The sequence below is a fragment of the Phoca vitulina genome, unplaced genomic scaffold, assembly GCF_004348235.1.
Source record: "Phoca vitulina isolate PV1807 unplaced genomic scaffold, GSC_HSeal_1.0 scaffold7, whole genome shotgun sequence".
NCBI lineage: Eukaryota > Metazoa > Chordata > Mammalia > Carnivora > Phocidae > Phoca > Phoca vitulina.
The window spans coordinates 1,326,242-1,397,343 of record NW_022589710.1 but is presented as its reverse complement, the minus strand read 5'-3'; the positions used below and the strand labels follow the sequence as shown (position 1 = coordinate 1,397,343).

The 71,102-nt window shown below is 46.0% G+C and overlaps 2 protein-coding genes and 2 long non-coding RNA genes across 4 annotated transcripts; all 4 read right to left on the bottom strand.

Annotated features, from left to right (window-relative positions):
• Positions 1–7,578: 7,578 nt before the first annotated feature.
• LOC116632596 (dehydrogenase/reductase SDR family member 2, mitochondrial-like) lies at positions 7,579–25,476 on the bottom strand. Its single transcript, XM_032404541.1, has 9 exons — positions 25,398–25,476; positions 15,571–15,756; positions 12,576–12,753; positions 11,391–11,492; positions 10,110–10,180; positions 9,272–9,323; positions 8,595–8,729; positions 8,182–8,237; positions 7,579–7,851 (listed from the first exon to the last, which is right to left on the bottom strand). Exons 2-9 carry the CDS (start codon positions 15,741–15,743, stop codon positions 7,740–7,742), a joined length of 879 nt encoding a protein of 292 aa, XP_032260432.1. The 5' UTR covers positions 15,744–15,756; positions 25,398–25,476; the 3' UTR covers positions 7,579–7,739.
• A 15,378-nt stretch (positions 25,477–40,854) lies between these two features.
• On the bottom strand, positions 40,855–47,371 carry LOC116632595. Its single transcript, XR_004299476.1, has 5 exons — positions 47,333–47,371; positions 46,924–47,029; positions 45,893–46,057; positions 43,579–43,742; positions 40,855–42,001 (listed from the first exon to the last, which is right to left on the bottom strand). It is a non-coding gene; the product is annotated as an uncharacterized LOC116632595 (long non-coding RNA).
• A 9,817-nt stretch (positions 47,372–57,188) lies between these two features.
• Positions 57,189–62,054, bottom strand: LOC116632594. Its single transcript, XR_004299475.1, has 3 exons — positions 61,960–62,054; positions 57,990–58,058; positions 57,189–57,484 (listed from the first exon to the last, which is right to left on the bottom strand). It is a non-coding gene; the product is annotated as an uncharacterized LOC116632594 (long non-coding RNA).
• A 1,653-nt stretch (positions 62,055–63,707) lies between these two features.
• Positions 63,708–70,796, bottom strand: DHRS2 (dehydrogenase/reductase 2). Its single transcript, XM_032404528.1, is given in 10 exon segments — positions 63,708–63,819; positions 64,052–64,107; positions 64,361–64,458; positions 64,461–64,494; positions 65,200–65,251; positions 66,286–66,356; positions 69,348–69,449; positions 69,987–70,164; positions 70,335–70,625; positions 70,765–70,796. Coding segments are annotated over 10 exon segments (1,026 nt in total).
• Between the last annotated feature and the right edge of the window lie 306 nt (positions 70,797–71,102).

Here is a 71,102-nt window from a genome sequence, read left to right as displayed (position 1 = left end):
ATAAATAAGTTAGCAAGATGGAAGGATGAATTTTCAAACCACCAGGGGCATATATGCAAATGCATGGGGCAGAAGAAAGCATGGCACACTTGGGGAAATTCAAATATTTGATAAGACAAAAGCACAGAAAGAGAGTTGAACTGGTAAAAGATTAAAGTAGAAAAATAAGGCAAGCAGTAAAATTTGTAGCAGAAAATTAATATACACTCATTTTCATTTAGAAGAAATCTTTTGCTGGGCGCCTGGGTAGCTCAGTCAGTTAAGAGTCGGACTCTTGATTTTGGCTCAGGTCATGATCTCAGGGTCGTGAGATAGAGCCCTGCCTCAGGCTCCACACTCAGTGCAGAGTCTGCTTGAGATTCTCTTTCTCTTTCCCTCTGCTTTTCCCCCAGCTCTTGAGCACATGTGCTCTCTCTCTATCTAAAATAAATAAAATCTTTAAAAAAGAAGAAATCTTTTGTCCCACTTGGAGAGAGGGTTTAAGAGAAACAAGTCTGGAGGTGAGGAGAACATCAGAAAGAAGTAGCAGAAAGGCAAGTCAGAAGTTATGAGGGCCTAAATCAGGGCCATTACCATCAGACTCCATTCACCATGAGGTTACCTGGATGCTCCCGGAGTCCTGCGATGCAGAGCCTGTATCGTCCTGGACCAAACTAAGGCAAAAGCAGTAAGATATGCAGCTACAGATTTGAGAAATATTTGTGTAATATAATTGACAGAATTTGATGAAAAGATAAAGAACAGGAAGAGCCAGTGATGATACTCAGATTCCTAACCAAGACAAATGCTTAAATGTGGTACCAGTCACTTTGATTGGAGCAAAAGAAGAAGGGCATAGTTGGGTGGGTAAATGACAAGATTGGATTTGAGATGTTACTTTTGAGGGTATCTGAGGCAAGTTGAGAGGAGACCTCCAGTTGGCAGTGGACTATATGAGTCTAGAAGTTGAGAGTCTAAAGATCCCGAAGCTTCTGCCGTGAACAGTGTCAACCAGGGAGAAGTTGTCTCGTGAGGACAATAAGAAGGTCAAGAGCATAACACTGGGAGCAAATCATTTTAGAGAAAAGCACTGTCTGGAAAATAAATTAAGGAGAAACAAAAAAGTAGGAACAACCACCCCCCCCCCAAAAAAAGCCAGTGTCTCTTAAAAGTCAATGGAGAAGAAGTTCAAGAAAAGAATCATAAATAGCATCAAACTCAATAAATAGATCCAGGAAGGTAAAGATCCAAAAGGGTTCATCAGATTTAGACCCAGAAAGTCAATCAGTGGTGAACGTTGCAGAGGAGTCCTCGGACCCAAGCCAGGTTGTGGTCCGTGGAAGACTGGATGGTCAGTTACAGTATGAGGCAGGACCCTTTCTGTTCCAAGTGTCAAGAAACCCAACTCAAACTCACTTAACAAGAAAGGGATCTATTATGTCATGTGGTTAACCTTAAAAATAAAATTGCCAGTTATCTGACCAGCAAAATGGGTTTAATTCAGGCATAGCAGAGAATGGCAACTCGGTACATGCAAGCTACGGAAAAAACCGTGGGCATGTCTGGAGAACAAAAGAGAGGAACACTCTTTTATAGAGGCAAGGGGGGAGTTGGGAGGAGCTGTTATAAATCTGACTGTTTCCCTCTTGGCTTTGCGAGACAAAAGCCAAGGCAGGATAATCTGCGCCCGTGATCAGGCAGCAGCCCACACTAGGAAGGATTCCCTAAATCATAGTTCAAGGAAGAAGGTGTGTGGGAAGAGCCCAAGGACTCTGGCTTCCTTCGTTTCTCTGCCTCTCAGGTGTCCCAATTTTATCCCCCTGTTCTGTTTCCCACCCCACTCCTTGCCTTTTATGCTAATTTTAGAACAGGGCAGAAAGTCTGAGTTTTGCAATTCTGCAAGAAGCGAGAGTAACTGAGCCTCAGCAATCTTGCCATGGGCAGAAGGGTCTCTGTTAACAGAGCTGCGTATTGTCTCCTTTCTGCTTTCAGCCTGGTCAGCTCAGATCAAAGCTTGTCTTTCTAAAGGCAGCAAGAAGCAGCTGAGGGGGTTCAGGGCAGGCCACCCCAAAATGTGCATATTGATGATTTTGAATTAAAGTTATATAAGAAACAGCTGATACAAGAAGGACACTCTGACCGTCCTTTGTCTCCCTAAAAGCAGAAAAGAAATCTCCGGTGTGAAATGTACCCTCTCTGTGCTAAGAGGAAAGGGGACGTCCTTATCACCAGAGACAGGGAATTTGGAGCCGAGAAGGCTACATAAACAAACCTTATTACTTCCTCTCTAATTTACCCCAAGCTCCAACTTCTCTGTCTTGTTCATTTTCACAAATTAATCTTTTCCTTGTCAGAACATAAAATAAAAGCTGCCTGCTTTGGTCATTTCTTTGGGTCTCACATCTTTGGGGCCCTGTAGGTATGAAATTAAATTTGTGTTTTTTCCTAATAAGCTCTTTTTTGTTACCGGGGGTATCTCAGCCGAAAACCTAGAAGAGTAGAGGGTAATTTATTTCTCCTCCTCTACACAGCCAATATTTTCTACCATCCTGGTCTGCAGTGCGGAAGAGTTTAACCAGCTTCATCACTATAATATAACAAGGAAAGACAGCTTCTCACTCAGCCAATTTCATATTTTGGAGTCTCTGCCCTTTTACTTGATTTGACTCAAAGGTCCTTCTTGCTGTCTTATTTTTAGAAACATGGAATAACTTACACTGCAATGAAATGCAGAATTTAATTGGGCTTTAAAATTTAAAACCTTTTTCAAGGCTACCAGATAATGATGAACTTTGTAGAGAGATTGACTTGTAATCGAGCATGTTAGAGGGGGCTAAGGGCTAGGAGGAAAAATGAAGGCAGGAAGAGGAATATGGTAGAGGGGTGCAGGTTTTAAAAGGGTGTCACTAACAACATCTGATCAAAGACCTGGATGTGGGAAGGTTGCAAACCATGCAGGTATCTGGGGGAAGGGTATTCCAAGGAGAGCCAACAGCAAAAGCAATTGTCTGAATGCTGGAGCAAGCCTGTCCTGCTCCTGGCACAGCAGAGAGGGCCAGGTGGTTGAAGTGAGGTGAGCAAGGGGAGACTGGCCGGATACACACAATGAACAATTTCCTTATTTGGGAGCTCTCGGCTTTTACCAGTATTTTGATTTTACAAATAATGTTGCACTCAACATTTCATAAATTATTTCTCTAGTCCAGACTCCTATAAGTGGAAATCCTGGATTAAATGGATTGAAGTTCTTGATTCATCCCATCAAAATCAATTTCCCAGAAAGTTGTAGAGATTCCGTTTCCACCCAAAATGTATGAATATACTCATCTCATCCCTCATCACCATTAAGTATGGTGCTTTAAAAATCTTTGTCAGGGAGGATGGGTTAGCCTGGTGATGGGTATTAAAGAGCACACGTTCTGCATGGAGCACTGGGTGTTATATGCAAACAATGAATCATGAAACTCTGCATCAAAAACTAATGATGTTATGTATGGTGATTAACATAACAATAAAAAATCTTTGTCAATTTGATGAGCATCATGGTAATGCATTATTGGTTCTGTTTACAGTTCCTTAATTACTAATTAAGTTGAATTTTTTCATATGTTTTTTGGCTGGTTAGATTTCCTCGTTATGCACTGTTTTTCATAAATTTTGCCCACTTACCTATTTAGAAACTATTTTTCTCGTTCATTTGCACACTCTCTTTGTTAAGTTTATTGTCTTCAATCTGGCTGTCGTAACAAAGTACCATAGACTGGGTGACTTAAGAACAACAGAAATTGACTTCTCACATTTCTGGAGCCCACAAGTCTGAGACCAGGGTACCAGCATGGTCAGGTTCTGGTGAAAACCCTCTTCGGGGTCGCACACTGCTGACTTCTCAGTGTGCCCTCACAACAGGCTAGCTCGCCAGCCTTCTTCTTAGAAGGCACTCATCCTATTGCGGGGGCTCCACCCTTAGGACCTAATTACCTCCGAAAGTCTCCACCTCCAAATACCACCACACTTGGGGATTGGATTTCAACATGAATTTTTGGGGAATGCGACCATTCAGTCCCTAACACTTATGAAATCTCACATGTCAGTTTTGCCCGATCCCCCCAAATAATATGAAGGCAACTCAGGGCCATGAGAATTCTGCCTGTTCTCACTGCTCCGCCCCCAGAGTGGGAGCCTGCATGCCAGTACCGTGATGTGCAGGAACTCAGGCGCATAGAACAGGAGTTAGACTCGGCATCTTGTCTCTCCCTTCTGAGACCAACAAGACATCGTGTCTCCTTCCTACAACGGCCCTTGCTGTCACTCAGTTCCTGCCTACTCCAACTTCCACTCAGTTTGCTGTTCAGCTCATTAATCCCTATTTTACAGCAGTCTTCCTCATTAAGATGTGGATTTTCTTTTTCCACCGTGAGGGTCTTGTTTCTATGGTGATACAAGAGGAAGTCTGTGCAGAGGTGTTGCAACTGGAAGCTTTCACTTACTTTGAGAGGTAGTTAAAGTTGATTGAGGTAGAGGGTCACCGGAGACCGTGCAAATGCCTGGCAGAGGTCAAACCTTGGCAGCAAAGGCAGGAGGAAAGCATCAAGAACTCCTTTCTTGTTGTTGTGATGACCTCACGTAGGCATGAAATGTTTCACACCCGTCTAACATTAACTTTAGGTATTCAATGATGTTTTTCATGTATTGCCTTAGACGTTTGGTCTGAGACAAGTTTTTAAACAACTCTCGAAACTTTTTCAAACCACTTTATTAAACAAAGAGGGTATTATATGGCAGCCACAGGATGATAAAGGATTACTGGGAGCTTTCTCTTTATAAATGAAAGAGGATTTAAACAATTTTTCATGTGAAAGATAAACAAATAATAGAAAGAGAGAAGTTCAGCAACATAATTTATAAAAATGGTTCTACCACAAAGTCTAATCCTCTCCTTTTTGTTTACCCCTGCATACCATAAAACAGTGTTAAAGTGTAATTTTCAAAAAAATAATACCATGACTCTCATACAAATAAAAAAATGAACAGGTGTCAAAATCTGATTTGACTCCTTAATTAATGAGAGAACTAATAAGATGTTAAGACTAATGCAAAGCGGGGCGCCTGGGTGGCTCAGATGGTTAAGCGTCTGCCTTCGCCTCAGGTCATGATCCCAGGGTCCTGGGATGGAGCCCTGCATCGGGCTCCTGGCTCAGCAGGGAGCCTGCTTCTCCCTCTCCCTCTGCTTCTCTCCCTGCTTATGCTCTTTCTCTCTCTCTCTCTCTCTCTCTGTATCTCTGTGTCTCAAGTGAATAAATAAAATCTTAAAAAAAAAAAGACTAATGCAAAGAACATTCGAGAAGCTAGGTTTTGATGGGGAATGTTAGAATAAGATTTGGGGGTTAGACACAAAACTGCTTAACGTCCAACGAGACAATAAACCATAAGCTTTGGGATCGTCTGTTCTAATAGGATTATTTGCACCTCTAACAGACAAAAACCTACACATTAACCTTTGCTCAGAGATGACAGAAAGTCAAGCCCAACACTGCACTGAAAATATTCTGCCAGCTCTTCTGCCTATTTCCAAGTTTCTTTTTTTAAGATTTTATTTATTTATTTGAGAGAGAGAGAGAGAATGAGAGAGAGAGAGAGAGCACGGGAGGGGTGAGCAGACTCCCTGTTGAGCAAGGAGCCGATGCGGGGCTCCATCCTGAGACTCCAGGACCATGACCTGAGCCGAAGGCAGTCGCTCAACCAACTGAGCCACCCAGGCACCCCTACCTCCAAGTTTCAAATGATTTTTTGACATGGGACGAAAACAGCTTTGTAAGGGAAGGGGTAGTACGGGTGGCTCTGGAAACAAGGAAGCCAAGAAGGCAGCAGAAAGTTCTGGGAGCCCACAAACTCTTCCTCCCGACTCAGGAAGAGGAGTGACTGCCAGCAGCCGCCCAAACCAGGAGTGAGCTAGGAATTACCGAACTGGCATCACTTGGCCTCCCCACCTGCCCCCACCCCCAAAGGTAGAGTGAATATAGGCACTCACAGGGAGAAGCCATCCTTCCTCTCCTCGGACCCCGGGAGGGAAATAACTGCACAGAACATCTGCTCCAGGCAAGGAGCCCATAGCCCCCGGCAGAGTCCCAAACACAAAAGAACATGAAAAGGACCTGTCATGGGTGCAGAAGTGTTTTGAGATCTGGGGAGCCAGATGTGGGAGATCAAGTGCTCTGGCTTAAATCTGCCACAGGAGGTACTGAAGAGACACAGGAGAGAATAACTGGCAGCTCAAAGACCCCAACGTGGTGGGAAGAGAAGCGCAGCTAGAGCAGAGGCGGGAGCCATCTTGGCTTAGTTGCGAGAGTTATTAAAAAAGGGAGGACACCCTTCACTGAGGGGAGGAGGGAGGAAAGGAGAGAACTGCTCACAGATAAATTCATAAGCCAGCAGGAAGGATGAGAAGTTGGAGTCCCCAGATCATTGTTTCTGCCTCCTCTATGAAGGTGGAGGGTGGGGTGGGACAGAAGGGGCCTTGACAAGATTGATGTTATGGGCTAAACTGTGTTCCCTCCTCCAAATTTCTATGGTGAAGTCCTAACCTTTAGCACCTCAGGATGAAGGCATATTTGGAGACAGGGTCTTTAGAAGGTAATTAAGGTTAAATGAGGTCTTTGGGGGTGGGCCCCAACCAATATGACTGGTGTCTTTATAAAGAGAGATTAGGACACAGACACACACTGAGGAAAGACCATGTGAAGACAGAGCGAGTTTACAGCCATCTGCAAGGCAAGGAGAGGGGCCTCAGAAGAAATCAACCCTGCTGACGCCTTGATCTCAGACTTCTAACTTCCAGAACTGGGAGGGGGAGAAATGTCTGTTGTTTCAAAACACATTGAAAGGAAAGGGAGATGTTCCCAAGTGAGACCATGTATAAAGATTACCAGGTGATATTAAAAGGCAAAATTATATGGGAAGGTGGGGCATCAGAGAAAGAAAATTTGTGTCCAATCCAGAAATGAATGTGTTTCAACTGTTTGCAGGGCTCCTTAAAATGACCTCTAGTAGTTGGATGAACTTCAGTCCAAAACACAAGCATGAGAATCACTGAGCCAGAATGGAAGATGGCAGTGGATTCGTTCAATAAATATTTATTGAGCATCTTTTATACACAAAGTGTTCATGACTATGAACACGGCAGACAAGGTGCCTGGTCTTATGAAACCTACATTTGAATGAATAAAGTATATAATAAACAAGGAAACAAGCAAAAATAATGTCAAAGAGTTAAAAATGCTGTGAAGAAAACAGAGCAGATAATGTCATAGAAAGTGACTGGGGTGGGAGCAACATTACACAGGGTGGTCAAGAGAAGGCATCTCAGAGAAAGTTCTATTTGATCTGAGACCTGAAAGATAAAAATAAACAAACAAACAAAAACAAGGGCAGATAGAAAGTATCCCGCCCGATTTCCAATTTCATTGGGAAGGGTAGAAGGAAGGGAGGAGGTGGTAAAGCCTTAAGGGTGATAAGGGAAGGGACTAATCTAGGGATGAGGCTTCCAGGTCAAGAGAACTGCTCATATATCACTACCAAACAAGGATGAGCCCAGATTGGGAGTTTCCAAACATGTTTATTTCCAAATGAGAAATTTCAAACATCTCGCCTTCCTTTTCATATCCTGTATGATTCTGGATGCTAAGGCTCCCCACCTCCGTATTCTCCACCAAGCCCCCAGTTGCACACCAAAGACCATGGCCCCACTCTCTTAACAGTCTGCTTCACAGCTTAGGAGAGAAGCCGGCTACCACAATGTTCTCAGCGGTGATGTAGCTGGCGTCTAGAGAGCACAGGAAGGACACGATCCTGGCACATTCTTTGGGCTCCCCAAACCTGAAGGAAAGAGAGCAGAATTGAGGTCACAGCCCCTGCAATGTTAAGCTCTGACTTCAGGTTCTTCTGGTGGCGGGGGGGTGGGGCATGGGGCTCAGTCTTGACCCTTACAGACCAATACCTCACAGAATTCTAGTCAAATCAGGTTCCGGGGAAGGTCATGGTGGACTCAGCAGGACCATGCCCACCCTCCAGCCCTTAGCCCCAGGCTGTGCTATTCTCAGACTTCAGTAAGGGGGGAACAGGCAGCAGACTGGAAAATCAGGGCTCTGTCTCTTCTTGAACTTGGACTTTGCTTCAGAGTAGCCACAGACCCCAAACACTACCTACCACTGCAATCCATTGATGTCATTGAAGTCAGGTAGCAAGTATGGCAATGTTTTCTCCTGAGGAGAGATTATAGAGTCAGTGTTAGGCAGAAGGCCTTTTGGTGGGGGTAGGGCAGGGGTGGTGGGAAGGACATCATGGCAGATCGATGCCTCTGTGGGAGGATGACCCTGTTCAAGAGAGAGGAGTGGGGCAGAACTTTGCTTTGCTCCCTACCGAGAATAGAGACCCCATTCTGCAGGAAAGTGAGAGGCCACTGGGGCCAAAGGCTGTGGGGCAGAGCCTCAGAATGATGGGCCTGGACTGAGGTTGTAATCCAAGTATGCAGGTGTCTATGGGCCCCACGAGCTTGGCCAGGGAAGGGACCAGTGGGGACTGTGGGGCAGGGGTTGGGGAGCAAAAACCGTGATCCTCACCACTTGGATAAAGTCAGTCTTGATTATTCCTGGCACCAAACGGTTCACTCGGATGCCTTTTGGCGCCAGCTCCACAGCCAGAGACTTACAGAGACCCAACAGTGCCGTTTTGCTGGTGTTGTAGACTCCCAGCTTCTGAAGAGCAGAAGGAAGTAGACAGAGCGGATTGGAACTGGCAGGAGGAAAAGTCACCTGAACAGCCAGAGCTGTGATTCTGGGTCTCAGACTAAGAAGCTGCACTTGATTTTGGCCCAAACTAAAATCCCTTCTGCCACCTTTCCCCATCTACAATCATTTTCAAGGGGTGAAGTTCTGAGATAGAGGGCCTTGCCCAAGCTTAGAGAAATGCCAGGAAGTCACTGCCATATGTGTCCAAGCTTGGAACGGAGAAAGCCACACTGTGCTTTCCAACATTCAGCCAGGAAACTGGAATGAGGAAATCCCAGGACTCAGAACTTGCTTTACCATAAACTGTGCATACCCTGGACAGACGGCTTAACATCCTTAGCTTCCAGAGATGTTATGGCGAAGTGAGATTATAATCCCAAATCTGCAGCAATCAAGTTCATCTCAACTCCCATGTATAACCAGTTCTCCCACACCCCACGGTAGGACCTCCCACGAAACAAGACTCCGCTGCCCCTCACCCAGCCCTGTCCAGAGGGTTTTACACTCACTGGTATTGGCACACAGGCCACCATAGATGAGACCAGAACCACGGCGCCTGTCCTGTAAGGAGAAAGGTGGATGAGATGAGATGACAGGTGCGTCCAACTAAGAGCCCAGACGAGCCAGGAAATTATCCTTTCACAGTAAGAGGAAACCGGCTCAAGATTCATGATAAGGTGAGAGACTGTCTGGAACACTGGCGAGAAGCTGGTGGACAGTAAGGTCAATGGCGGAGTCAATGTTACCCAGTGACCACAGCCAGGGAGGGATTCCTTGGGCGGGGGACCCAAGGCTGAGAGGCAGCCCTTCTGGAGAGCAGAGCCCTAGTAATACACCTGAGCCATAGACCCCTGTGAGGTCGGTGTGCCGCCAAACTGTCCCAGCCTGAGCTGCTTCTGGGTGGCCCAGGACACAAAGTGACCTGAGGAGGAGCAAGTAACAGTGCCTCTAACCAGAAAGGAAATCGGTGAGATGGCTCACAGAGGAGGGCTGGAGTCAAGGGACCAGAGCTGGGGCTCCAGGTCCTGCCTTCTGGACCCTTCTTCCCTGGAGCTGCCACTACAGGGGCAAGGTCCCTGCATTCTCTGAGATCCAAAGAACAAGGGCCCGTGACAGGTCTTTTGAGGACCTGGAAGGCAGGTTCTTCCCCCCTCCCCCAGCAAATGTTTCTCTTCTTCATAATTGTCACATCCCGTGGGGAAGAGGGTAGGTGTGGGAATGGAGAACATTTCCCAAAGAACACACCTCCCACTTCTACCACCACCCTCCACTTCCTGGGCCCCTGCCCAAATGCCTCCTGTAGGGTAAAGGACACCCAAGCATGAAGACCCCAGGGCCCTGCTGCACCCCCTGTTCTCTATGTGGGGCAGCAGCTGGCTCAGCAGCAGGGCCGGGAACTTCACATTCACGTCCAGGATCTGAAATCAGAGCAGATGCAGAGGAGAAGGAAAGATGAGGTCTGTCCAGTGCCCATTCTCACTGGTCACTTGGAGACCTGTGGCCAGAGCAGGACCCAAGGCACTTCCCGTAGCCTCAGAGCTTGGGTCCTGCTCTTTGTGTGCGAGGGACAGGGTCCTTTAGGAGAAGGAATCCAAGGGCCTGTGTTGGATTCTCAAGTTCCTGTCCTGCCCAGGTCACAGAGGAACCAACAAGCTGTGGTTTGGGAGACCCTCCCACTGCTGGTCCCCATACCGCTTCTCCCCAGTCAACATGGCCCTCCAGAGAGGATGCTGGAGAAAAGAGAAGGGGGGAAATCAAGATGACTTGTTTTTAGTGAGTGCCTTAAGGGAGGTGAGGGTGAGAGAGAGAGAGGGAATCCACACTGAGCATCAGTCTGTCAGGAAATGTTCACAACCATTTTTTTTTTTTTTTTTAATTGGAAAAGCCTGAGTATGACTGAGAAGTGGGAAGGGGGAACTGGGAATTGGGTCCAGAAGGCCAGGGAACGTGAGAACCGAACAGAGAAGGTGGGGCAGGGTCTGCAAGGACAGATGGCAGGAGCTGGTCAGCGGAAGAAGACTCCACAAGGAGGGAATGGCTCACCCTGACCACTGACCCATCTCTGCCAACAGGGTCAGGAGAGGGGGCGGGTCAGGACTGTGCCGAGCCCTCTCAGGGGGCCTTCAGGACAGCAGGGGCAACAGGAGCCCCAAGAATGCTTGGTGGGTTCCAGTGGGGACGGCAAGTCTGGATGGGGTCCCTCCTCTCAGCTGTGTCTGAGGACAGGTGAGGTACCCCTGGGAAAGCCGGCCGGAAGGGATCAGAGTGGGTGCCCGTGAGTCCAGACTGGGACGGCCTCAGAACCCTTCACCGTGGACAGGCCAGAAATCTTTTCTGGCATCTCAGGACTGTGTAGCAGTGGCCAGCACAAGGAGAGTCAAGTCAACAGAAGGGAGGCTGCTGGTACCTGGCATACGCAGGCCATGGTAGTGCCTGTTAGCTTCCTGATGGGTGGTTCGACCCAGGTGAGCTCATCCCCCCACCCATCAGAGTCAGTAGTGACGGGAGTATGAGGGACCTTAGGTACTATGTGTGTGTGTGCGTGCGCGCATGCGTGCATTTGTGTGCATGTAAATATGGTGGACAGAGAACCACGCAGGCTGTGTAAGATCCTACCCCAGTCCTCACCTTGTCCCACACCTGCTCACTGGCCCCCAGAGTGCTGCCCACCAAAGGGTTGACCCCTGCCATGCACACCAGGAAGTTGACGCCCCCACAATGCTCCAGGGCCTGTGGAGGAAATGACAGGATGTGGAGTGAAGGAATGGAGTAAAGGGTTCCCAGAAGCCTCTCTCCTTCCCCAGCCAGACCGATGACCTAGAGTAAAGTAAGCAACCCCTTCCTGCCTGAGGCCATTCTGGGGCAGAGTCGGATCTCAGAGATCAGAGGTTGAGTGAAGTATTTGTTTCTCACCTCCCTGGAAGCATCTAATTTCTGCCCCACAAGATGCCTAGTTGGTAGCTGGGCCCCCAGTCCAGATCTTCACTCATAGGGGTCGCTGCTTCTACGCTGCCCCTTCTTTCGCCTCTTAGATTTCTAACCAATTCCTCCTCCCTCCTCCCTCCACTCTGGAAACCCTCCTCCTTTTTTGTCGCACATATAAGAACCCATTCACCACAAGCATCTGCCCGTTTCACACTCCAGATTTGCCTCACAGCTCACCCCTTCCAAGACTCGCATGAACTGGTCTTTTTTTTTTTTTTTTTTAAGATTTTATTTATTTGTTTGACAGAGAGAGACACAGTGAGAGAGGGAACACAAGCAGGGGGAGTGGGAGAGGGAGAAGCAGGCGGCCCGCGGAGCAGGGAGCCTGATGCAGGGCTCGATCCCAGGACCCTGGGATCAGGACCTGAGCCGAAAGCAGACGCTTAACGACTGAGCCACCCAGGCACCCCAGCATGAACTGGTCTTAATCCAGACTGCGACTCTAGTGGGCTCCCCAACCCAACACCTAGGGTGCACTAGCGCTGTGTTGCTCAAACTCTAACAGGTACACTCACCTGGGGTCTGGTTAAATGCAATTTTAATTCAGCAGCTCCAGAGAGATCTGAGATTCTGGGTCCCCAGCAAGCTCCCAGGACACGCCCCACTGGGGGTCATCAGACCACCCTTTGATAACGAGCCTCTAGTCTAGACCATGTGAGTTCCTTCCTGCCAGGAGCACCCCTTCTCAGCCACACTGGTTGTCCATTTGTTTTATCCCTTGAGCAGGACCCTATCCTGGGTCACATATGTTGTTGGCCTAGATACCAATGCTAGAGACCTCAACCCCCTCCTGCCTGTCCCCATCTGCCTTCCACCCCTGCCACTCACCATAGCCACAAGCCGTTCCCAGTCCTCGGCCTTCCCCACGTGGCACACGGTGCCCGACACGCTCAGCCCCTCTACCTGCAGCGCGGCCATTGCCCGGTCCACGTACTGCTGCTTCCGGCTGCTGATGACCACGTGGGCTCCATCCTGGGCCAGGTGGCCGGCGGTGGCGAAGCCGATCCTGTGGGCAGAGATGGCTGTGGTGGCTTCAGCCCCTCCCCATCCTCACCCTAGGAGCCTGATCATAAGACACAAATTGAGTTCCACAGTATGGCCCAAGAGCTGCCTCCAAATCCTTCCAAGCAGGGAGGAAAAACTATTGAATCTGACTACATATGGGGCCTTCACCAAGGCTATCCCATTGAAATCTCACTATGTATACAATCATATTTTATAGGTGAGAAAATTTTCACATTAATTTTGTTAAAGGGAGTTTTTATTTTTTTATTTTTTCATTTTTTCATTTTTTTATTTTTTAAATTTTATTTTGTTATGTTAGTCACCATACATTACATCATTAGTTTTTGATGTAATGTTCCATGATTCCTTGTTTGCATATAACACTCAGTGCTGCATTCAATATGGGCCCTCCTTAATACCCATCACTGGGCTAACCCATACCCCCACCCCCACCCCCAAAACCCTCAGTTTGTTTCTCAGAGTCCATAGTCTCTCATGGTTCATCTCCCCCTCTGATTTCCCCCCCTTCATTTTTCCCTTCCTACTATCTTTTTTTTTTTTTTTAACATATAATGTATTATTTGTTTCAGAGGTACAGGTCTGTGATTCATCAGTCTTACACAATTCACAGCGCTCACCATAGCACATACCCTCCCCAGTGTCCATCACCCAGCCACCCCATCCCTCCCACCCCCCACCACTCGAGCAACCCTCAGTTTGTTTCCTGAGTTTAAGAATTCCTCATATTAGTAAGATCATGTGATACTTGTCTTTCTCTGATTGACTTATTTCCCTTAGCATAATACCCTCTAGTTCCATCCACATCGTTGCAAATGGCAAGATTTCGGGTTTTTGATGGCTGCATAATATTCCATTGTGTATATATACCACATCTTCTTTATCCATTCATCTGTTGATGGACATCTTGGCTCTTTCCATAGTTTGGCTATTGTGGACATTGCTGCTATAAACATTGGGGTGCCTGTACCCCTTCAGATCACTACATTTGTATCTTTGGGGTAAATTCCCAGTAGTGTAATTGCTGGGTCATAGGGTAGCTCTATTTTCAAATTTTGAGGAACCTCCGTACTGTTTTCCAGAGTGGCTACACCAGCTTGCATTCCCACCAACAGTGTAGGAGGGTTCCCCTTTCTCCGCATCCTTGCCAACATCTGTCGTTTCCTGACTTGTTAATTTTAGCCATTCTGACTGGTGTGAGGTGGTATCTCATTGAGGTATTGATTTGAATTTCCCTGATGCCGAGCGATGTTGAGCACTTTTTCATGTGTCTGTTGGTCATTTGGATGTCTTCTTTGCAGAAATGTCTGTTCATGTCTTCTGCCCATTTCTTGATTAGATTATTTGTTCTTTGGGTGTTGAGTTTGATAAGTTCTTTATAGATTTTGGATACTAGCCCTTTATCTGATATGTCATTTGCAAATATCTTCTCCCATTCTGTTGGTTGTCTTTTGATTTTGTTGACTGTTTCCTTTGCTGTGCAAAAGCTTTTTATCTTGATGAAGTCCCAAAAGTTCATCTTTGCTTTTGTTTCCCTTGCCTTTGGAGATGTGTCTAGGAAGAAGTTGCTGCGGCTGAGGTCGAAGAGGTTGCTGCCTGTTCTCCTCAAGGATTTTGATGAATTCCTATCTCACATTTAGGTCTTTCATCCATTTTGAGTCTATTTTTTGTGTGTGGTGTAAGGAAATGGTTAAAGGGAGCTTTTAAAACGAATATTTGTAAATGAGCTGGACACCCAGCCTCAACTGTAGAGAATCTTCAGCTGCCCAGCATTTTCTCCCTTGGTTCTAGCCAGAGACTTCTGATAGGAATTACTTTCTCTAAGCCCAATGGCTTTCTTCTGCTCTGCAGAGGAAAAACTTTCATGCTGAAAAAGATGTTCTGTCCCTTCTGCCTCTCCTTGCTTTAAGAGATCTGAAGCTGCTCTGATTGGGGCTGGCTGAGTCCTGATGATGAAAGGGCAGAAAGCATATTTCTCCTGTCTTGTGGAAACTATCTGGACTGCTTGGCATTTTGGATGTATTCATTTGTTATGAAGGCTGGGCACTGGGAGCCCACACAAAGATTTAAAACATCATGGGGGTCTGGGAAGCCTGGAATGATTAAGCAGTTCTAAAATTGAATGGTCCAAATTGGTGATGGTATAGACCATGAAAGGTCAAAAAGAAGATGGTGACCCCGAAGCACTCAACACCAGAAGCCTCCCTTCCTCATGCCTGCGGTAATGACTCATTACAGATCATGGCTCCTTATGGCAGTTAGAGGATGAGTGGAATTGGAAGGACACTGGAAGAAATGTGACGAGAGGAGAGGTTCATCTATAAAAAGTCTCTGAGTTGGTCTTGAGATGTTGCCCTGCCCATTGCCCGAGTGCTGGCGGGCATTCTGCAGCCAGTGAAACCCCCGAGTCTGAGAGGCAAGTAGGTCTTGGGCTTCTCCCTGGTAGACCAGGACCCTAAAAGACCACAGTGATGTGCCTACGAAGGACAGGGAGAAAGGGCTATCCTGATGATAACAAGTTAAATGTCTTTGGGTTACCCAGCAATTACGTGGCAGAGACTAGATTCCAACACTACTCTGATTGACTCAGAAGCAGCTGGTTTTCTAACTACATCCTTCTTGGAACCCAGAAACCAGATGTTTTAGAGAGAGTTGCTGAGATTTGGAGTTAGTTGTAAATGCTGGAGCTGTGGGGGTGTCAGGCAGGGATGTATGAGAAGGGCATTGACTGCCAACCCTGCTCTGGGATGGGGACACTAACATCTTGTGATATGCCAGTGAAGGATTCCCATTCGCTTACCCCTTTGTGGACCCAGTGATCACAGCCACTTTCTCAGCCAGGGCACAGCTCCTGTCTGCCCTATTGCTGCTCATTCTTGCTGAGAGGGGCACCGAGGAGCGATGAAGACCCTTAAAGGCCAATGATGTAGCTCTGAGCATGGCAGTCATTGACTTCCCTCTGTCTGGACCCATGCTGAGGAAGAACCTGGGAAGACAATCACACCAAGAAATACAATAGGATCTGTGTCTCCGTGCATCCTTCAAACTTCCCAGGGAAGTACAGAGCTGCTCGTGCCTTTCCATGACCTGTCCCCTGAAAGCCTTCCTCATCGTAGTGAACCACACCACTGCAGCAGATGTGGGCAGCCATGGTGCTGGGCTGCTTGTAGATGCCTGAGTGATTCTTGCCTGACACTTCCACACCCCCAAACAAGGAATATCACTCTACTCTTCTTAGACTCACCTTTGTACATCCCTTCACACATCCATTCTTCCACAAAGATGCTGCTTTGAACTTTTTCTCTACTTTCCCCAGCCTGCTGCAACCACCTGGCCCAAGCTCTTGTCATCTCCCTGATCTGCCACAACCTCCTCTCCTCTTCTCTCAGCTCCCCACTGAAACCACAGCCTTAGCCCCTGCATCAGAGATACCAAACTTGTTAACATTTGACAGGCAAGTTGCTTCTCCTCATCACAAATGACTCTCATCCAACTGTAGATAAAAGTCCAGCCACTCTCTTCTGGTTCCCAAACTTTTGTGGGGTCTCTACCCTCACCCCTCCTTCATACTATTCTGGTCCACCTGCCCAAAGATCCCATGGCACCTCTGCCATTGCAGCTGCATCAGCAACACCACATTTCTGCAACAACTTTCTCTCAACCCACATCTTTCACCTCCTTCTGGGGAGATCAAGGAATAATTGTCTCAGGTTGGCCCTGGAGATGGCCCTGGGAAACAATGTTAGGGGAGTGGAAGGAGAGAGATAGAAGGGAAGATTGTCCATAAGAGGTACATTATCAAATAGGTTACCTCTATGGGGATCTGAAGGTCAATCCTGCTGAAGAACTCTGAGCAATAGTTTTGAGTTTCAGAGTTATCCCACCCAAAAGGCAAGGGCACTGGGGACTTAGGGTGACCAGCCATTCCAGTTTTCCAGGAATGCAGGTTTTAGCACTGGAAGACCCATATTCCATGAAACTGCTCATGTCCTAAGCAAACCAGGATATTCGGTTCATCTCATGAGAGTATATTTCCAACTCCTGTCAGTCGTTTGTTGAGGACTGCTCCAGAGCAGCATTAATTCTGTAGCATTTTCAACCTGCTCCACCTGTGCTCAGAAACCTTCAGAAAAAGTCAAAGCTGCTTGCTGTTGGACATTGGGCTTCCATGGACAGAAAGGTGAGTGCCCGGGGGACATAAGCAGGACACCAACAGTGTCTGTTACATATGTCACATTTATTGACCATTATGTCCTAAGCATAGTGCTATGCACTCTACGTGATCTTTTTTAAAATATAATAATCATGATAGCATTTTGAGTTCATGGCAGTTACTATCCACATATTGCAGAACTGTAAACTGAAAGAAAGAGATAAATTGTTCAATCTGTCACCAGAAAGAGAAAAGCTCAGGTTCAAAACCAAGTCTACTGAATATAGTTTGCAATTTTAATATCTAAATTCTACTGCCTTCTCTGACTTCCTCAGGGAGGGGCTACTTGTTCTGAGCCCACAGAACTTATATATTTGTCTTGGCTACCCTTAAACTTTAAAAATAAACATATACTTACCATATGACCAACAATTGTACTCCTGGGCATTTATCCCAGAGAAATGAAAACATATGTCCACACAACATCATGCACATGAACATTTATAGAAGCTTTATTTGTATTAGCTAAGCTGGAAGTGACTCAAAAGTCCTTCAATGAATGGTTGAGCCAAGTGTGGTACATCTACCCAGTGGTATAAAATAAAATATATTTGATTTCCATCCTTGGTTCCTGGCACAGAGCTCCTAAAACCCTTGGGATTTTTTGAGTAATAGGGGTATCTTTTGTTATTCAGAAGGAGCCCCTTTCCAATCACAAACTGAGTTCATGCTAGTAAGGTGACTTGAGGTGGGGGTCCTAGATAGCCTCAGGATGGGGTTGGTCACCAGAAAGACCAAGTGATGAGGAAGTTGGAACCAACAGCTCCACCCACCCACCTCAGGAAGAGAGAGAGGGGCTGGAGGAGGAGCTCTATAAAAACTCTTGTATAATGAGGTTCAGAAAGCTTCTAGAAAAAGGTATTGAAACTAAACACACACACACACACACACTCACTCACCTATACCTTGCTCTATACATTAATTCCACATGGCTGTTCCTAAGTTGTATCCTTTATAATAAACCGGTAAACGTAGGTAAACAAAATGTTTTCCTGAGCTCTGCAGGTCATACCAGCAAATCATCAAACCTAAGAAGGAGATTGTGGGGATTCCCAATTTGTAGCTGGTTGGTCAGAAGCATGGGTGACTTGGGACTTGTAATTGGTGTCTGGACTGGGAGGCAGTCAAGTGGGACTGGACCCTTAAACCTCTGGCATCTGACGCTAACTAGTTAATGTCACAATTGAATTACATTATTGGGCACCCAGCTGGTGTTGAAGACTTGGTTGGTGTAAGAAAACACTCTAGAGCAATAAAAAGAAACAAACTACTGATATGTGCAACAATTTGGATGGAGCTCAAGGAAATTATGTTGAGTGAAAAAGGCAATTCCATTAATGATTCCACTAATATAGCATTCTCAAAAGGACAATATTATACATATGGAGAAGAGATTTGTGGTTGCCAGGGGTTAGAGATGGGGTTGGGGGAGGCAGATGGATGTGGCTCTAAAGAGGTAGCATGAGGGATATTTGTGGTGATGGAACAATTCTGTATCTCAGTTGTGGTGGTGGCTTCACAAATCTGCATGTGATAGCAGTGTAGCATCACCCACACAAAAGATTGCATATGAGACTGGTGAAATCTGAGTAAGATCTGTGGATTGTATCTATCAGTTTCCTGGTTTGAATACTGTACTATCATTTAGAAGATGGGTAGGAAGTAGGAAGTTGTGGATAAAGGGTACACAGGACCTCAACTTCCTCTGAACTTAAAACTGTTTCAACCTAAAAGCTTTTAAAGAGCTTCACTTGGCTCTGACTTGTAGAAAACTACTGAACTAAGCTCTATAGGGGAATAAAATACAAATTCATTAATTGGGGCTATTTTTATATTTCTAGAATCACTTTAAAGCAATTATTTATTAAAGCAGACATCTATTCTGTAATATGTACTCCTGCCTCTTAATAAGGGAGGTACATCTTTCATCATTAGTCTTTACAATTGGACAGAGTGGGGGAATAAGGCACAAGCTTGGCTGTTGAGACCGAGCACAGCACAAACAAGTATCTGGTCTCTGGGAGATGAAGTGAGACAGAGTGAATACCCAGGGCAGAAGAGGTGAGGAAGCACCTGTGAAAGGAGTGGGGTGGAGCTTGAAGCTACTAGTCCCGTCATCTTTGTAGCTAGGGCTGAGAATGCTGCAGGCACAGAGTCTAGTCAGAGTGGGCCTGAGGTGGGATAGAGAGGCGGCCAGCAGCAACAGAGCCGAGCGCCTGGGTAAGGTGGGACGCTGAGGTAAGGCCATGGGATTTGGGGCTTTCTCTGATGGACAAAAAAAAAAAAGCTCATGGAGGTTTTTAGAAATTGATAGTTTTTATATAAATGATGATCACACTCAAGGAGGCATAAATTCCATTTGAGGCCCTACAGGCTGAAATAGCTAATACTTGTTTCTTTAGTGTTCATTTTTTGGTCTTATTCCTATTCCATTTTCTGAGTGGTCTATCTAGGTCTTTCTACCACTATTAAGCCCCCACACAAGTAGAGAAGTAATATAGATAGCTAACCTAACCCTTCTTAGGGAACAACATCATAGGTCTCTGAGACTAGATAAGTTCACATCTGTATTCAAGGTAAAAGCTTGAAACAACCAGGCACTTTCTACTTAAATCTCTGGGTTTCAAAACAAGTTCAATCTTGATCTCAAGGAGTGTTATGGATTGAATTGTGTTTTCCCCCCCAACCCCCACATTCATATATTGAGGCCCTAACCTCCATTACCTCAGAGTGTGGCTTGGGAGTGGAGATGGGGCCTTTAATGGGGTGATTAAGTTAAAATGAGGCCACTAGGGTAGAATTTAATCCAGTCTGACCACTGTACTTATAAGAAGAGGACATTTGGATACACAAAAGAGACACCAGGGATGTGTGCACACAAAGAAAAGTTCATGTGAGGACACAAGTGAGAAAGCAGACATCTGCAAGCCAAAGAGAGAGGCCTCAGGAGAAACCAAATCTGCCAACACCTTGATCTTGGATTTCCAGCCTCCAAAATTGTGAGAAATAAATTTCTGTTGTTTAAGACCCCATCTGTGGCATTTCTGTTATGGCTGCCCTAGTGGACTAATACAAGAAGAAACCTCAGTAATATTCCTTAACACCTTATATTATTACCCATTAATCTTCCTTAACCTCCCTTTTAACAAAAAAAAGTACACTACAGATTTCCTTTTTTTTTTTTTAAGATTTTTATTTATTTATTCAGAGAGAGAGAATGATAGAGAGAGAGCATGAGAGGGAGGAGGGTCAAAGGGAGAAGCAGACTCCTTGCTGAGCAGGGAGCCCAATGCAGGACCTGATCCCGAGACTCCAGGATCATGACCTGAGCCAAAGGCAGTCGCTTAACCAACTGAGCCACCCAGGCGCCCACACTACAGGTTTCTGACAGGCAAAAAGAATCTCAGGAGATAGAGAATAGAAAGGCAGGGCACCTGGGTGGCTCAGCTGGTTGAGCATATGACTCTTGATCTCAGCTCAGGTCTTGATCTCAGGGTCATGAGTTCGGGCCCCACGTTGGAGCCTACTTAAAAAAAAGAAGGAGGAGAAGGAGGAGGAAGGAAAGGAGAAGAAGAAGAAGAAGAAGAAGAAGAAGAAGAAGAAGAAGAAGAAGAAGAAGAAGGAGGAGGAGGAAGAGGAGGAGGAAGAGGAGGAGGAAGAGGAGGAGGAAGAGGAGGAGGAAGGAGGAGAAGAAGAAAGAGAAGAAGAAGAGGAAGAAGAAGGAAGAGGAGGAGGAGAAAGGCAACTGTGAGCCTCAGACTCATGAATTTGAAGAGAGCAAAGGTATCTCTGGTGATATAAGTGAGATGGGCTAGGCTTCCACAGGTTGGGGTGGGGTCAGAAAGCCAAAGTCATATGGCAGGAAGCTGTAAAAAACAATCATATCCATGTTTTCATACTCCATCCTTGATCTTCTGACACTAATCATGGAACAAAATATATGTCCCTATTTTTGGTCCAGAAAACGTGGTCACTATTGCTGTACCTCCCCCTCCGAAAGAGAATGGTGTGACCAGGAGCAGCTGGCCTGCATCCACAGTCATTCATGTGATATAATACTTTACATTCCCACTTTTGGACTATGCCTAGTACGGGTTGATTTACCATCTTTGTTTTCAAAGACGTAGAATCCAAAAGAACCATGATAACATATAGAGACTTGTATGTTCTATGCATGCTATGTATTTTACATATTCATAAATACACAAAGTACACAAATATGTGTTATATATGATACGTCTTTGTGTGTTGTATGTTAGTAGATCTGGAATGATGCAACTGGGATTTGCTAGGATTCTGCAAAAATCTTGACATCCACCTAAAACATGTGAAAATAGATTTATGAAAAGGGACCTTTATTGTCTTATTTGTAACAGGTGAAAAAATAGATAAAATTTAAGTGCTGAATGTGGTATGTTACCTGACGGGATATATGCAGCCATTAAAAAATGGTGTTTATAAGTAGTTTGTAATAATATGGTAATGCTTCAGTTAAAATGCTAGCTGAGAATCATGACACAAACTTTTATGTACAGAACGACCGAAATTATATTAACATAAATGTCTACATAGAAAAATGCTTGAAAGTAAATAAGCTGTATGGAATAAAAGTGACAGATTAAATATGTACTTCAGTCTTCCCCTTCACCGCAAATCACTAGATGAAAAGATATTTTTAATAAAGAAAGAAAGAAAACAAATCCAAAGCAATAAGGTTAAAAAGCAATCTTGATAAAAATTATGAGGAATTCTTAAAAGATAAGTAGGGTCACCTTGCAAGTGAAAATCACAGTCCAACTTGCCTTCAGGGGAGGACAGTAGTAAAAAGCAGGAGCAGCTGCAGGTGTTCCAAGCTCAGAGACAACAGACAAAAAGAGTAGGAGGGGCTTGGGCAATTGTCAGGACAGAGGTACTTGCATTTGGAGGAGTCAGGCCATTAGATCTCTTCTCCGAATCATTGCCATTTTGCCAAGCACTTCTTGAGGAAAAGCATCAATGCTGAGAAGGTAATCTTAAGAAGGCCAGAAGCAATTTGGATTAATCCAATAAAAGGAATGAAAGAAGAAAAAAAAAGCCTCGTGAACAGCACAAAACAAGATTTTAAGAATAAGTCCAAATGTATGTGAATGTTCACAATAAATGAGCATGGGTTAAATTCATCTATTAAAAGATGGAGTTTCTCAAATTAAATCTTTTTAAAGCCCAGCTAACTACAGTTCACAAGAGACAAAGCTAGAACAAAATGGCATAGGAAGATTGACAATAAAGGAATAGATGAAGGGGGCCTGGGTGGCTCAGTCAGTTGGGTGTCCGACTCTTGGTTTTGGCTCAGACCATGATCTCAGGGTCATGAGATCCAGCCCACATGGGGCCCTGTGCTCAGTGGGGAGTCTGCTTGAAATTCTCTCTCTCTGCCCTTCCCCCTACTCACACATGCTCTGTCTCTAAAGTAAATAAATAAATCTTTTTAAAAAAAGGAATAGATGATATAGCAGGCAAATATTAAAAGGTAAACAAATATGACAATAGTATAATTAGACAAAATATAATTTGAGACAAAAGCCTTAAGATGGAAAATGATTAATAATTGATATTAATAAAATATATAGGAAACAAAATTATAATTGTCATTAACCTTTATGTACTTAACATGTAAGCTTAAAATTGGCAAATCCACAAAGTTAGTGGGTAACTGTAACACATATCTTTCTGAAATCACATTTCAATAGACAAGATGTAAGTAAGAAAATATACAGAATTTTAAATAATAATTAACAAGAAAATCTCAATAAATTCTGAAGAGCAGAAATCATGTGGGTCACCCATATCCATTCACTTACATGCAATAAATACAGAAATTAACATAAAAGTATAGACCACCCCCAAAATATCATATACAGAGAAGTTTTAAGTTTTGTTATAAAATAACTTTTAGAAGAAGAAATCAAAGCAGAAAACCACTATTTAGAAATGAACAACAATGCGAGCACTTTGCAGAAGAACAAAACCCTATCAAATATGGTCAAAGCATGAGCTGGAGGACAAAGTGTAATTTTTAAGAAAGGAAACAGTTGAAAATAATGGCATGAGATTTCAACCCAAGGAGTTAGTAAAAGAAAAACACCAATAAACCCAAAGTGGAAAGAATAAAAGATATATAAATACAAGCAAAAAGAAATAAATAAACAAATAAATAAAAGCAGAAATTATGAAACTGAAAACAAAGAACATCAACAAGTGAATGGAAAAGAAATACAATAAATTCTAAAGGGGGTTTTCCTTTGGTGGTGGGACTGTGATTTTTTTCCCTTGAATTTTTACTCTTATTTACTTCCCAAATTTTCTATAAAAAGTAACATTGCTTTGATATTTAAAAGTCTACTATTTTAAACTGCCCAGTTCCTTCTTGGAGAAATGGCTGCTTCTAGGGCCGGAGCAGGAAAAATACAAGAGGAGCCTGGGACATCATGTAGTGCCAGAAAGTAAACAATTGCAAAAAAAATAAATAGAATAAAATAATAATAATAAAAGCAAACAAACAAACAAATAAAAGGAAAGAAAAAACGAAAGGATATGGAAGTGTGTCAAAGGACAAAGGAGCCAAATTGAAATAGCTGGAACAAATGAGCAACAAAATAAATAATGTAGTTTTGAATTTTAATCTAACGTATAAAATAAATATACATGTGTCGAGAAAAAATGACTAAATAAATAACTAAATGATGTAGAAGAAATAAGCCTTCTTCCTAGAAGAATTCCAAATAATATTTCATTTGCGCAAGCTAGAGAGGAATCCCTCCTCCCCCACCCTGAGGGTAGACTGGACTTGGAGTCTTGCTTCCAAAGAATCGAGTGTAGAAAAGGAACAATAGTAACTTCACAGTGGAGAAACCCAGCAGACACTGCCCTAACCAAGTGATCAAAGTTCACATTGCCATATAAGTCATGCGCTGTCATGGATGCCCTGATATGATGAGATATGAAGAGTACTTCACCTCCAGGGTATTCTTCTCCCAAGTCCAGCATCCCTGCTCGGTCGTGAGAAAAACATCAGACCAACCCAAACTGACCTCACAAACTGAGGTCAATGTCTTGACCAATACTCTTCAAAACTGTTAAGGTCATGAAAAACAAGACTGAGTAAATGTCCGGGATAGGAAGGGAGTAAGGAGACATGAGGATTAAATACAATATGGCATCCTGGATTGGATCTGGGCACAATGAAGGGACATTAGTGGAAAAATTGGAGAGCTATGAGTAAAGCAGGTAGGTTAGTGTGATATTGTAACAGGGTTTATTTCTTAGTTTGGGTGAATGTGCCATTGTTTTACATAAAATGTTAACATTAGAGGAAAACAAATGAAAAATGTACAGGAACAAAACAGAGTTTTGTTCTTCTGCAAAGTGCTCACATTGTTGTTCATTTCTAAATAGTGATTTTCTGTTTTGATTTCCTCCACAGGAACTCTGTGTACTAGCTTTGCAACTTTTTGGTAAATCTAAAATTATTCCAAAGTAAAAAGTTAATTAAAAATATTTTTTACCAGCTATACATACCTTAGAGGATTTTGAGAATCCTCTAAGAATTTGGCAATGATTATTAAAGCAGTGAATAGTAAAAATCTGCTACTAAAATTTTGCAACTGGGCGCCTGGGTGGCTCAGTCGTTAAGCATCTGCCTTCGGCTCAGGTCATGATCCCAGGGTCCTGGGATTGAGTCCCACATCGGGCTCCCTGCTCGGTGGGGAGCCTGCTTCTCCCTCTCCCACTCCCCCTGCTTGTGTTCCCTCTCTCGCTGTGTCTCTCTCTGTCAGGTGAATAAATAAAATCTTTTTTTAAAAAAATTGCAACTTTAAATTAGCTGTACATTTAGAGATTTTAGGTAACTTGTATGAAAATCGGACTATTCTGAAATTATCTGAAATAATATGCTCTGATTACACTGTGGAAACCTCTAGACACACTTGCAAGGTGCCGGGATTCACAGAAGGGCTCAGATGGAGCCCTCACCTCCCTCCCATGCCTAGCCCTGCCAGAGCGCCCCTGGCATGCTCTTTGAGGATAGGGACAGTTGGCCCCAGGGTGCCTCTGGCATGGCTGATAACTTACTACCACAGCAGGGAGTAGGGATTTGAGCTGATATCTCTGGTACATAGAAATAAAGAGGTTAGCACTTCCTCTGTTAAGGACTTGAGTCCCATCCTTAAGACCCTCCCTGTCCATACTTTGGCCCTCCTGGTGGTGACCAGTGCCTACCACCACAGCCCCCAACCTGGCCAATCTTAAATCTTGCAGAGAAGGGATGGTGCTGAGAAGAGGCTCTGGCCTCTAGTCCTTCTAGAGGACTCTGGCCTCTCCAGTCTCTACAGCCCTTTGTCCCCAGGGGTATCAGTGGAAGAAATAGACAAGCCTACCTGGGGCCAATGAACGCAAGTGCTTTCCTCTGATCCTTGAACAGAAACCTGAGGCTGTAGGAATCATGAAGCTCTGCTGATCACCCTGAGTATTCTGCTATATAAGAGCTTCATCCCGTTTCTTCTTGTCTTTTAGGACACTCCCCTTAAGCGCACCCTGTTCCCTGACCACCACACTCCCTAGCCCTTTTTTGAGTCATGAAAACATTTAAGCAAAATGTGATCTCCTTAGTATCACCTGTAATATCCCTGAATAACCCCTCCTAAGGCAAGATCCTGCCTCCCCAGCTAGGTTCCCAGTAGCAAAAGTTCCTGGAGGAAGAGAGGGGTTCACCTTCCCAGGAGACTGCAGACAGAGGGGCATGGGGTAATGATTGCAGTAAGAGGAGAGGACCCAGGAAAGGGAGCGCACAGTACATGGGCTGTGCGTGTGTGCACATGCGAGCCTGACAGGAAGCCATAAATATCTATTTGTTAAATTAATATTTATATATTACACAAGAAAAGGAGAGGCAGGTTTCCAAATGCCCTTATGGCCTAGAGAGAGCCTGGGCGGGGTGGGGGCGGGGGGGCGGGGAACAGAGTCACAGATTGGAACACTGGAGAGCTATGGCCACAGAGAAATATTTTAGGGGGTTTTTGTCAATTTCAGCCCATTCTAGACTAAGCTACCAGGCCCATCTCCTCTTGATGCACGTTTGTCAAGGTGAATTATATGTTTCTACGAGTGGCACGTTCATATTTCTGACATCTGTTTGGAAATTCTACTCATCCTCTGCAGCTGTCCTGATACTGAGGGCACTGTTATGCAATTTTTAGGTGTTCCAGAAGTACTTACAAATTGACAGACTGACGCTGAACCGTGGGATTACATGAGCCTTAAAAATGTGTTTATCTGATCTCTGAAAGTGCTGTTATCTTACATATGCCATGGACTTTTTCTATTGTGAAATATTTCGAGTGAACAGCAAAGAACAGTCATACAGCCAGCACCCCCATTTCACAAATATTAACACTTCGCCGTATTTCATTTTTTTTAAGTAAAACATTACAAATTGAGTAGAAACCCCCTTTTGTGCTTCTCCAAGATCCTACTCCCCTCTCCCCACTCTCCCCAGAGGAGGCCACCGTCCTAAAGTTGTGCGCATCCTTCTTGTCCACATTTTTACATTTATTTTTTAAAGATTTTATTTGTTTATTTGAGAGAGAGAGAGAGAAAGCATGAGCAGGAGGGAAGGGTAGAGGGAGAAGCAGACTCCCCGCCAAGCAGGGAGCCTGATACGGGACTCAATCCCAGGACCCTGGGATCATGACCTGAGCCGAAGGCAGACGCCCAACCGACTGAGCCACTCAGGCGCCCACATTTTTACATTTTTATTACACTTACATTCATAAATCATAGGTATTGTTTTGCTGGTTTTTATGCTTTACCAAATATGGTATTACCACACTATACCTATCATACTGCAATTTACTGGTTTTCATCAACTTTATGTTTTTGGAATTGAACTGCAACACGTGCATCTCTAGTCCATTCACTTTCACTGCACAGAACAGGGTGTTCTCACCATATGAACACACACAATTATCCATTTTCATGTGGATGAACATTTGGGTTGCTTTAATTTTTGTCCATCACCAAAAATGCTGCCGTAAACATCCTGTGCACATCTTGCACCACACACGTGTGAGCCCTCCCGTAGAGTTTATATTGGAAGAGGGAGGCTGGGTCAAAGGGCACACACATCTTGATCTTTACTATATTTTACCAAATTTGTTTTCCCATGCCGTTGTACCAATTTACACTTGTATGAGAGCACCTATTTCTCCACGTCATTCTTAATGCTTGTGCTATCAGACATTTCCACTTTCGTCATCCTCATAAATGTGAAATAGCATCTCATTGTAGTTTGCATTCTCCTGATTACCAATGCAGTTGGTCCTCTTTACATGTTTGAGGGCCATTCATGGTTCCTCTTCCGTAAACTGATGGGCTGTTCATTCCCTGTCCACTGTTTATTGGGTTGGTTGGTTGTTTCTCATTGATTTTTAAGGGTTATTTGCACATTCTGAGTGCAAATTTTAGTGGACCCCTATTTTTTTCAGTCATCTGTCCTCCAGGTTATCACTCCTCATTCTTTGAAGATTTTAGCACCTGGTTCATTGTCTCCCTTCCCAGTACTCAGTTACTGGGGATTTCAATACCAACAAGGATGATCTTCTTGGTTCCTGATCCCCTCGCTCCCAGTGATCCTATCTTTACCCTTTCCCAAGCCACCTGCTTCCAGTCATGCCTGAGACCTTGCCAGTTACCAACAATCACATTCCCTCCTTTCTCTTGATGACAAGCATCCCCCTGTTCAATACTTAGCTTTCAGCACACTGCCTCCAATAGCCTGACTTCAACAATTCTTCAACTCTAACAGAACCTGCTTTCCACTGACCTGCCGATTTTTAATATCCCACATCCCTTCGAGTCCTCACCCCCTCCCCTATCTGGCTTAGAATCCACATTCCATCATTATAGTTTCTTCTCTGTATGTGTAGTTGTTCTCTTGCTCCTCTTTTCCTCCCTTGAACTTTTCTGGAAGAACCCCAACACTGAATAAATATAACTCTCCATTCACTCCCCAATAGCACATCAGCAAATAATGGTTGCTAGGGAAAAACACACAAGCATGGTGATATTCATAACCACTAACCTTAGGAGGGTCTTCAGGGCTGTCCTTCAGCTCCACTTCCCTAATTGATTCACTCTCTCATAGTCTTATAGACAATTATTTCATATCCTCTCCTCTTCCCTCAAATTTCCAAAGCCTCCCATATCCTTACTTTTAGCTGTTGACCTTGCTTCTGATTGTACGGGGCATATAGAAGCACTCTAAAAAGTATTACCGACCCCAATTCTCTGCTTTCCCTTCTGTTACAGTGGATAAAGTGGCAGGGCTCCCATGCAAAGCCAGTGCCTCCACTTTTGCCCTGGGTCCCATTCCTTCTCACTGCCTCGAAGACACTGTCTGTACTGGATCATTCTCACCAGCATACACTCTGTATATCTTCTATGTTGAAAGAAATAAACATAAAACCCAAAACTCACTTAATACATGTCTCCCTCAACTCTCATCCCATTTCCCCTCCTCCCTCTAGAGGAAAACTCCTCAAAAAGATCATCTATACTCATCCTCTCCCCTTGCTCTTCTGTCCTTTCTTGAAACTAGGCCCAACAGGCTTTCATCACCACCACTCGATGAAACAATCAGCAAGGCTGTGGATGACCTCCACTTTGCCAAATCTAACGATAAATGTTCGGTCCTCATCTTAGCCTCTCAGCAGCATCTGACATAATTGCTCCCTCCTTCTTGATATACCTCCTTCTCTTTGGTTCTCTTCAAATCTCATTGAATGCTCCTTTACTTGGTGCTTCTTTTCCTTCCCAGATCTAAAATTGGAGCACCCCAGGGCTCAGGCCTCAGACCTCCTTTCCTCTATGAACATTAATTCATTAGGGAATCCCATCCAGCCCATGGTTTCATACATCACCTGTAGAGTGGCCACTCTCAAACTGACATTTGTGGCTTCACCTTCTTACCTGAACTCCAGACTCATGTACCAGTTAGTACCTACTCAATGTCCGATAAGCATCTCTAACTTAAGATGTTTAAAACCAGGTTCTTAATGCTGATGATTTCAATGCCACAAGCCTACTCCTCCTGCAGGGTTCACCATCTTACTAAAAAGCATCATGTTAACCCAGTTGCTTGGGCCTTGGAATCTCTAGACTTTGACCTCTCCCTTTCTCTCCCATCCTATGTCAGCAAATTATATCTTTTCTACCTCCAAAATACATCAGAATGCATGCACTTCTTACTACCTCCACCACCATCATCCAGAGACAAGTCATCGTCTCTTGCCTGGACTATTAGAATGACCTACTAACTGAATATCCTGTCCCTTTCACCTTTACCCCTCTCCAGTCCACTCTCCACACAGTAGCTAGAGTAATCCTTATAAACTGTTAGCTGTATCTTGTCATTCCTTAGCTCAAATCCTCCAGCGGTTCCCCACACCCTTCAGATGTCCTTATCAATGGCCTTGCAGGCCCTGCATACCCAGTCCTCTTACTTCCTCTTCTACCTTCTCTTCTATCACTCTTTCCCCCACCTCCTCCAGACATACTGGCCCTCTTGTCCCTCAATGACCAAGTATACTCCTGCTTCAGAGCCACCGCTCAGGTGGGTCATTCTGCCTGAAAATTTCTTCATCTGGATATCCATATGCCAAACTCACCTTATCGGGGTGGCCTTCCTCAGCCACACCTATAAAATAGCAGCTCCACTCTATACTCTATCCCTTTATCCTTTCTTTTCTCCCCATGGCACTTACCATCACCTGACATATATTTATTTGTTTGTTGGAAATGCAAAACATCGCAAGAATATCAACTTCCGTTTATTCACTGCGAGGTACTAGGTACTAGGCTAGGTATATAGCACTAGGCTAGGTATATAACAGAAGCTCAATAAATATTTGTTGAATGAATGAAAAAATGGACAAATTATTTTTCTTAAAAGTTTTACAGTTTTGCATTCTCAAATTTCTATTTATTTTTGTATGCGGTTTGAAGTAGGGGTCTAATTTATTTTTTTTTCTATTTTTTAAAGATTTTATTTTATTTGAGAGAGAGAGAGAAAACAAGCTGGGAGGAACCGGAGAGGGAGAGGATAAAACAGACTCCCCACTGATCAGGGAGCCCAACTTAGGGCTCCATCCCAGGATCCTGGGATCATGACCTGAGCCAAAGGCAGACACTACCGACTGAGCTATGGAATCTAATTTATTTTTATGTGGAAAACCAATCATGCCATTAATATTTATTGACTAGTCCTTCTTCTCCTCCATTGGCTTGTATAATCTCATTTCTGTTATTTCTCAAACTTTCATCCATGTGAAAGTTTGTTTTTGGTCTCTCTATCTGTCCTATTGGTCTATTTGTCTCTTTTATTTACCACAGCATTTTAATAAGTCTTGATATATAGTTAGGCAAGTAACGCTGTCTTTTTTTTATCATCAAAATTGTTTTTGCTATTCTTAAAGTTCCATCCTCCCATATGAGTTCCACTAAGAAACAAAACAAACTATTGAAATTTGGATCAGAATCACATTGACCTCATAGATTAAAATGGGGACAAATACGCATCTTCATGTTATTGAACCTCCCCACGTGTAGTAGATCTCTCTACTTAGATCTTCGTTTCGCTCTTCAAAAATGGTTTATATGTTTCTCTGTAAAGATGGAGCAAACTCTATGTTATTTTTACTCTTAGATATCTGATAGATTTTATGAATGGTACCCTTTTCTCTCTAACATTTTTAACTGGTTGTTATGTTGTAGGACAACATTACTGATTTTGCACGTTGATCTTGCAGCTAGCAAACTGCTGACTTATTTTATTCGTTCTAATATCTTGTCATAGATTCTATGCATTGTCAAATAAATAGAGTTTTTCTCATCCTTATGAATTCTTACATCTTACCTCCTTCTCGTATTTTATTGTATTGATTAAAACCTCCAGTATAAGATTGAATAGTAGGAGTGCTGCAGGCATCCTTTTCTTATTACTGAGTCCCATGGGAATATAGTTAGGATTCACTTTTAAATGCTATTTATTATAGATGTTTGGTAGGATTCTATATCGGGTTAAGAAAATTCCCTTCTAGTCCTAGCTTGCTAAGAGTTGCTTTTTTTTTAAATCCTGAATAGATCTTAAATTCTATAGAAAAAATCTTTTGCTTCTATTGAGATGATCATGTGGATTGCTCCTTTGATCTCTTAAGGAACTGGATTACAGTGATACATTTTCTGCTGGTGAACATCCTTGTATTCTTAGGATAAACTCTACATGGCCATGATTTATTTTGTATATAACACTGCACCAGAATTGGTGAATGGAAAAGTCCTTATGTTGCAATATGCTGTATAGTGATGGCCTTCAGCATCCTCTTCATACAGTAGCTTGGAAAAATATCAGAATTTAATTGCCATCAGATTTCAGTAAGAAAAAAGGACTTACCTGCAGAAAACAATGGAATGAATGGTTAACCCTTTTATCTCTGAACATTGATTGAGATAAATTTGCAGTTGCTGTCCTCTATTTTGTATATACTACCACTACCACTTTAGAATTTTTGCATCCATGTTCCTCATTGAGATTGGTTCATAATTGTCCTTCTCCTGGTTTAGAATTGATTATTTAAAAACCAAATGGAAGTTTAGCTTCCACTTAGAATGTACAAAGCTGGGGCGCCTGGGTGGCTCAGATGGTTAAGCGTCTGCCTTCGGCTCAGGTCATGATCCCAGGGTTCTGGGATCGAGTCCCGCATCGGGCTCCCTGCTAGGCGGGGAGCCTGCTTCTTCCTCTGCCTCTGCCTCTGCCTCTCTCTCTCTCTCTCTGACTTTCATGAATAAATAAATAAAACATTTAAAAAAAAAAAAAAAAAAGAATGTACAAAGCTACAAGAAAACATTAACTCCCACCCTAGCAATGAAAAAAATATAGATAATGTATAGAATCATAACTTTCCTAGACCCCATCAGAAAGCTAAGGCAACCACATGAGCTGAATGCTGAACACTGAGAAGATCTGTGAAGGAAAGATGGGACACATGAACTGTTTCACTTTTGTCAAAGTAGGGGAGGAAGAGGCTGCCATAAAAGTGGGTAGGATGAAAGCAGCAAAAATTTTAATGAATTCTTTAAGACCGAGTGTGGGCTAACATGCAATCTAGAACAGAGTTGCTCAGCTTTAGCTCTATTGACATTTTGGACAGGATAATTATTTGTTGTGAAAGGCTCTCCCAGGCATTGTAGAATATTTAGCAGCGTTCCTGGTGTCTCCCTACTAGATGCCAGTAGTACCCACCCCTTCCCTCCTATTGTGATCATCAAAAATATCTTCAGACATTACCAGATATCCCTTTGGGGGCAAAATGCCCCTGATTGAGAACCACTGGTTTAGAACCATGAACACCCATACACAAGAGAGTCTGAACTCACTCACAACCTCTTTTCCAAAGGCCTCCACCAAGTGCTGATGAAAAAGACAGGTGCAGAGAGAACCCCACATTAAAAAGCAAAGATTGTCAGATTACATACAAAACATGACCCAGCTAATATGTGGTCCACAAGAAACTCACTCCGAAAATGAAGAAAGGGTTTAAAAGTTAAAAGATGGAAAAGGGAGATCATGCAAGCACCACTCAAAAGAAAGCTGGAGGAGCTATAATAGTACAAAAAAGTACACTTCAGAACAAAGACTATTGCCAGGGATAAAGAAGAACATTATTACATAATGAAAAAGGGATCACATTAGCAAGAAGATGTAACTATCCTAAATGCGTATGCATCTAAAAACAGAACTTCAAAATAGATAAAGCAAAAACGGTTAGGATTAGAAGGAGAAACAGGATAATCTGCATTTATCGTTGAAGGCTTCAACACTACTCTCTCAGTAATTGATAGGACAAGTAAATGGAAAAACAATGAGGATATGAAAAACCTGAACAAATACTGTCAACCAACTTGACCTAACTGACATGTATAGAACACTCCACTCAACAAGAGCAGAATATACCTTGTTTTTTCCGAGCACACATGAAACATTCATCATGATAGACCATATCCTGGGCCAGAAAACAAGTCCCAACACACTGGACAAGATTGAAATATTATAAGTATGTCCTCTGGCCTCGACAAGATGAAACTAGAAGTAAATAACTAAGGTATTTGGAAAATCTCTAAACATCTGAAAATGAAACAACGCATTGCTAAATACCCAGACATCAACAGTGATTTACAAGAGAAATTAGAAAATATTTTAATTGAATGAAAATGAAAACACAAATATATCAAAATTAGGGGGATGCAAATGAGTATCACCGTTCCCTCTCTCTCTCTGTCTGTCTTCCAAAACAGTCTGTATTTTAAAAAAATGATCCATTTCTAGTTGATAAAATACATCTTTAACACCATCTTGTCCTGATGTTTTTATTGAGAAGGGGCAGGAAGACAGAGTTTGATTAATTATTGTTTTGTTTTCTCTAATAATTTTTTATTTTTTCAAGTTTTCCTGATGCCAAACAATCTGTTTGTTCTTTCACTGATAAGATTGCTCCTACATTTGCACTCTTCAGAAGGAAAGGAAGGTTACAAGGGGACGAGGACCCTCACTGGGATGCAGACCCACAATGCGGGCCTGGCAATCCCTGGCATGCCTCGTGGGATGGTAAGATGAGGGGATTCCTGCCTTCTCTTGACAGCTCAACCTTGGAAGAAAGCCTATGCCTTACCCCATTCTAGATGACATGGAAGTCATCCACAGCCTTGACACACAATAGGTGGGGACCAAGAATGGACACATCTCACCAAATATTATTTGTACATTCTCTCTTTTCTTCAATCAGCTTTCCCCCCACCCCCTGGTTTGTCTATTCTACTAGTAATTTTTTTTTTAAGATCTTATTTATTTATTTGAGAGAGAATGTGTGCGCGCGAGCATGAGTTGGGGTGGAGGGGGGGTGGGAGGGTGGGGAGGAGAGAGGGAGAGGGAGAAGCATACTCCTTGTTGAGAGGGAGCCCGATCCGGGGCTCAATCCCAGGACCCTGAGATCATGATCTGAGCCGAAGGCAGATGCTTAACCGACTGAGCCACCCCGGTGCTCCTTATTAGTCATTTTAAAAGACCTAGCTCTTAGTTTAGCCAATTATCTCTGTAGTTTTTTCCTTTCTATGGAGATGAGAGGATGATGGTGGTGGTTTGGTCTCATGTAGCTGTTGTTTGGTTTGTTGGTTTCAGCCTCCCACTACTCCCCTCCACCAGCATCTCAGTTCCCCTCCAGTGGCAACCAGTGTTACCAGTTGCTTTTTTACCTATTCTTTCAGCAAGATTTGTGCATGTATGAACAACTACGTATAAATCGTACTTGTGTAGTTGTAACTCCTTCTTATAAAAGAGTGGCATATTGTGCACACTGTCCTGCCCATTACTTTCTTCACTTAATAATATATTTTGGAAATGATTATGAATCACTACATACTGAGAATCCTCATTCTTTTTAATAGTTGCACACAGCATTTGTATTTTATGACTGTTCACTGAATTGTAATAAATCTTTTGCTTTTATAAATAATAGTATAATTAATAGCCTTTTTCATACATTGTTTTGTTTGTATCTGTAGAATAAATTAGGAGAAGTGAAATTGGTAGGTCAAAAGGAGTTTGCTTGTGTTATTTTCTTCCATATTGCCAAATTGCCAAATTGTCAGATGTTGTATGGATTTGCACTGCTGCCTGTTTCATCACACCCTAAACACCAGCTAACCCAGTGCTCAATCAACTTATTGGATCTTTACCAATCTGATCATTTTAAAGTGGTGAGGGTGATTAAAAGGTACAAATTTCCAGTTACAAAATAAGTCATGGGGATGAAAAGTACAACATAGGGAATACAGTCAATAATATTCTAATAACAGTATGGTGACCACTCTTATCGTGGTGAGCATACACAATGTACAGAATCATTGAGTTACGATGTTGTACACATGAAACTAATATAATATTACATCAACTATACTTCAATAATAAAAATTTTTAAATAAATGAGTTAATTAGATAAAAATGGCATTTCAGCATAGTTTAAAACTCCATTTCTTTCTGTACTGCTGAAATTGAGCATTTTCTGTGAACATCTATTCATATCCCTGGCCCATTGTTTTTTCTAAGAGTTTTTGTCTTTTTCTTATTGATTTGTAGAGGTTCTTTATGCATTAGGGAAATAAGGGCTTAGCCTATCCTACTTTCCTCCAGCTTGTTACTTTCTGTTTTAACTTTACTTACACATAAATAAAGCCCCTTGGTAGAGTCTTCCCTGGATAATTATGTACTGGTGTTTTTATTCTCATTAATTCTTTATTGTCTTAAATTTCATATGGTCTGACCTAATATTGCTACTCCAACTTTCTTCAGTTAATAATTGACCACTCTTTCTTCTCCATCCTTATATTTACAACATTTGCAACCACTTTTTTCCCTCTGCCTCTTGTCATCAGCCTATAACTGGATTTTGTATTGCTTTATTTAATCTAATCTGCTAGTCTGAATAGATTAGTATCGGCTTGTGATGATGGATAAACGTGGAATTATTTCTACCGTACGTTACTGTGTTTTCTGTTTATCATCTATACTAGTTTACTAAGGCTGCTATGACAAATTACCACAAACGGGGTGAACTTCAAAAAATCCAGAAACTGTTTTGTCACAGTTCTGGAGGCCGGAAGTCTGGAATGCAGGTGTTGGCAGGGCCAAGTTCCCTCCTGAAGCTCTGGAGGAGAGTCCATCCCTTGCTTCATCCAGGCTCTATGGCTATTGGCATTCGTAGGCTTGCAGCTGCATCTCTCCCATCTCTGCCTCTGTCTTCATCTGACCAGTAGTCCTCTCCCTGCATGTCTGACACTTAGCATTGGATTTGGATTTAGGGCCCACCCAGATAACTGAGGGTGACCTCATCTAGGGATCCTTAACTTCATCCATGCAAAGACTTTTTTTAAAAAAAGATTTTAGGGCGCCTGGGTGGCTCAGTTGGTTAAGCGACTGCCTTCGGCTCAGGTCATGATCCTGGAGTCCTGGGATCGAGTCCCGCATCGGGCTCCCTGCTTGGCAGGGGGTCTGCTTCTCCCTCTGCCCCTCCCCCCTCTCATGTGCTCTCTCTCTCTCATTCTCTCTGTCTCAAATAAATAAATAAAATCTTTAAAAAAAAAAATAAAAAATAAAAAAAAAAAAAATAAAAAAAGATTTTATTTATTTATTTGACAGAGCGAGAGTGAGAAAGCACAGGCAGGGGGAGCAGCAGAGGGAGAGGGAGAAGCAGGCTCCCCACTGAGCTGGGAACCGAATGCAGGACTCTACCCCAAGACCCTGGGATCCTGACCTGAGCCGAAGCAGAAGCTTAACTGACTGAGCCACCCAGGCGCCACGTGCAAAGACTTTTTTTCCAAATAAGGTCACCTTTACAAATTCTAGGGATTAGGACGTGAACATATCTTTTAGGCAGGACTATCATTCAACCCCCTGCATACCATCCTTATTCCTTATTCTTAGCTTCTCCCCCTTCTTTCTTGACTAACGTCAGATTGATAAAGGTTTATCTTTTTACCTCTGCTTATTCAGAAGGTATTAGATATTTACACTAATTTGGTCAGTATCCTTAAATTTTAACAGACATGTAGCCATAAAATTTTCTAATGAATTCTGTATTTTTTTTCGGTATTTCCATTCTTTCACAGAAAAGATCCACCAAGGGGCACCTGGGTGGCTCAGTCAGTTAAGCATCTGCCTTCGGCTCTGGTCATGATCCCAGGGCCCTGGGATTGAGGCCCGCCTCAAGCTCCCAGCTCCACGGGGAGCCTGCTTCTCCCTCTCCTACTCCCCCTGCTTGTGTTCCTGCTCTTGCTATCTGTCTCTCTGTCAAATAGATAAATAAAATCTTTAAAAAAGAGAAGAAAAGAAAAGATCCACCAAATTAGCATACCTTTATTTCCCACCGAATAAACCCCAGCCCAGTCTCTTTTGTTATTTTGTCTAGATATGGTGCCCAAAATTTTCAAAGATCCAATGAATAAACATTGAGCATGCATCTGTAATATTTATTTATTCATTCATTTATTTATAAGTTATAGACACACATCACTTTCCAGCATATGTAAATTACAAAATATATACAAAAAGACAAAAATAGATAAATCTAATATAAAGATGACAAATCCTGGTATTTTCTTTCTGGGCACAAAGAGGTCATTTTACTGATCCCCTGGGGCTCATGCACCCTATTTTGGATACCACTTGTTTCGAGATTTCATTTCACTTTCAAAATAACACACCAAGTATGTTAATAAGAAATTCACTGTCAATTCAGAATTACATTTATGAAAATGTTTTACATTTACTATTGCTTCTCGCTTCTTCCATCTTCCCTCTCAGCTTACTTTCATTCGGTGAAGTTAGGCTTCCAGTTGTCCAGTAGATGTATTTCAAGTCTTTCAGTCTACTTTTGTCTTCTTTTCTTTTCTTTTTTTTCTTTTTGTTTCCCCATACTACAGAATCTTCTAGAGTGTCTTCCAATTCACTTATTCTCCCTTTGACTTTTAATTTGCAAATATTCTATCTTTTTTAAATTCTACTTTCAATATAGTATTATCATGAAATGATTAAGCACCATGGAATCAGACCGCTGCTCTGTTTGGAATCCTTGCTCCTCCACAAAAACCCTATGAGAGCTTGGGCAAGTCATTTCATTGCCGTTTTCTCATTTGTGTATGGTAATAATACTATTCCTACTTCATGGGGTTATTGTGCTGATTAAAGGAGATTTAGTAGCTTAATATGTTTAAAGCACCTAGATTTGTGCCTGGTACTTATTAAGTGCTCATTAAAGTCAGTTATTTCTGGGGCACCTGGCTGACTCAGTCCATTAAGTGAGTCTGACTTCTGCTTAGGTGGTGATCTCAGGGTTCTGGGATCGAGCCCTGCATCTGGTTCTGTGCTCACTGGGGAGTCTGCTTCTCCCTCTGCTCCTCCCCCCACTCATGGTCTCTCTCTCAAATAAATAAATAAAATCTTAAAAAAAAATAAATTTAGTTACTTCTATTTCTAATTTTGCTGAATTGAAGCCAGAGAACATGGTTGATTCTCTCTCTCTTTGGTGGAAAATTTTATTGACGTTTTCTCTGGAGCTTGACCTTGTAAAAAATTCTGTGGATATATTCTTGAATATTTGGTTTGCAGAGTGAAGAGCTACGAACAAAGCCAGGACCAGCTCTCCCTCTAAGGACTGAAAAAAAACTGGATGAATTATTTTTAATGTATTTTTAAAGTATCTGAAAGCCATCAAAAGCTACTGGGCTCAAATCTGAGGGATCGATAGGAGAGTGGGCAAATAAAACTAGAATATATACATAAAATAGAAAATTATGCAGTATGAAAATGGCGTAACTAGATCCATGTATATCAGCATGGATAAATGCAAAAACATTAAGTGAAAAGTATAAGATGCAAAATACTTTATGTTGTCTGATATTCTATGCATTTTCTGTGAGTACAAATATTTGAATAAAAAAATTTTTTAAGTCTGGAAGGAAAAACTAAGTTCATGAGTGTGATCAACTTGGGTGTGGGGGAGAGGGGTTGGAGAGTTGAATAGGAGGGTTGTCAAAGCGGCTTTACTGTGGATGGATAAGCACAATGTAGTAAATATGTACAATGGAATATTATTCAGCCTAAGAAGGAAGGAAATTCTGACACATGCTATAACATAGATGAACCTTAAGGACATCATGCTAAGTGAAATAAGCTAGTCACAAAAAGATAAACACTGTATGATTCCATTTATGTGAGATACTTAGAGAAGTCAACTTCATAGAGACAGGAAGTAGAATGTTGGTTGCCAGGGGCAGGGTAGGGGGAGATGGGAGTTGTCTAATGGGCATAGTGCTTCAGTTCAAGATGAAAGGAGATGGTTGGTGGTGATGGTTGCCCAACATTATGAATGTATTTAAGACCACTGTACCGTACACTTGAAAATCGTTAAGATGGTAAGTTTTATGTTATGTGTATTGTACCATAATTAAAAACCTGAGGAAAGAAAGGGACTTTAGTGGTATCTATAATGTTTTAACTTTTTTAAAAAAGATTTTATTTATTTATTTATTTGAGAGAGAGAGAGCAGGGGGAGGAGCAGAGGGGGAAAGAATCCCAAGTGGACTCCTTGCTGAGCTCAGAACGTGATGCAGGGCTCGCTCTCGGGACCCTGAGATCATGACAGGAATGGAAACCAAGAGTCAAACGCCCAACTGACTGAGCCACCCAGGCGCCCCTATAATGTTTTAACTCTTAAAAAAACTAAAAAAAAATTTTTTTAAAGACTAAAAGGAAAATAGAATAAAACAATTATGTTACACTTAGTTCATCTGTAAGGCGCTGTTAGAAGCAGAAAAGAGGGGATGACAAACTGAGCCCTGGGGTCGGGGTCGGGGGGCAGAGCCAGGCTCCCCACAGCCACTGTCTGCCACCAGGATACAGGGAACACAGGGACCCTAGGGTCCGTGAGGAGCTGAAGTCCGATTGTTAATAACAGCTACACTGGTGAGGGCTTATTGTATGCCTTCCTTTGTGTGTATCCAGGGCTTTAGATTTGTTATCTCAATTCATTCTCACAGCAGCCTTTTTTTTTTTTTTTTTTAAAGATTTTATTTATTTATTCATGAGAGACAGAGACAGAGACAGAGAGGCAGAGGGAGAAGCAGGCTCCCAAGGAGCAGGGAGCCCGATGTGGGACTCGATCCCAGGACCCTGGGATCATGACCTGAGCCGAAGGCAGACACTTAACCATCTGAGCCACCCAGGCGCCCTCACAGCAGCCTTTTGAGTTAGGTACTATTGTTACTCCCATTTGACAGATAAAATATCTAAAGCTCAGTGAGGGTAAAGGATTTGCCAAAGTGACAAAGCAAGTGAGCCCTGGAGCTATGATTTGTATCCAGGCAGGTCTGACCCCAGCGCTCAGACACTTAACCATGCCGTTGCAAGGTGTGTTTTCTAGTAAGCAAAGGGAAATATCCACACCCATATCGTGATGTTAAGGTGTAATCCAAAGCAAGAGCTATGTTAAGAGTATGCGGAATATTTTGTTCATGAACATAACTGTGTCCTTATAACCAGAAAGATACAACTTGCAGATGCCTGCCCTCTGAGATTTAAACTAGTAAAAAGAAATCTTTAATGGATGAGAGTAGCTATCAAAGGAATTCACCTCAAGGAACAGATCAAAGTCGGAAGAGACACGTGAATGCCAAACTTCAATCAAGATGTCTAGAGTGAAGTCACATGAAGGCATAATTGATGAGAGCGATTTGGATTTTAAAATGTTTGTGTTCTTTGATGTGGTGATTCTACTTTTTGGAGTCTATACTAGGGGCATAATACCAAATACCAAAAGGTTTTATCCATAAATATATTCACCATAAAATGAATTTTAATAGTAAAAATGAAAATCAATCCAACTATCCAACACTAGTGAAATGGTCAGTGAAATCGAATCCCCATCTGATGGCAATTGTGAGCCTCACAAACACATATGAAGAATTCATTACTATTTAACAATTTCATATGTATAGGGACAAATTGCATGAGGTAATATAGTCAACGTGCTGTGTAGAGACAGGGTTATCCTCCTGCTACAAATATAAAGAGATACTGAATAAGTGTATAATAATATTAAAAATATTAGTTGAGGAATGAAATAAAGGAGATTAATAAAAGGAAATTTTATTACAAAATAATAGGAATATAATGAATAATAGGAAATTCTCAAGTCCCAGAGGGAAATAAGGAACCCAAAGCCAGTGGGGTAAGAAAGATGAAGACACTAGGGCAGTCAGTATGGACCTGGAGCTTGGCCCTTAGGGTCTAAGGCCTGCGGTTTCAATATTCACATGGAGATGGAGATGAGGTGTCAGGTCCATGAAAGGCAGGGACCTTGTCTTGGGTGGATTGATTCCCTCTAAAACAGAGGCTGAAGCAAGGATGAGAGAGCTGGAGCCTTACTTGATGTTATTAGCCAAGGTTCTCCAGAGAAACAGAACCAGTAGGATGTGTATTTATATAGAAAATGATTTATTTTAAGGAATTGGCTCCTGCAATTATGGGGCTGACAAGTCCAAAATTTGCAGGGTGGGCCAACAGGCTGGAGGCCAGGGAAAGCTTGATGCTGCATTTGACATTCGAAGGCTGCTGCAGAATTCTCTCTGGCTTGCAGGAAGTCAGCCTTTTGTTCTATTCAGGCCTTCAGTTGATTGGACGAGGCCCACCCACATATGGAGGACGATGTGCTTTACTCAAAGTCCAACTGATCCAAATGTTCATCTCATCCAAAAAACACCCTCATAGAAACATCCAGAAAAAGGTTTGACCACATATCTGGGCACCATGGCCCAGACAAATGGACACATAAAATTAACCATCCCACTTGGGAGTCAGAAGCAGGGCAGCAAAGATGAGGAAAGGGGAAGTGAAGCAAGAAAGGTGTGAGTAAGTGTGAAATGGTACATTGTCATCCTGGCTGACACTTCACGAGAAGCCTCCAAGATCACAGCAGGTTACTCAGCAAGCATGTCTGGTCGGCATATGGTTCCACTCCAAGCAGGCTGCCGAGAGAAATGGCACTTTGGAGTGGGCCACGGGAGGGAGGAAGAAGGGGAATTTATCTGCAAGCTCCCTCCCATCTCTTGTTTTCCATTAGCAGAGACTCAGTCGACAGAAAGTTGACTCCCCAACAGTTCCAGGTTTTGTCCCGTGGCCTTTTCTATAGTGAGAATCCGTAAGGCATTTCATCCAATTCTGGAAGTTGTGGGAGGAGCCAGGAACTCTGTGTTCCTGGATGTTCAGCCTGGCTGCATGGTGGCAGTCAAGGTGAAGGACCAAGTGTTCCCAAAGAGAGTGATGGTCAGCCTCTGATCATGTCAGCAGAGTCCCGGAGGCTGTCCGTGCTGAGGAAATCTAAGGATGAACATAGATTTGCATCAGATATAACCCATCCCTCCTACCACTCCAATCCACTCACTCTCTATTGTATTGACTCCTGTACTATATGGTAGAGATTTCATTTTTTTTGTGAGTACAAGATGCCCTACTCCTTGCCCTAGAGGGAAGTCTGTGTCTGAATCAGTCACAGAGTCCCTCAAGGTGGTACCCAATTGCAAAATCCTGGAAGAATTCAGAAACAAGAGTCCTTGCTGTTGTAGCTGGTCCCTGGTCATACCTGATATTCACTATCTCTCTCTTTACACCCATTCTAAATTTCCCTTATTTCTTGACAGCATTTCGGCTGGCCCAAGTTGATTGCCTGGCAGAGTAATCCAGACCTTTGGGCCTTTTATTTTCCCTGCTTTGGTGGGTTGCAGTTGCTGTGATTCCCGTGGTTATTATAGGACATAGAAGTACTAAGAGACGCCCAAATAAATGCCCTGAGTTCTGGAAATTCTCTTTACTATCCTCTTGTGTAGAAGCAACCCTAGTTCCTCATGCTAATCAAGACTGATTACTCAACCAGTGCAATAAATCTTTCCTGGTCCCCTGTGGCCAGATGATATCTACCACTCCTAATTTGGGGGACTCAGTTCTCTACCAAAGGTCATACTCCTGTCACATGACCTCACACAGCTACCTCCTCTGGGGTCCAGTACATGTTTCATGTCCTTGTCTCTTTATGGTAGGCATAGTAATGGCTCCCAAAGATGTCCCCACCCTAATTTCCAGAACCTGTGAATATGTTAGGTTGTATGACAAGGTAAGAATTAAGGTTGCAGATGGAATTAAGATTGCCAATCATCCAACTTTCAAATAAGGAGATTATCCTGAATTATCCAGTTTGGCCCAATGTAATCACAAGGGTCCTTTAAATGTAGAGGAGGGAATCAGAAGAGTTGGAAAAGGAGAAATGGCATCATCAGAAAGACTTGACCAGCCATTGCTGGCTTTGAAGTTGGAAGTGGGCTATGAACCAAAGAGTACAGGCAGCTTCTAGAAAGAGCTACTATAAAACTACAAAACTTCAAAACTATTCTTCCTTAGAGTCTCCAGAAAGAAACATGGCACCAGAGTTTGGTTCAGTGAGACCCATTTTAGACTTCTGACCCCCTAGAACTGTAACAGAATAAATTTGTGCTGTTTTCAGCTACTAGATTTGTGGTCATTTGTTACAGCACTGATAGGAAATCAATATACCCATTTGGACTTAAGGGTGACAATGATTTCCACCATCACAGGCCCCAGGGCACTGCACCATCCTACTTGGTTTCCTAAACCCTGCCATACCTTTGCGAGGAGTTTAATAAGAGGACGAGTCACAATTACCCAGTTTGAGTTGTTACCCATTTCCTGCTGAGCCTCTAAACTGATATAGAGCATAAAGCATCATTGCAGGACGTAAGTGTCCTCAGCCAAGGGAAGGGAAAACAGACTTGTCTAAAGAATCCAAGGGGCAGTGAATGAAAGTTCTTGCTGAGGTGTCCTAAAGTACCAGGGACAAGCACAGCCCTCAGGTGGCTAATGAATCCAAGTGCAGCCTCACTCACCTCTCTCCTCCAATTCTCCCCATCTTCTTTCTTGCTGTCCCAAGAACGGAATCTGGACTAGAAACTGGGAGTTCTGGTTTATAATCTGGTTTATGCCATCAAGTGTCTTTGGGAAGAGCAGCTAATTCCTCTGGGTTATGATTGCAGATAATACCACTTGGAGCCTAAGAAAGAATCAGTGGGTTATGGTGAACAGCTAGGTGTCTTTGCCACAAAAGCTCATGCCGAACTCTTTCATCTCTCCACTCAAACTCCCATGAAGAGCCGAGAGAGCCCTCCCTCTCTATCTCATCTAATCTCCTCCCACACCCCTCACTCCCCAAGCCCCAAACTCAGGGGCCTTCCTTCAATTCCCAAATCCCACCAAGCTCTTAACTTTGCTCTTCCTTCTGCCTTGTCATTTAGACCTCAGTGCCCACATCACCTCCTCAGAGACCTCTCCTTGACCATCCTATGTCATGTGGTCCCCACCTCCTGACACTTCTATGACATTGCCCTGTTGAGAAATAATGGCCGAGGGTTTCCAGAATTAAAGGGATACACCCAATATCAAGCAACGTAATTAAAGACAATCCTCACCTTGGCTGGAGACATCAGAGTTTTATCACAGAACACCAGATAAAAGGAACAACTTGACAGCACTTCAGAAGTATTACTTCAGCAAAAAAGAAAATGAACCAGAAAGGAAGAATGGGCTAGGAGAAGCAGTAATGGGCCAAGAGTGATAAAACATGTTGGCAAATCTAATCCTTGATGGATGGTAAATCATAACTATTGAGAGGTTAAAATCATCGAGGAATTAAAATACTAGACAACTACAATATGGAAGGTAGGAGAAAAATAGCAGAGGGAAAATAAGGCATTCTATGTCTTTAGAAGAGGAGAAGGATGACCATATTAATGAACTTTTTACTTTTATAGAAAAATATAGTTAGATATGCATATTAAACAAAAAATTTCATCTAGCCAAAAAATGGATGTGCAAATACAATGTCCTCCTTCTAACCAATGAAAGAACCAAGGAAACCTCATCAATCCAACAAAAGGCAAGAAAGGAGAAAAGAAATGGGGAAGAAAACCTTGGTAAAGAAGAAATATGTCCACATACTACAGGAATGGCAAAAAAAAAAAAATTCTACAAACTAAACTCACTTTTTAAAAAATGGGGTGTCTCAGATGGGCTTTTTTTTTTATCCACTTAAATGCTGTTTGAAAAGACACACCTCATTTCTACCTTTGGCTTCCCCCATGATGGCTGTGGCAATGGCCCCTGTGGAAACTACATGGTGGGCGGCCCCTGCAGCCACAGGTTAATGGTGATAAGCCCACTATTAGTGGAGGTCAGGACAGGAAATGAGACTGACCCACGACGTGGGTGAATCCGTTCAGATAGTGCTTTCTTTTCTGACCAGAGATTATAGTAACTTGGAAGGTGTTGCTGAGGAGAGACAATTGATAATAGTCTGTAAGGGAAGTGGCCAGCACTGGTGAAAATCCAGCTCCTGCAGCGTGGGAGACAATTTAGCAGGCCGCCAGGATGTGAGCTTTGTCTGGGTACGACCTCCTTTTGTGTTTTAGGAATAAATTAGAGAGGGATGCCTGGGTGGCTCACTTGGTTAAGCGTCTGCCTTTGACCCAGGTCATGGTCCCAGGGTCCTGGGATTGAGCCCCATGTCAGGCTCCCTGCTCAGCGGGGAGCCTGCTTCTCCCTCTCCCTCTGCCTGCTGCTCCCCCTGCTTGTGCTCTCTCTCGCTTTCAAATAAATAAATAAAATCTTAAAAAAAAAAAAAAAAAGAATAGCTTAGGGAGTTATTTATTCTCTGCAGGCCTGTTTCTTTACCCATAGAATAAGAAGAGCAATGCCATCTCTCTGAGGTTGGGGGCCGGCTAAATTAGATTCCAGAGCACGGACACAGTGAGCCGTTGGCACAGAGCAGCTCTTCCCGGTAAGGAAGCCGGAGAGCGGCGATCACACAATACCGCCCCTCCCCACAGCAGTACCATCCCAGCCCGGGCTGGGTCTCAGTTCCCATTTTTACTCCCAGGGAAGCTACTCTGCACAAACCAAAATTACAAGAAACTGATGTGCAAACCCAAACAGAATTTGTTTTAAGTTCGTGTAAGTGCCAAGAAGCTAGTTTCTCCCTAGACTCAAAAAGCAATTTTCCTCGAGGGGCCTGGCTGGCTCAGTCAGTAGAGCGTGTGACTCTTGATCTCGGGGTTGTGGGTTCAAGCCCCAGGTTGCATGTAGAAATTACTTAAAAATAAAATCTTAAAAAAAAAAAAGAAAGAAAGAAATTGTCCTTTCTCTCACCCCTTTCTTCTCCTGGGAGATCAGGTCCCTGATGTGGCAGGACCACTGAATTCATAGATTCCTGGAAGGTCCTCAGTAGGGATTAGGGTGTGTCCTCTGGACCTTTGCTTTTGGTGCCTTCTCTTCTCAACCGCCAAAGTCTCCCTGTGTTAGGATTCACTTCTCCTATGACAGGAAAATAGACACCATCTGCCCCAACTAGAGTGCAACTCTTCCCCTCGACTTGTCCCCATTTCTCATGCTGATCACTGCAGATAGAGCTCCTTATTCTTGTGCTTTGGGGAGGGGAGGGAGCAGTTAGGAGCACCCAGTTGTGAGCCTAATCCCTCCTGGGATTCAGTTCTGTCTGCATGCTGGGCCCCCCAGGGCCTTCTTTTGTAAGAGATTCAATGGTAAGGGCATAAGAAAGCACCAGGTGCTTTGAGAGATTAGAAGCAGAGAACAGCAGCTCTGTCTGGAAAATGTATCCTCAGGCCCCAAGTCACCACAAAGAGAATGATAGCGCTGTTATCACTATGTCCTCTGAGAGACACAAACTTTACTAGGTATTGGTACCCAGTGACCAAGGGCCACACTCAAAACCTTGGAGGGATCGCCCCAACGTGGAATACAAGTCTGTGGGGGACAGGTCCATGGGCCACAGCTTACACTGACAGCTCTGAGCACATGCTCAGGATGATGTCAATAGGTAAGGTGCCCAGCCTCCAAGTTAGCCCCAGTGGTCCTTGCCTCCTGGTATTCACACCCCTGTCTCCTCCCCCATGTACCATGGTTGATCCATGTGACCCATAGCATATGGCAGGAGCATGGCATGTCACTTCTGAGGCTAGGTCATAAGAGATATCATGGCTTCTTTCCTGCTCCCTCAGATCACTCACTCAGGGGAAAGCAGGCGGCTGTATTTTGAACAGCCCTATGGAGAAGACAACTTGGTGAGAAATGGAGGTCTCCAGATAACAACCTGAGAAAAACTGAGGCTGAGCCAGGTAAGTGAGCCCTCCCAGAAGTGGAGCCCCCAGCCCCAGTCAAACCTTCAGATGATTGCAGTCCTGGCCAACATCTTGATTGCAACCTCACGGGAGATCCTGAGCCAGAAGCCCCCAAATAAGCCAGTCCTAGATTCCTGACTCTCAGAAGCTGTTTGAGAAAAGAAATGTTTTAAGCCACCATAACAACAGATAATAAAATAACATTCTCTAGCACAATTACAAACAAATGGAGTTGAATGTCATAAACCTGACTATGTAAATATGGCCGAAACTCTAAATGCATATGATGGAAAGTAAAAGTTTAATGATACTATAATATATTCAATATCATGGTGGGGGAAATTGTCTTATCCAAGACATATATTGGGAGGGTTTATAAGATTTCTTTGGAGAATGCTGATACTTTCTCACTCCCCCATCTCCAGGGAGGAGAGGACAGGAAGCTGCTTACCGACATAAACCACAAATATTGAGAGGGGGCTTCCACGGCACCTGGCGAGCTTGGTGTGTGTTCTCTGCAGTTGGTGGGGAGGTAGGTCTTTCATGCTTGCTTAACTCGGGCCTGAGGAGGCTGAAGCTGCCTGTGGGACAGGACAGGGAGCCTACATTTCCAGGGATTGTTGGAGAGTTGAGGATTTTCCATGGAACAAGTGTTTGCCACTCAGCAGAGGGAAAGCCGGGCTGGAGCCATTTTATGCCTCTTCCCCCAAGAGGACCACGTGGCCTGAGGCTCTGATTGTCGGCGTGTTGTGGGCCCCCGGAACAGGACTGAGCTGAGGCAGGGTAGCAGCTAGGGGAACAGAGGCCAGAGGAGGAGAGGGAAGAAGTCTCACCTTTGGATAAAGGGTGAAATGCTGATTATTATCTTGGTTGGACTCCTGGTTAAGATTTTTTCTTAGAGTTTCTGAGCACATGGGAAATTGTCTACCATCTAGATTTAATGATTCTAAATGTTTGTATATTTGCTCCAGCTTTTTTTTTTCCTAAGGTGTTTTGGAGTATATTGCAGACATCTGGCATTTCACACTTCTGGGGATTCCACACTGTCTTTTTAGAGAGCAGGAACATTTTCTTGTATGCTCCAGCAACACTGTCACATATAGTGGGATTAATGGTGGTTTTTTTGGAGTCCCCTGATGCCCAATACATATATGGTTTCCATAACTGTCTCCAAGATGTCTTTTTTTTTTTTTTAATACAGTTGATTTGTTCATGTCTAGGAAGATAAACTGGAAACTTTTAATTTTTAAGTTGAGGCTGTTATTTGTAACTTAAAGTGACACAGGACTATTCCCAAAGAATGAGTAGAACTCCATTCAAGAGTGTGCTGAATAATTCTGAAAGAAAGGACAGAAAACAAGGGGGAAATGTGTATTTTCATAATTTACCCCCCTCCCAAAAAAGAGGGATTTCTATTTTGTGAAGGTGACAGACACCGCTAGAGAGATGCTCTAAGAAGTTTATTCACATCTTTGTAACCCAGATTGTTTAAACACTGCGCAGAAACCTTATCCATTGCTGAGACACGTGCATACTTGTACCAACTCGATGCAGGGGCATGTGACAGTGTCTATCAAAATTTTAAAAGCATACACTCTTTGATCCAGCAATCTCCTCCCCAGAAATTTATTCTGTACATATCCTTGCCATGTGAAATGACTAAGTAAAAGGATATGCCTTGCAGCATTGTTTGGAATAGCAGAAGATGGGAAACATACAAGTCCACCAGTGTGGGGCGCCTGGGTGGCTCAGTTGGTTAAGTGTCTGACTTTTGATTTCGGCTCAGGTCATGATCTCGGGGTCTTGAGATCAAGCCCCACGGAGAGGGGTTCCGTGCTCCGTGGGGAGTCTGCTTCTCTCCCTCTCCTTCTACTCCTCCCCCCAACTCATGCGTACACACTCTCTCTCTCTCAAATAAGTAAATAAGTATTTTTTAAAATAAAAAATAAAATTAAAATAAAAAGTTCATCCATTTTATACATATATGAGCATATACATGTAGTTTGCATTCATCTATATGATATACATGTATAATATATTATGTATGCTATTTATGTGATATAGTATTCCACAACAAGAATCCTACCGAGTAACTGTAGGCCAGCAGGAGACTGAGGCTAGAGGTAGAGGTGGACTGTTCAGTGGAAAACAGTGAAACGTGGATCTAGGTGCTGAGTGCGCTCGTGGGGGTCATGCTGCTGCTTGCCCTCCTCCCTCACCCCACCTCTCCTGCCCGGGGGTCACCTCTGTAAACGACATCAACAGACTGTCTTGTCCTGTGGCTCTGGCTGGGTTCTCAGTATTGCAGCAAGAGGACAGAGGGAGGGAGGGAGGAGAGGCGGAGTGGGTATTTGTGTCCCCGGCCTCCTCCGTGGGATGCTCCGATGGCTGTGTGGCTCTCGGGAGTCACTGTGCCATCTCCCCGCACTGTGGCTGGCCCCGGGCATCGCACTCTCCCTTGTGCTTCTCTTGTGTCCTGTCCACACTTCTGTAAACTGTCTGTTCATTGTTCTCCACTCAAATGACTCACTTTATGGGGGCCCTCTGTTTTCTGTCAGGGCTCTGACTGATAGGGGATGTGAGCACTTAGGTAAAAAAAAAGAAAAAAGAAAAAGAAGTGTTTGTGTTGAGGAGGGGGACACATGCACGTGCGCGTGCTTAGCGTCTCTAGAAAGCTGCACAAGAAACTGCTAGCAGTGGTTGCTTCTAGGAAAGAAACGGTGGCTGGGGGTGGAGAGCAGGACGAAGGAATATTCAGTTTTCCTGTAAACTTTTTTTTGTTCCTTTTGAATATTGTACTCTATGCAGGTATTACTTATTCAAAAGATAATTTTAATTGAATTTTTTTTGGAAACAATACGAAGGAAAGACTGCAGAGGGACTTGGTACCAGAAGGCTTCAGAGACAGCTGTCCCCACAGCACGTGGATCCCTCCTTCCCCGGGCACGACTGTCTTTCCTGGCAGGTACTCCAAGCCGCCAACGGAACAAAGAAAAGAAGAAACAAAGGAATAATGAACAGGCTTCTTCCACTGTACACTACAGACGAGAGGTGCAATATTTTGAGAAAAAAAAAAAAAATCTGGCACGTTAGTTAACTCTTAGACCATTTGCTGCTGCTCACAGCCTGGCGCTGGGTTCGAGCTGATGGCAGCAACCTCTCTCTGGCCATCAGCGTCTGTGGGGCCCCACATCGTCCCTCCCTGACAGTGACCAGGCCAGAGTTTGCTCGGGCTTTTTACCTAGGCCCACTTTTTTTTTTTTCCATTATGTTATGTTAGTCACCATACATTACATCATTAGTTTTTGATGTAGTGTTCCATGATTCATTGTTTGCGTATTACACCCAGTGCTCCATGCAAAACGTGCGCTCTTTAATACCCATCACCAGGCTAACCCATCCCCCCACCCCCCTCCCCTCTAGAACCCTCAGTTTGTTTCTCAGAGTCCATAGTCTCTCATGGTTCGTCTCCCCCTCCAATTCCCCCCCTTCATTTTCCCCTTCTTTCTCCTAATGTCCTCCATGCTATTCCTTATGTTCCACAAATAAGTGAAACCATATGATAATTGGCTTTATCTGCTTGACATAGGCAGTAACCTCTTCGACATCGGCCCTAGGCCCACTTTTTAATCCCTCCCTGACATCCTTGCCACTACGGAGCTCGAACTCGCCTGTGCCTGGTCTTGTCTCAGCAACACAGCAGAGCCTGGCTGGGGGACCAGACAGGAGGGCCCTGCCTTCCTCCTCCTGCTCCTCAACCATGGCCGGCCCATTACTTACCAGTGTCTCTATTTTTATCGTGCTCATTATACTGCAGTGCTCTTCATTTCCATCGCATTATTGTTGGCGGGGTCATCCGGAGGCTTGGTTGCCCAGGAGACGGGGGGGGGGGGGGGGGGGGGGGGGGGGCGGCGCACACTCAGCTGTCTTCCGAAGGCGTGGCTCATCCATCATCTGACAAGACACTGTCTGTCGGGTCTCAGCTGGTTGTAGGGTGACCACCAGAGCCCATGGCTTGTTCCGGCTCTTCCTCCTTCCAGAAGCGTGATCCTTCCTTTCTTAAACAGAGAGAGAGAGACATATCTAGATTTTATGGACAGATACCTAACTGACAGAGAAAATAGAACAGCCGTACAAATCCCCTGTGTGAATCTGTCGGGGGAGAAAGATGTCTCGGGGTAACTGGCTGCTGTATTAGAAGCACGTGGGAAGGAAACCCTCCTACCCTCAAGGACACAGGTCCCTGGCTGCTTCCCCCAGCGAATGGGGTATGGGGGCTGTGGCTAGAAAAGAAGTCGACGCAGCACGTTTGCATAATGGCCCCTGGTACTTTTGCCCAGACTCAACTGCAATGACATGAAACAGGTTAGGGTCTTGAGGAGGTGGCCACAGGGAAAAGGGGAGCAAGACGCTGTTGTGGTGAGAAACTGATGCCCTTTGCCTCTGGCCCCGACCTGAGGGTTCTGCCTCCCTCCCTCCACACATTCTGCACTCCAGTGGCAGGAATGGAGGTCCCCGAGCCCCTCCTGTGATTTCCCTCTGCTGGAGCTGCTCCTACTCACCCTGTGAAATTAGATCTCACATGTTACCTCTTTACTGAACACTTTGGGGACACCTTCGCTATATCCCTCTGGCAAAGTGAGATGTGCTTTCCTCTGAAGTCCTAGAGCACTTCGTTCCCAGATTGTTATGGTGGGCTCTCCGCCATCTGACTCTCCCACTGCTCTTGTATCTCCAGACTTTGCTGGGAGCCTGACGCACAGCACATAGCTTAGTTGAATATACTGGACCCGCAGTGATAAATAGAGGTGAGTATGTACAGCACCTCACGACTGATGGTTTGCTTTGTGCCAGGCACCTGTGCTGAGAACTTAACAGGCACTATTCCCCTCAATCCTCACCACAGCCCAAGACGCAGCTGGTGTACCATTACTCCCCATCCTACAGAGGAGGAGACTGGAAGTGGGGCAGTAACTTACTCAAGGTCATGTGCGTATGCCTTTCTATAGATTTGCTTTCACCACACACGTGGTAGCAAACTCTGCATGCTGTTCTACACCTTGCTTTTTTCCCCCTTTAACTTATTTCTTGGAGATTGTTCCATTATCAGTAGTTACAGACCGATGCCCATTCTTCTTCACACATCCAGAATATTCCATAAATGGATATACTCTACCTTATTTACTCATCCCCTGTTGGTGGGCATTTAGGTGGTTTCCTGTCTTTTGCTATTGTATGTGGGGCTATAAAATGTACACCTGCCCGTGTTATATTACATTCCATGCCAATCCTTGATACTTCTGCAATTTTGGCATAACAAATGAGGTAGGGATTCAGTAAAGATGTCGACCACTACTCTCCAATGGCCGAATATCTCACCCGGCACATAGTAAGTGCTTGTAAATGTTACCAGTGACGGTGGTGATGGCGACAACCAGCTGCATCCACCGTAGCATGCATGTAGTTCGCAGCATGAGGGTTGCCTACCTGGAAGTCTTTTAACCCTCAGTGTCTAAGTCCTAAAAGTCACTTACGCATCAGAATGAATGAGTTTACAAAACTTCCCAAGAGCACGTTTTGGCCTGGGAAGGGGAGAAAGACAACCCATGATTATGGTGATGGGCTGCACAAAACGGTGATGGCCCAGGATGGAGAAGCTTCCAAAGACACACTCTGGGTGATGTGTGCGAACCATTCCCTGGGGGCTGGTTTGGACGAACTGCTGTTGGTGGATGCAGGCTAATTGGGTTGGCCTAGGGCTGGTGGGAATGGAAGCATGTTCTCGTGTTCAGCGAGGTAATGTCTGAGAAGGTAAGGCCAGCAGGGGTCAGACTAGAGCTCTGAATGCAGAACTGACCTTAACGTGACCATGAACGGCCTATGGTAGGCAGTTGGAAGCTTGCGCCTGTGCCTGGTGGGTGGAAGATAGGGGGTCTCACAAGAGAGAAAGGTGAGCTGGGAACCTCATCAACTTGAAGATGTCTGAGCAAGATGCTCTCTTATCCAGACGGGTTGAAGGGCAAACCCTACCAGCTGGGGCTCCCTGGGAGATGAGGATGAATAGCTCTGGGGTGGGATTGCCACTCCCCAGATAGTCAGTGTACATGACAGACGAGGGGCAGAGGCTGCTCCCCAGACAGGAACAAGCAGACGCTCTGCTGAGCAGGGCTTTGGGGGGGTCTACAGGGAATAACTGAACAGTAAGAGCTCTGTATGAGGACTTGGGACTAAGACATCATAGTAACAGCTAATATCGACCATAAACCAGTCCCAGGCGTTAATTCATGTGATTCTCCTAACAGCTCTGCAAATTTACCCCCATTTTATACATGAGAAAACAAAGTTACGGAAAGGTTGACCCTCCAGAATTGAAGTCATGTAACTTGCATCTATTATCAAAATTTGGTCATTTGATGAGCCCTAGGGGACGCTCTTACAGATCACCTGCTGTCCCCTAAGCTGTGGCCTTCACGAGGATCGCCCCCAGCAGGATGATCAGGCCAAAGGTCATGTCTCTGACTTCCCTAAAACCTTCCAGGACCAGGCAGATCTCAGTACCACTCTGTTCCTTCCCATCCTCCAGGGTGAGGGCTGCCTAGAGATAGAAGCTGCTTCTCTGAATAACCCAACCATGGAATAGTGGGAGTAAGAGCACTGGCCTGAGAGTCAGGAAGCCCAGGGCTGGGGGACTGATGGAATGGAGAGAGAGCTGGGGAGGAAGGAAGGAGAGATGGGCAAGCCTCCTGACCCAGCTCTGCAAAGTAAACAGCCATGGCTTGAACACCAAGGTCACTGGATCTGCCTGTGACAGGCAGGCTCCAGCTGGAGTCGGGCAAACACTGGAGACGGAGGGTGGGGTGGGGGGTGGGGGGCTCATTCCACAAACAAACCTCACCCACTGGATAAGCCAGGATGTTCCAACCCGGGAACCAGGATTTGGTTCACCTCAACTTGTCAGCAAGTCCTTTGCCTCCGCCATCCTGGGAGGGGTGGCGTGATTTCTGCAAACAAAGCGCTGCCCTAGGTGTGGGTCATCTCCTCAGAACGTGCTACTTTGCCCTCCCCCGCCCCACTCGCCACTCCAGGGCTAGACAGATGTGCCCGACTCGGGCTTTGTCATGTCTGCTGGCCTGGTTGGGACAAGCAAAACATGCAATCAGAAAAACAATGAAGCCAGGGTGCCTGGGTGGCTCAGTCGTTAAGCATCCGCCTTCGGCTCAGGTCATGATCCCAGGGTCCTGGGATCGAGCCCCGCCTCGGACTCCCTGCTCAGCAGGAAGCCTGCTTCTCCCTCTCCCACTCCCCCTGCTTGTGTTCCCTCTCTCGCTGTGTCTCTCTTTCTGTCAAATAAATAAAATCTTAAAAAAAAAAAAGAATGAAGCTGACTGTCTTTGGCAGCCCGAGACCTCAATCCTGTCAGTCCCCCCGGCCCACCCATCCTGCCCATCCCTCCCTCACTGCTCACCGAGGGGAAGGCAGTCAAAAATCAAGCCGTCCCCCTTTCATCAGCTGAGCCCGTGACAATAATAATGTCCCTGGATCTCTGTCCTTGCTCTGGTCTGTGAGGTGCTTTGGAGCTGTGCTTCCAACTCCCATAGGTTGTCATGGTGTCTGTGGCTCAGACTCCTCACTGGACAGAGCAGCTGACTGTCTCCATGGCAATAAAAAGAATCTGGGGAGGAAAGACGCTGGCCTTGGAAATGAACTCTCAGGAGCCCTCCTGGGAAATTAGCTCTTCCTGGGAGGTCAGGAGAGATGCCCCTCCTGGAGACAGTGTTCCTTAGCCATTTCAGCAGCCTTGAGAAGCCCAGCTTTCTAACAGTGGGGCCACCATTTCTGTGTACCCTCCAGCCATGGAGGATGCCGACTCCAGAGCCAGGGATCAGGAGAGGAGAGCGTGGTTGAGATGGGGACCCCCTGACCTGGTCGTGCTGCGTGGCCAGCGCCCCTGCCCACCCTGCTCCTCCTCGAAGTATCTCTCCTGTCTGACAGGACCCTGGGCCCACTCCTGCCTGCTAAGCTGTGAGCTGATACAGATGAAAACGGTGCCTCCCCTGCCCCGAGATCCTCGTGCGGGATCACACCACCTTCCATAACGACCCAACACGTCTCTACTGGGCCACTACAGTCCTGGGGAGACATTTCTGCCTTGCGTGTGTGTCTTTCTCTCCTGCTTTTCACAACACGCGTCTCAGCTTCCACATAGTTCAAGCTCACTGGACAGCAGGGATCAGAAACCCATTCACACTTGAATGTGAGTAATGACAGATGAAAGTATATTCTCTCAGGGAGATCAGAAGTTGAATTGTAAGGAATGAGCTCCTAAGTGGAATTTCAGGCACCAATTCAAAGGGCAAGTGCCACAAAAGTAGAGTTTGGACTTGACTCTTAGAAAGGAAAAGAGAGAAGCCATGTGGATCTTCTTTCCTCCCAAGCATTTCTTTGCACTTGCTGACTCCCTGGGACAATAAAGGGTTTGTTTTGTTTTAACTTCTATTTCTAAAGCCAAGGAATGTGATTTCTCATAAAATTCTGCTACCCCAAAGCGAGGTGTGCTGTCACCACAGGGGACTTTACCGTCCCCGCCCAATGTCACTGCTTCCTTGCCAGCAGCCCGAGCAGCCTGCCGGGGGCGACAGCACCACGCCCGGCCTCCTCCTCCCCTTCTCCGCTTAGGGATCCTGGGTTTCTCCCGGGATTTCTCACTTCCCAAAAACACATCAAAAAGGCCCTCATCAGGTACACCTCGGTTCAACACTAAGTAAGGATCGCTTCGCCACTTTTCTACTGTGTGACTGTCTTCACTTCCCAAGACCGGAAAATCCTTTGCGATGTGATCACGGAGCACAGAAGTGAGGGGATGGGGAGGGAGATGCAGGGCAGTCTCTGCTGTGGGCCGTGGGAATTGACTCCACACAGACTCACTGAGGAAGTAGGATGCCCTCCTGTCCCTCCTCCCACGGGGTTCCCTACAGGCCCCGCAGCAGCCCCCGCCCCGGGGCAGTCACCCCGCACTCGCACTCGGGACTCCCTGGGCACACGCCTGGGCACAAAACGGATGATTTGTGGCGTGTTGGAGGCGAGTCTGAGCTCCCCAGGAACTGTCCACCTACATTATGGCTGACATCTGAGGTGGGCTGAAGGGACAAGGCCACACGCTGGCATGTTACTGAATTTTTCTAGAATCTCAGGTTCTCCACAGGTAAAATGGGGCTAGGAACTGCCCTGCCTCACAGAGCTGTTACTATCTTTGATAAGGAAAAATCCGTGTCCTAAGATGGCCGACGGAGCCATCAAGGGAGTCTCAGCCCCTGCCTCGGGGCTCTTCCGGGTTCCTCTCCCTGCCCCGCTTCGCGCACGCGCCAAGAGTGCCCAGTATGCAGGGCGCCTGGGTGGCTCAGTTGGTTAAGAGACTGCCTTCGGCTCAGGTCATGATCCTGGAGTCCCGGGATCGAGTCCCACATCGGGCTCCCTGCTCGGCAGGGAGTCTGCTTCTCCCTCTGACCCTCTCATGCTCTCTCTGTCTCATTCTCTCTCTCAAATAAATAAATAAAATATTAAAAAAAAAAAAAAAAGAGTGCCCAGTATGCGGAAGTAGATGTGTATGAATTGCCCCCTTTGTGCTGGGGCCTCAGACCTTTGGAGACCACTCTTCTCTGAGCCTGTCGGCCTTAAATAAACCTCCTATCCTCCAAGATCTCTGGGTGCCGCTTTGTTCTTCCGTTGGGCGATCCAGCCCAGGTTCCGTAACATTTGGTTCCCTGCCTGGGAAACCCAACTGCGCTGGCCCATTGTTGCCACCGGTTTGGGGCAACGGTGGGGCGGTGACGACGGAAAGAGGGATCGGAACGGAGAAGGCGCGTCCTGCCTAATTTTCGGCAGTCTCCCGCCCCGGTCGCCTCCGGCCGGCCCCACTCCACTGTTCCCGCCGGACTCCAGGAGACTTGGCAGGTGAGGTCCAGGTTCCATAACATCTTTATTTATTTATTTATTTTTTAATTTTTGAGCTGTTACTATCTTTAAAAGAGAGAATTCCTAAGAAGCACTTAGCACCGTGCTTGAGCAGGAATAAAGGCTCAGTCAGCGGCAGCTGCTACTCTTCCTGTGACTGGGGACAGTGGGGGTGGCTTCTGGTGCACTAAGGCCCCGGGGCTCTGTGCCTCACCCCACCCCTCTCTTTGACAGGACCCTGATCAGATGGCACTGGAAGTCACCTGGGAGATGAATCCCAAGGAAGCAGCCTGAGTTCTGGGCCTAGAAAACTCTGCCAAGAGTTTTCCCTTCCTTTAGGAAAGACAAACCTTTCTGGAGTTCACGAGGCAGAGAGGGCTGCAGCTCCAGAGTAGCCCTGGGGGCAAATCTTGCTTTTTCTAGAAGGAACCATTTCCTTGTATGGTTTGCCTCTGCCATTTCCAGGAACTTGGGGTCTGAGAAGGGGTTCCCAGAAGCAGGAAGGTCTAGACACACCAGACTGAGCCTCCAGAAGAGGACTTCCTTCATTCACCATTCATTCAGTTATTCAGCAAACCTTCGTTGAGAAGTTTCTGGATGCCGAGCTTCCTGCTAGAGGCTGGGGCTTCCGAGATGCAAGACCATCTCTGGGCTGAAGGAGGAAACAGAACACTCTGACGACAATGCACACGCCCTGCGGCAAGTGCCATGGGAGCAGCTGCCCTGGAGGCCAGGTTCTGGCAAAGGCAGGTGTGTGCAAAGACCTTAAACAAGAGAGGGCGCAGCCTGCGGGGGGACGGGGAGCCCTTCAACCAGCAAGAGTAAAGCTCCTGAGGGCAAGTGGTGGTTTAAAGAACAGAGGGACAAAGGAGACAGAGGTCAGGATCCAAGGAGTTGTACCCCACACAAAGGAATTTGGCCCTCATCCTGAAGCTGATGGAAAGCCATCTCTACCAAAGGACCTACTCTCTACCCCTCAGTCCATCCCCTCATCACTGTAAAAGCTACAGCTTCTGCATCAAAGGTGGTATCCCCATCCATCCTGGAAGTAAAGGGAGAATCGAAAGCAACCAATAAACCTCTCTGTCAGTAAAGTTGGGACCGCTGCTTAAAAGGCCACCAGCCATGGGGTTCTTTCTTCCCCTGTTTTGACTTACTGAAAAATGGTCCACACGGTATCTTGAGTCACCTTTATCATTTCACTGAGAAAGTTCCGTAGCATTGCCCTGGAGTTCCAGGTACAATAAATACCGGGTGGACAGGTGGATAAAAGGAAGGACAAATGATAAATGCAATTAGCACCAAAACTGGTAAATATACATACCTGCCTGTGTGTGCACAGACTATCTGGGATCAGTGATGGCCTGGGAGGAAGGGAAGCAGACTCCAGGGTTCAAGGTAGAAAAAGAGACTTACCTTTCACTATTCACCCTTTTGAAGTACCTCGATTTTTTACCACGTTCATTTAAAATACTTGAAAAAATAAATGTACAGACTGCCAAAACCTTCCAGCCAAAGGCTACCAGGAACACACTGCAGTCAAACAAAATTGGGTTTACTGACTCTTAGCAAATGAGGGAGAACATACCCCATGGGCAAGTATGGAGCGTTTCAGGAACAGAATATTAGAAAGGACTTATCATATTGGGCTTGTGTCAGGTGATGTTGAAGAGGATTCACAGAGGCAAGGCTTTGCTCTGGATTGGATACTGGTGTAATCCTACGATTGGGATCTTTTTTTTTTTTAAGATTTTATTTATTTATTTGACAGAGAGAGAGACAGCGAGAGAGGGAACACAAGCAGGGGGAGTGGGAGAGGGAGAAGCAGGCTTCCCGCTGAGCAGGGAGCCTGATGCGGGGCTCGATCCCAGGATCCCGGGATCATGACCTGAGCCGAAGGCAGACGCTTAACCGACTAAGCCACCCAGGTGCTCCCTATGATTGGGATCTTAATCATAAGTATGTAGAAGGAGAGAAGAAAAGAGCAAAGTTATGGGGGCTATTGACAAATCAGCCCCGGCACTCGTTATTCCGGATGGAGGATGGATATTCAGATTTTTGTGGTTTGGACAATAATTTGTGTTCAGACATGATTACAGAATGATCTTGTTTTTGTCTTTATCCGTCAAGGGAACAGAGTGGGCTTGTCGGATGTCTGTATCTCCCAGAATTGTTTATGTCTAATGGAACACCCTGGCCTAGCTGGGAGGCCAGGCCGTCAGCACCAAGAGGCAGCTAGCTGATCGTGCCAGGACGGCTCCAGGCGGCCAGGGGCTGCTCCTCTCTTTCTCGGCACTTTTCAAACTAAAGGGTACAGATACCAGTTCAATTAGTTGTTTTTACTCTACTGCCTAAGTAGTATAGAAATTGAGCTAATTTTTTTAAAAATATGGATTCAACACTAAGTAACGATCGCTTTTTGTGAGATACCAGAAAGCTTTAATACAATATATTCTAACCCCTGAGCTGGGGCAGGTCCCTGAGGATGGGGCCACCGGGGGCTGGCATAGATGGTCAGGCTCTCTGACCCATCGCCACCATAGTGAGGTCACGTGGGCAGAGGTTGGTCAGCTCCACAGATGCGGTCAGCTTGGGCTGCTATAACAAAGTAACAGAGACTGGGTACTTTCTAACAAGTAGAACATTCAGTTGTTCAGGGCCTCAGCTCTTTTGGTGTGTGATTAGTTTAAGAGTTTCCTCTCTGATCTTCCTTTCCTGCCTTCCTATCTCTTCAATCTTCTGGGAACCCTGCGGGACAGTCACATGAACCACTCAAACCAAACTGTATTTCTCACAGTTTTGGAGGCTCAGAATCTGAGATCAGGGGGCCAGCCTAGTCAGGTTGTGGTGAGAGTATTTTTCCTGGTCTGTGAGGATGGCCATTTTTCTCACTGTATCCTCACATGGTGGAGAGAGAGAGATGTCATGTCGCTTTTCTAAGAGCACTCATTCCATCATGAAGGCCCCACTCTCATGTCCTCATCAAAACCAAATTACAAAGGTCCCATCTCCAAAGGCCATCCTATTGGGGATTTGGGTTTCAATATATGAATTTTTGGGGTACATAGACTTTCAATCCACAGCATGCCCTGTTCAAATCCAGAAGCTCCTGCCCTGGAAAAGAGAACTTCTTAGGGGATCATCAGTGTGGCGGGTAATGGGCCAAATGAACCTGGCACAGGACTTTCTCATGACAAGCTCAGACTGAGGGTCAGGGGACCTAGTTTCTGGACCATGTCTCCTACCAGCCCACCTCATGATCAAGCCCCTTCCCCTCCATGGCCTTCAGTTGCCTCATCTGTAAAATGGCAGGAGAGAGAGAAGGTGGGAGTAAACCAGATCTTTTGTATGATCTTTTCCTTGATTCTGAGGCATAACTGCTCCCAAGGCAGGTGATGAGCTGATTTCAACCTCTTCTGGTAAAGGCAGGAGACCAGGTGCACTGGAGACAAGCCAGCAGATCTGGCCAGAGAAACAGCCTCCATGACAAGCAAGTGGGTTTAGATCTTATGGACACTCAGAGGGCTACACCTCCCCACACCGGCATCAGTTCTTAACCCCCAGCAAATGAAGCAAGACAGGAGGGGCACTGAGCCTCCCTGAAAGATTTGACATGGAATTAGCTGATAAACTTCAGGAGGACAGTGAAAAGAAGAAAGGAGGTAGAAGAGAATTCTGGAAATGGCTCCATCTGATGTGGGCTGCTGGGGTCTGTTTCAAAGTTAGGCGGTGGGGGTGATGGTTTCTTTTGCTTGGCATCCCATACTCCCTCCTTCTGCCCGTTGAAAGAAATTCTCCAGATGTGGGCTAACAGTGTTGTCTGTAAGCTGTTTAAATTGGCCAAGGGGGCCATTTGCTTTGGATGGAAGATAGTCATCTTCTTGGTAAAATCTGACCCAGGACATTCAAGACCCCCAAATGCCTGGTGTTCCAGTTGGGCTGGCTGCTGAGGTATCCATTCAATAAACTCCAAAGCCCCACGTCTCATTCCCACACCTGCGGTGCTTCAGGTCACCAAGGACCCATCCTTACACCAGCATCTTTTGTCAATTGTCTCCAGAAGCTGGGTCACGAGAAATGGGACAAAAGGAGGCCCTGGATTCCTTCCCTCCCAGGACCTCACATTCTAAAACCGTCCTGATTTTTACAGAGAAGTAAGGGGAGTTTTAAAGTTAATATGTAAATTTAATGGCATTGAGTGTTGCATTTTAAATTTTCATTTTTTAACAAGTAGAACATTAAGTTGTTGAGAGGCCACAGCTCTTTTGGTGTGTGATTAGTTTATTAAGAGTTTCCTCTCTGATCTTCCTTTCCTGCTTCCCTATCTCTTTGATCTTCTGGAAACGCTGTGGGACAGCCACATGAACCACTCAAACCAGTAACTGGAGATTTGAGATATGGCAGCTTGAAAGCCTCCAGTGAAAATTTCTGAAGGCCGTCCCTTGGGACAAGTGGATTAATTGTTATTTGGGGAAGAGGAGAGATTGTGTTTCTCTCTGGGGCCTCACAGGAGCAATGGGTTGAGAGTTTCGTCCCTTAAGCAAATATGAGACCTTGGATGGTCCTAGAGACCTTGTATGGGACACTTTGGGTGCCCTGACTCACACCCTCTTGCCGTCATCTGACAGACTTCTGATGTGGTTGGGGGGGTGGGTCATTTCTGATGGGTCTGACTCACTGCACTTTGGCTGGCTTCTTCCTCTTTGACTGGAAGTGTGGGGCAGTTAATAATCCCCAGGGGCAGCCCTTGGTGGCTGGGAGATGAGAGGGCATGGATTAACGCTCCACCTGCCATCTTTAGGGGGGACACGCATGCCTGAGAGACGCTCTGTGCTCTCCTTGGGAGATTCGGGGAGCTGTGGCATGCAGTGGCACCCTCCCTAACCAACCCTTCCTTTCCTGCTCACCCCCTCACTCCTGCTCCCTCAGATCTCCTGTCTGAAAGCTCTTGTCTTAGGCTCTACTTACAAGAGAAACCAAAGTAAGACAGACATGCCGGAGAGAATCAGGCTGACAGAGCCCTGGCCATCACTTTGTCATGGCAAGTGGCCGACAGACTTGGATTCAAAGCTCAGCATTACCTTCCTGTACATATCTACACAAGCTGCACGTATCTACACAAATTACCTTCTCTGGAGCAGGCAGCCATTAGGAAACATCAAAGGTCCTCGTTAAAATGATCGGCAAAAGGGGATGCTTGAGTGGCTCAGTCGGTTAAGCGTCTGCCTTCGGCTCAGGTCATAATGATCCCAGGGTCCTGGGATCAAGTCCCACATTGGGCTCCTTGGTCAGCGGGGAGCCTGCTTCTCCCTCTCCTTCTGCCTGCCGCTCCCCTACCTTGTGTTTGTGCTCTCTCTCTCTCTGTCAAATAAATAAGTGAAATCTTAAAAAAAAATTTTTTTTTTTAAACATGTTATTTTTAAAAAAATGATCAGCAAAGGAAGTCATTTTACCCACTGGGATTCATGGGGACCCTCCCTGCATGGAGGACAGCATCTTTTGGCCTTCAAGGGCTAAAGGGGCAGAACTCTAAACTTGAATCCAGCCACCCAGGGCACACAACAACCCAGACCGGCAACTTCAGCCCCCCACACAGTGTCCCAGCCCCACAGGTGAGGAAGCCCAAGGGCACCTGTGGCTGTCATCTCCTGATCGCTCTTTTCCTCCATTTCCATCCGATTCCCAGTCTTTCATTTATCCTGGTATTCAGCTAATGTTTCCCCTGCTGTTCAATTGCCAAGGGAACCATTTGCTTTAGATGGAAGGCAGTTCATCTTGGTAAAATGTGGTGCGAGATCTTCACGGTAGAGTCAGATGTGCCAAGCATAGCCCTGGGCATTCAGCCATGTTGGTGCTCACCTCACCCGCACAGATCCCAGCCTCCACAGAACCTCCAGCCCACTACACTGCCTCCGGCCACTCTGGGACGACCCCTTCTTCTCCAGCGCAGCACCAGGACCCTCAAGCTGCCCTCCCAGCCATGAGTCCAGCCCCCACAGGGAGGCCTGGGCAGACACAGCCAGAGATGTTCAGCGGGACGAGGGACCCACTGCCAGAGTGGTCTGGAAAATAAATAAGAAAAAGCTGGGCCAGGGACTGCGCCCTCGAACATGCCTCAGGACAATAGAAAGGGCCTTTACCAAGAGGAGACAACCTTAAGGAGAACTTCACACTGACTTCTCTCTATTGTGTGAATTAGAAGTTGCAAGACTGGGGGGGGGGATTTCGTCAGGGACTCAAAGGGTGTGGCCCAGAAAACATGAAGAACCACTAGCCCACAGAACCCCAGGGGGAAATCCCAGAATCCTCCCACCCCCTCCCACCTTGCTTAGCCTCCACAGCCCACTCAGAGAATGGAGCAGAGCCCTCTGAACACCCACAGGCCGCCACCATGGGTCCATGAATGGGCTCAGGGCAGCAGAAGGCAGGAGACAGGAGAGGCCTGTCTTCAGCCTTATTCCCCTTGGCTCTCCCCTTACCAGGAGTTTCCAGGCTTGAGGAGAAATTGGGGTTTATTTTAGGAAAGAAATGTTTAGAGCACAAGTGGCAGAGAGAAGGAGCCGGATCCTTCACGGGCCCAAGTCTGCTCCTGTCCTTTATGGTTCCTCCAAAGTGCCAGCCCCGTGAACTCAGTCGGCTCCACAGCCCCACATCAAGAACCCACATGTTGGTTGGATCACAGCAGCTGAATCAACAGCAGAATCAACAGATGAGAACACTGGGGGGGTTCTGCCTCAAGCCTGGCATGAACAAGCCCCTAGATTGCTTGTCTGGCAGAGCTTCAGACTTTACCCCCCTGACCTTAATGATCTCCCAGCCCACCCGTCCCCAGGCTCCTAAGCCCAGACCCAGAGCTCAGGGCCCCCTCAGCCCCGTCAGAGCCGAGGGGAGAAGCCGGCCACCACAATGTTCTCGCCGGTGATGTAGCCGGCATCCAGAGAGCACAGGAAGGACACAATCCCGGCACAGTCGTCAGGCTTCCCTAACCTGCACAGGACAGAACACGTGTCAGGGATCTCAGGCTCTGCTGCTCCGGTGGGAGTGGACTCCAAGGAGGGACAGGGCGGATTCAGCCGGGCCACTTGCACCCTGCAGGGCTCTGGAACCCAGACTTCAGCTAAAGGAATGGCCAGTACACAGGGAGGGGTCGCCCCGTGAGACAGACCAGCCACCCATCCCCAGCTGTACCCAGATTACCAAGGCTCCACATCCCACTTGCCTCTGCAGCTGGTGCTCTTTCTTGAAATCATTCCAGAAAACCTCATCCTTGTGTAACTGGGCAAAGGGAAGATGTGAGAGAGTCAGGGCTGCTAAAACAAGGAGATGGGCAGGGCCCCAGATGATCCTGTGACAGAGCACCCATGGCAGATTTGCCTTTCTCAGGGGTGATGGGCTGAGTCATGGCTGAATTCGAAGGACAACGAGGACCTCAGCTGTTAGGGATGCTAATCTGAGGCTTATCCCTTAGTCATTGGGGAGGTTTCCACTGAGCCGGGCTGGGAAATGGGGGATACGCCCTGGTCCTCACCACTTGGCTGAAGTTGGTCTCGATTACTCCTGGAACTAGGCAGTTCACCTGGATGCCCTTGGGGGCCAGCTCCAATGACAGCGTCCTGGTGAGGCCCGCATGGCCGTCTTACTGACATTATACGGACCCAGTTTCTGGGAAGGGAATCAAGACAATGATTAGGATATGGGAAAGCAGGGGCGCCTGGGTGGCTCAGTCAGTTAAGCATTTGACTCTTGATTTCTGCTCAGGTCATGGCCGCAGGGTCATGAGATGGAGCCCCACCATTGAGCCCGCATTATCCATGGCTTGGCGCTCAGCAGGGATTCTGCTTGGGAATCTTTCCCTCTCCTTTTTTCTTTTTTTTGAAGATTTTATTTATTTATTTGACAGAGAGACACAGCGAGAGAGGGAACACAAGCAGGGGGAGTGGGAGAGGGAGAAGCAGGCTTCCTGCGGAGCAGGGAGCCCGATGCAGGGCTTGATCCCAGGACCCTGGGATCATGACCTGAGCCGAAGGCAGACACTTAACGACTGAGCCACCCAGGCACGCCTTTCCCTCTCAAATAAATAAATCTTGAAAAAAAAAAATAAAAGGATCTGAGGAAGCAGAGGAAAGTATCAGTTGGATTTCTCAGCTACAGATAATCCCAGCCCTGGCCTAAGCGCAGAGCTCAGACACACTCTCCCCAGCCTGGTCTGAGAGCAGAAGCTGGATCTGAGGCACCCAGCGGCCACAGGGCATCAGCTCAACCTAGGGCAGCGGGAGTGAGGTGGGGATCTGTCCCGGGCATTGTCCCTGTGGCGTTCTGGGGACCCCTTCCTCTAATCCTACCAGGAGCACCCGAGCAAGCACTCACCACATGTGGTATATAGGCTGCAATGGAGGAGACCAGGACGACCGCCCCTGTCCTGAGAGGAGACAGACACAAGAGGAGACAGGAAACCAATCACTTACCATGGATTGAGGTGCTACTATTATTTTAAAAAGATACAGAAATCAGAATGATACCACTGTAATGACTCTAGTCATGGAATAACGCAATCCTCACGGCAGCAGCACGGCTCCCGTTAGTAGCCCCCTTTCAGAGCTGAGCGAACAGAGGCTCAGCAGGGTTTAGCCGCAGAGCCAGGAGTGGTGGACCCGGGACTCCAACCCCATCTCTCTGACCCTTTGCCCACACTCCAAACTATGACACTCGCTGCCTCTCCTGGGGGAAGTGAGGAGCAGAAAGCCAGCTGCTTGGGGAAGGGGGCAGAGTGGGCTTGGTGAGGAGGCCCCCAGCACCGACAGTGAATGCCTATTGGTGGGCCACCTCTGAGAAGCAGATGGGACAGGAGGAGAAAAGAAATGAGAGTCAGTAACTTTTTCTTCTAACCCACCCACTCCTGGGCCAGTTCCTAAAGGGGACGCCTGCACGGAGGAGCCTGAGGAGCAGCTATGGCCTGAGGGACGTGGTGGCCTAAGTCCCTGACACGAGAGCCCTGAGGCTAAGTATGGAGTGCAGTCAAATATGCAGGATCTGGAACACCAGGCAGGCTCCCTGGAGGCTGAGAAGCAGGGAGGGAGGAGGGGCCTGGGATGGGCTTCTCCCCACGGGGAGCAACGGGGCAGACCCTGTCACACATTGTAAACTGGTGAAAAGGCATTGTCCGGCAGTGAGAGAACTGGAGTAGAGGAGGGTGAGAATGACCTGCCCATGAGGCTAAGGAGCTGATGTCAAGGCCAATGAGAGCACACCTGAGCCCCAGGAACATCACCGTCATCCTGCAGTCAGGATTCAGAAGCTGTGGCTGTACAAAGGGTGAGGCAGGACAGAGGGAGTGGGAGGGGGAGACCCCAGGGACACCTCTTTTGTCCTCCCTTCCCAGCTGGGCCCCTGTGTTCTCCAGACTCCATTCTCGGGTGGCTCCCCACCAGTCCCTACCCCCACCCTGCAACCTACCCCCTGTTCTCCATGTGGGGCAGCAGCTGGCTCAGCAGCAGGGCCGGGGACTTCACATTCACGTCCAGGATCTGAAATCAGAGCAGAGGCAGGAGGGAGGGCAGAGAGACATGGTCAGCCCTCAGCCCAGGGCCTGTTACCATAAGACACTTGGAGTCCGATCATTTGTGCAGCAAACCCACATGCCTGCAGGTCTGAGATTCATTTCCCTTCTGATCAGGACAAGAGGAGTTTCCCACTTGCTAATGGTTTAACAGGCAGCCAGGCTAAGTGACAGGTCTGTGAGCAGAGCCCTGAAAACGTGAACTATTCCGGACTGGGGTGAAGGAGGGAAATGTTCAGGCCTTTTCAAGAAAAATGGACCACGTGCTGGTCATGCAGACAGAAGCTCTAAGCAGAGGCCCCTGCTTCGGAAAAAGACCGAAAGTAGAACAGATGGAGGGGAAAGGAGGTGCTGGGAGGCAAGGAGATTTCTGGAAGAGTTGTCTTTGTCTGTGTTTCGACTTGTTTGTGTCCTTGTCTTGTCCCAATAGAATTTAAGGCATTCTCATGGTACAACAGCATAAACAAATCAAACAGGTATTATCTGTGAAGAAATGGAGAACAGGAAAAATAAGCGTAGAAAGATAAGCAAAAGCAAGGGGAAAGTTGGTGCCCACGGTTCACAGCATGTGGTAAGGACTGAGCATTATTCTATTATTCATTCACAAAAATGCCAGCTATGAGGGCCTACATGCATGCCTGTTCCTGCAGACATGGCTCTTGAGCTTTCCTACGGCCATCACAAAGAGGGAGACACAACAGAGAACTGCCATCCTGGGAGTGAGCTGCCCACGTTGGTCCTGCCTGCAACTAAAACCTGGATCTGGCCTCAGACGTGAGGGTCCCTGACCTGCTGTCTGGGAACTCGGTCTGGTGGGACTGGGGATGGAGGAAAAGTAAGAGAGGAACTGGCAGGAGAAGAGGCAGAGACTGAGCTGGGGGTAGGACAGAGAGCCCGCTGGGACTAAAGTGGCACCAGGATCCCTCCTGTGGGGCACCATCTTGAGTGAGGTCAGTGTGTCCTCGGTCTCTAGGGAATGAGACTGTACATGTGCAACATCTTCATCCCGCACCCAGCCATCCTCCTGGATGAGGGCAGGGGAAAGGCTTCGATGGAGAGCTGCTGAGGCCCACATGATGAAAGGTTGCCAGTGTTGGGGATGACCCCCAGGACTGTAAGAAATGGCTCAGATTGTCCAAAGGCGGGCCCGGCATGAGGTCCCCAATAAGAAGGAACTGAGGGTTAGACTAAGGGACTTCCTGGTCATTTTCTGCTCAAAATAGAGCCTCACCATCCCACCAATGTCTGCTCTAAGCTCCATGTGTGTCAGGCTGGGGGATGGGCTCCGACAAGGCCCCTCCTAGACTCAGCAGCCAAACATGAACCAAGGAAAAGGTGAGTCCCTTGCTCGCTTAAGAGGACTGCCCTATTAGAAAAGCAGGTAGAGTAGCTCTGGGTGCCACAAAGTCCTGAGTAGAGATTGTGGCCTGAGGAGGTTGGATGCTGGGGAGTCCTCAGGCAGGAGGAGGATGGAGGAAAAGTGGTGGAAGAGGAGATGGGAGATTTCCCAACCAGCTGGAGAAATGGGGGTCTACCTGGAGAGGTGCTCAAACTGGCCCAGTGCTAATGTGAGCAAGAAGGAACTAACTCCCAGGAGACCTCCTGAAAACTGCATTCAGAGAAAGCGGAGCATCAGGTAAATTTCAGACTTGTGAGGTGGTGGCAGATGTGATCGGGGACGACTCCTACCCAGTGGTGCAGACTGCTTGTGGACCAGTAAGACCTCAGAGAATAGGGTGGCCGTGGAGAAAGTAAGGCCGGGCTGTGGGGGAGTGAGCTCAGCTTCGGGAGGGGAAGATTTCAAACGTGTTCCAAGTAAAAGAGTCATGATCCCATGAACTAAGACACTAAAAGGGAAAATGATTCAGGAGGGATAGGACACTGTCAGCAATGAAATCCCAGCTACCTAATCACAAATGATCCTTCAGAGGCATTAAGGAAGCCAAGGAGCTTGGGGAGGCTGCTAGCAGCGGCTGCAGGGAGCTCAGATTTCAGGTCATCTCTGAGGATGGAGGGAAGGGCATCCAGCCAGGCAGATACACAGGAGGCGGCGGCCTGAGAACACAGTCTACACGGCGCAGAGGCCTGGGGAAGGCAGAAGGAAATGCTCTGGCCAGTGCTTGGGGTGGAGGGGGAGGCTATCAACAGCAGGAAGATGATTTCACTGCAGTCCATCTTGTCTGTCAGAGGGACTCAGGAACCAAACACAGGAGTCATAGAATAGAAAACACAGAATAACATAAGATCATAACATAACATAAATCATAGAAAATATAAAATAAATATTAAAAATATAAATAAATAAATATAAAAATAAATATATAAAATAAATAAAAACATAACATAAATCCTAGAATAACAAAGCCCAAGGTGGACCTCAAGACATTTTACAAGGTCCCTTCAGGACCCCATGGACCAGGTGGCAGGATCATCAAGCCGCATGCAGTGGGTTGGAATGTCATGGAAAGCTGATGGCTGGGTCCAGGCCTGACAGGTGTATCAGGTTCCTCTGAGGGACAGTGAGGAACCCTCCTCTTGGAAGTGTAGAGAATCTCAGCAGCAGGTACGTGTCCCCAAAGAGGAGCAACATCACCAAAGGATGTAAAATATGTCTACTGTTGACAAAGAGCAGAACCCTCACTATTCTTGACTCTCACCAAGAGCAGAGACCTACTCCCACAGCCGTATCCCCAGAGCCTGGAACAGTGCCTGGCACATAGCAAACCCTCAGTAAATATTTGCTGAATGAATAAATGCAAAAGGGACAGGAAGAGAAAAGAAAGCAGAAAGAATGTAGGAACCCGCTTTGAAGCACACAAATTGGAAAGTAGCATCACGGCACATTCCAGGGGAGGAGTGGTCAGTGCCTGTTTTTACAGTCGCTTTGGGTGGGGGGAGTCGAGTCTCAATGGGAGAGCACCTTAGACCCCTCAGCCAGCCCCCCTCAGTGGCCTCTCACCTTGTCCCATACCTCCTCACTGGCCTTCAGGGTGCTTCCCACCAGGGGGTTGACACCTGCATTGCACACCTAAAAGTCCAGGCCCCCATAGTGCTCCAGGACCTGGGTGGAAGGGTGACACGCAGGGCCGTAAGTGTGGAGATGGCCTGAGGAGGCCTCGCCCTCCCAGAGCTGCTGCCAGGTGCACAGCGCATTGAGGCAGAGCTTGCAAATCAGATCCTGTCTCAACCAGGAATGGCCACACAGCTGGTGTGAGAACCAAACTCCAGTGAAGGCAGGAGCGCGGGACAGGCCCAAGGACAGGCTTTGCCGCGCTGAGGGCCTCAGGGGAGGAGGGTCTGTCTCCTCTAGGAATTCGTCCGTGGGTTTGGATGGGGAATCCCTCTAGATTCCTCCTCAACCACAGTTCTCCAGGGTGTAGGATGGAAGCGAGGGTCCTCTCATGAACAAGCCACTTTCCAGAAAGCCAGTGTGGACAATGACGTCTGCCCAGGTAGACCTTGAGCAATCCTGGTTTCGAGACGTGTTCTAGGGCCTCCCAGCCCCTATCCCGGTCCCGGCCCCACCCAGGGCTGAGCAGCATGGGAAAGGCCCTACGCATTCTCCTCCCTGCGCCCTTCCACCCCTGTGGCCCCTCACCATGGCCACCAGTCGCTTCCGGTCCTCGGCCTTCCCCACGTGGCACACGGTGCCCGCCACGCTCAGCCCCTCCCCCTGCAGCATGGCCACTGCCCGGTCCACGTTCTGCTGCTTCCGGCTGCTGATGACCACATGGGCCCCGTCCTGGGCCAGGCGCCGCACGATGGCGAAGCCGATCCTGTGGCAGAGATGGAGGGAACAAGACAGCCTCAGCCCCCTGCCACCACTGTCCCTCGACCCAGCCCTGGAAATCAACAAGGCTGTGTCTTGATCTAGGAGCCCCAGGTCTCTGTGGAAGCAAGAGTCCTGGGGAGGGGTCAAGACCCATAGGGCAATCAGGGCACTTACCCCTCAGTGGACCCGATGACCGCCGCTACCTGATTGGCCAGGACACACTTTTGGTCTATCCCAGTGCTGCTCAGGTGCAAAGAGAGCCCAGCACGGGAATGAAACAGGTGCCTGCGGACCGAGGTCACTGCCTGGAATATGCCTGCCAGTGCCTTTTTCTGCTTCCTGCTGAACTTGGCCCTGGAGGAAAAAATCAACTTCACCCATGACAGATGCCATAGTAACGATGGTAATCTACCTCTGCTCCTGCAGACAGACAAGGCCAGCAGCCGAGAGCCAGAGCGAGTAGAGCTGGTCAGGGTGAATTTTAAACACCTGAGCCTCGGGTCAGGAAAACTCTCTATGAAAATTCTCTATTTATGGAAGAGGCAAGTGCTCGCTTCGGCAGCACATATACTATGGAAGAGGCAAATTGGAATGTGAGACCCACCATTCAGTAGACAGGATGAGTTTCCCATTCATCCCCTGAGCAAGCACTGAGCGCTTGCAACATGTCAGAGAGCAGACCCAGGTTCTGAATGCCTGCATGCTGTCCTTGCCAGGCTGTGCTGAAGTGAAGCTCACTGAGTGGAGGCTGGGAGGAGCCTGAGCCAGGGTGCAGACCCAGGCCCCCCGGACACCCTCTGGAAGGAAAGGGGTAGGCCGTTGTAGGTGTGCGCAGGTGTGGAGGCAAGGGGAGGACCCTGCGTGGGAGACTCAGATATGCAGACACTTTCCGACGAACTGGAAACACATCGGAGATGCTTGCGTAGGGGACCCTCTTTCACC

Excerpts from the sequence above, each read along its gene's own strand:
- LOC116632596 (XM_032404541.1), bottom strand. The coding sequence starts at position 15,743 with ATGGGTCCAGACAGAGGGAAGTCAATGACTGCCATGCTCAGAGCTACA. Across the intron at positions 8,730-9,271 it reads TGGCCTGTGTGCCAATACCA|AAGCTGGGAGTCTACAACAC; the intron begins GTGAGTGTAAAA and ends TCTGCTCTTCAG. Across the intron at positions 7,852-8,181 it reads GACATCAATGGATTGCAGTG|GTTTGGGGAGCCCAAAGAAT; the intron begins GTAGGTAGTGTT and ends TCTTTCCTTCAG.